The sequence below is a fragment of the Zea mays genome, chromosome 7 (genome assembly GCF_902167145.1).
Source record: "Zea mays cultivar B73 chromosome 7, Zm-B73-REFERENCE-NAM-5.0, whole genome shotgun sequence".
In the NCBI taxonomy this organism is placed as follows: domain Eukaryota; kingdom Viridiplantae; phylum Streptophyta; class Magnoliopsida; order Poales; family Poaceae; genus Zea; species Zea mays.
In genome coordinates, this window is record NC_050102.1 from 140941143 (window position 1) to 141013231 (window position 72089).

The window sequence follows — 72089 nt, forward strand, 5'->3', positions numbered from 1 at the left end:
GGTCCAGGGACCCCCCCAGGGTCGAAACGCCGACAGTTGGCGCGCCAAGTAGGGGCCTGCTGCGTGTTGACGAACAACTTCCCGTTGAGTTCTAGATGGGTAGTCTCCAGCAACCTCTTCAGCCCGGGACGCTGCTCCGCTTCGGGAGCCTCGAGTTCATGTCCCTCGACGGCAGCTCCGACATGGTACTCCTTCCCCGCGGCGCGACAGCGACAACGACGGCCGTCAGCTCGCCCGGCGGCGGCGAACTCGACGACGTTTTCCCCCCGTGGAGGGAGAGCAGCATCCGGGTTTGTCCCACCGCCTTCCTCGCTGCAGGAGGAGAAGGTGGGGCAACCGTGGCCAGGCAGGAGGCAGCACCTCGTCGGCTGTCGAGCGAGTCGACGACGCTGGCACCCAGCGGGGGACATGTCGGGCGTTATCCTCGCGCCTGAAACAACGACAGGTGTCGTTTCCCCGCAACATGCCAGCCCCAAGCGGACAGATGACGCCAGCACGCTCGCGAAGGACTTGCTCGGCGTTAGCCTCGTACCTGAGATAACGGTGCAGTCTGTCCCCGACGCGACTTCGCCACCGTCCGTTTCCCACCCTGTGCCTTTTAGATTCAACTTCGATCCACCAAGCGACCCCGCTTCGGTGAGCGCTTTCATAAAGGCATATCCTAACCTTTCGGGGTACCATATGTGGTCGACCTGGGACCGACTGACGGCCGTCTCAACCTACAGGCCCCCGGGTTCCGAGGAAGAAGACAAGCCCGACTCTGGTTGGGATTTCTCCGAGCTCGGTAATCCTAGTGCCATGCGAGACTTCATGGCCGCATGTGACTACTGCCTCTCCGATTGCTCCGATGATGGCCACAGCCTTGACGACGAGGGTTGTGGCCTAAGTCACGAATGTTTCCACGTCGATCTAGGGGGTCACGACGAAGGCAACCACCTTGGTATGCCGGAGGATGACGATCTCCCTGGGCCTGCGCCTCGCGTTGACATCTTGCGGGAGCTAGCTGTGGTCCCAGTCCCTGCGGGGGGTCAGGACACACAGCTCGAGCAAATCCGCGAGATGCAAGCCAAGCTCGACAAGGAAGCAGGACAACTTGTGCAGCTCCAGCAAAACATCGAGCAGGAGTGGTGATAGTCGCCTAGAGGGGGGGTGAATAGGGCGAAACTGAAATTTACAAATATAAACACAACTACAAGCCGGGTTAGCGTTAGAAATATAAACGAGTCCGCAAGAGAGGGGGCAAAACAAATCACAAGCAAATGAAGAGTGTGACAGGCGGATTTGTTTTACCGAGGTTCGGTTCTCGCAAACCTACTCCCCGTTGAGGAGGCCACAAAGGCCGGGTCTCTTTCAACCCTTCCCTCTCTCAAACGGTCCCTCGGACCGAGTGAGCTTCTCTTCTCAAATCAAAGTTGGGAACAAAACTTCCCCGCAAGGGCCACCACACAGTTGGTGCCTCTTGCCTTGATTACAATTGAGCGTTGATCACAAGAGCAAGTGAGAAAGAAAAGAAGCAATCCAAGCGCAAGAGCTCAAAAGAACACGGCAAATCTCTCTCGCTAATCGCTAAAGCTTTTTGTGGAATTGGAGAGGATTTGATCTCTTTGGTGTGTCTAGAATTGAATGCATAGCTCTTGTAAGTGGTTGAGAAGTGGAAAACTTGGATGCAATGAATGGTGGGGTGGTTGGGGTATTTATAGCCCCAACCACCAAAAGTGGCCGTTGGGAGGCTGTCTGTTCGATGGCGCACCGGACAGTCCGGTGCACACCGGACATGTCCGGTGCCCCTGCCACGTCATCACTGCCGTTGGATTCTGACCGTTGGAGCTTCTGACTTGTGGGCCCGCCTGGATGTCCGGTGCACACCGGACATCTACTGTTCCTTGTCCGGTGCGCCAGTATGGGCGCGCCTGCCTTCTGCACGCGCAGAGCACACATTAATTGCGTCGTAGGTAGCCGTTGGCGCCGAATAGCCGTTGCTCCGGAGTTGCACCGGACAGTCCGGTGCACACCGGACATGTCCGGTGAATTATAGCGGACTAGCCGTTGGAGATTCCCGAAGCCAGCGAGTTCCTGAGGCCGCTCTTCCTTGACGCACCGGACACTGTCCTGTGTACACCGGACAGTCCAGTGAATTATAGCGCGAGTGCCTCTGGAAATTCCCGAAGGTGGCGAGTTTACGTTGGAGTCCTCTGGTGCACCGGACATGTCCGGTGGTGCACCGGACACTGTCCGGTGGTGCACCGGACAGTCCGGTGCGCCAGACCAGAGGTGCCTTCGGTTGGCCCTGTGCTCCTTTGTTGAATCCAAAACTTGATCTTTTTATTGGCTGAGTGTGAACTTTTTACACCTGTATAATCTATACACTTGGGTGAACTAGTTAGTCCAATTATTTGTGTTGGGCAATTCAACCACCAAAATTAATTAGGGACTAGGTGTAAGCCTAATTCCCTTTCAATCTCCCCCTTTTTGGTGATTGATGCCAACACAAACCAAAGCAAATATAGAAGTGCATAATTGAACTAGTTTGCATAATGTAAGTGTAAAGGTTGCTTGGAATTTAGCCAATATAAATACTTACAAGATATGCATGGATTGTTTCTTCCATTCTTAATATTTTGGATCCCGCTTGCACCACATGTTTTGTTTTTGCAAACTATTTTGTAAATCCTTTTCAAGGTTCTTTTGCAAATAGTCAAAGGTAACCGAATAAGATTTTGCAAAGCATTTTCAAGATTTGAAATTTTCTCCCCCTGTTTCAAATGCTTCCTCCTTTTGACTAAACAAAACTCCCCCTAAATGAGATCCTCCTCTTAGTGTTCAAGAGGGTTTTGATAATTTTAAATACTACTTTCTCCCCCTTTTGAACACAATAGGAAAACCAATTGATAATATCCTTGGAAACACAAAGTTTTTGAAATTGGTGGTGGTGCGGTCCTTTTGCTTTGGGCTCTTACTTTCTCCCCCTTTGGCATGAATCGCCAAAAACGGAATCATTAGAGCCCTCGAAGTGCTATCTTCCCCTTTGGTCATAAACAAATGAGTTAAGATTATACCAAAGACGAAGTCCTTTTGCTTTCTCCCCCAAAGATGGAGAGTGCCACGGAGCGATGGCGAAGGATGAGTTACGGAGTGGAAGCCTTTGTCTTTGTCGAAGACTCCGATTCCCTTTCAATACACCTATGACTTGGTTTGAAATAGACTTGAAAAACACATTAGTCATAGCATATGAAAGAGATATGATCAAAGGTATATAAATGAGCTATGTGTGCAATCTAGCAAAAGAAATTGCGCGAATCAAGAATATTGAGCTCATGCCTAAGTTTGTTAAAAGATTGTTCATCGAGAGGCTTGGTAAAGATATCGGCTAATTGATCTTTAGTATTAATGTAAGAAATCTCGATATCTCCCTTTTGTTGGTGATCCCTCAAAAAGTGATACCGAATGGCTATGTGTTTAGTGCGGCTATGCTCGACGGGATTATCCGCCATCTTGATTGCACTCTCATTATCACATAGCAAAGGGACTTTGGTTAATTTGTAACCGTAGTCCCGCAGGGTTTGCCTCATCCAAAGTAATTGCGCGCAACAATGGCCTGCGGCAATATACTCGGCTTCGGCGGTGGAAAGGGCGACCGAATTTTGCTTCTTTGAAGCCCAAGACACCAAGGATCTTCCCAAGAACTGGCAAGTCCCCGATGTGCTCTTTCTATTGATTTTACACCCTGCCCAATCGGCATCCGAATAACCAATCAAATCAAATGTGGATCCCCTAGGATACCAAAGCCCAAACTTAGGAGTATAAGCCAAATATCTCAAGATTCGTTTCACGGCCGTAAGGTGAGCTTCCTTAGGGTCGGCTTGGAATCTTGCACACATGCATACGGAAAGCATAATGTCCGGTCGAGATGCACATAAATATAGTAAAGAACCTATCATCGACCGGTATACCTTTTGATCCACGGACTTACCTCCCGTGTCGAGGTCGAGATGCCCATTGGTTCCCATGGGTGTCTTGATGGGCTTGGCATCCTTCATTCCAAACTTGTTTAGAATGTCTTGAGTGTACTTCGTTTGGCTAATGAAGGTGCCCTCTTGGAGTTGCTTCACTTGAAATCCCAAGAAGTACTTTAACTCCCCCATCATAGACATCTCGAACTTTTGTGTCATGATCCTACTAAACTCTTCACATGTAGACTCGTTAGTAGACCCAAATATAATATCATCAACATAAATTTGGCATACAAACAAGTCATTTTCAAGAGTTTTGGTAAAGAGTGTAGGATCGGCTTTTCCAACTTTGAATCCATTTGCAATAAGAAAATCTCTAAGGCATTCATACCATGCTCTTGGGGCTTGCTTGAGCCCATAAAGCGCCTTAGAGAGCTTATAGACATGGTTAGGGTACTCACTGTCTTCAAAGCCGGGAGGTTGCTCAACATAGACCTCTTCCTTGATTGGTCCATTGAGGAAGGCACTTTTCACGTCCATTTGATAAAGCTTAAAGCCATGGTAAGTAGCATAGGCTAATAATATGCGAATTGACTCAAGCCTAGCTACAGGTGCATAGGTTTCACCAAAATCCAAACCTTCGACTTGGGAGTATCCTTTCGCCACAAGTCGAGCTTTGTTCCTTGTCACCACACCATGCTCATCTTGCTTGTTGCGGAAGACCCATTTGGTTCCTACAACATTTTGGTTAGGACGTGGAACTAAATGCCATACCTCATTCCTAGTGAAGTTGTTGAGCTCCTCTTGCATCGCCACCACCCAATCCGAATCTTGTAGTGCTTCCTCTACCCTGTGTGGCTCAATAGAGGAAACAAAAGAGTAATGTTCACAAAAATGTGCAACACGAGATCTAGTAGTTACCCCCTTATGAATGTCGCCGAGGATGGTGTCGACGGGGTGATCTCGTTGAATTGCTTGGTGGACTCTTGGGTGTGGCGGTCTTGGTTCTTGCTCATCCTCCTTTTCTTGATCATTTGCATCTCCCCCTTGATCATTGCCACTATCTTGAGGTGACTCATTTGATTGATCTTCTTCTTCATCAACTTGAGCCTCATCCTCATTTTGAGTTGGTGGAGATGCTTGCGTGGAGGAGGATGGTTGATCTTGTGCATTTGGAGGCTCTTCGGATTCCTTAGGACACACATCCCCAATGGTCATGTTCCTTAGCGCGATGCACGGAGCCTCTTCAGTACCTATCTCATCAAGATCAACTTGTTCTACTTGAGAGCCGTTAGTCTCATCAAACACAACGTCACATGAGACTTCAACTAGTCCAGTGGACTTGTTAAAGACTCTATATGCCCTTGTGTTTGAGTCATATCCTAGTAAAAAGCCTTCTACAGTCTTAGGAGCAAATTTAGATTTTCTACCTCTTTTAACAAGAATAAAGCATTTGCTACCAAAGACTCTAAAATATGAAATATTGGGCTTTTTACCGGTTAGGAGTTCGTATGATGTCTTCTTGAGGATTCGGTGTAGATACAACCGGTTGATGGCGTTGCAGGCGGTGTTGACGGCCTCGGCCCAAAACCGGTCCGGGGTCTTGTATTCATCAAGCATGGTTCTTGCCATGTCCAGTAGAGTTCGATTCTTCCTCTCCACTACACCATTTTGTTGTGGCGTGTAGGGAGAAGATAACTCATGCTTGATGCCCTCCTCCTCAAGGAAGCCTTCAATTTGAGAGTTCTTGAACTCCGTCTCGTTGTCGCTTCTTATTTTCTTGATCCTTAAGCCGAACTCATTTTGAGCCCGTCTCAAGAATCCCTTTAAGGTCTCCTGGGTTTGAGATTTTTCCTGCAAAAAGAATACCCAAGTGAAGCGAGAATAATCATCCACAATAACTAGACAGTACTTACTCCCGCCGATGCTTATATAAGCAATCGGACCGAATAGATTTATGTGTAGGAGCTCCAGTGGCCTGTCGGTCGTCATTATGTTCTTATGCGGATGATGAGTGCCAACTTGCTTTCCTGCCTGGTGTAAACCCTAAAAATACATTTTGAGAAAGTTGGAAGAAACTTTGCTCTCTTTGAGGAATTATAATGGGACTGACTCTGTACGATTTATCCTTCCAAATGATTAAACAAATAAAAATAATATTAGGGTTAATGACTCAGATTTAAATTGGATTTATAACATTTAGATTATAATCTCAAATCTCAGAAAAATAAATAATAGGGAGTTTCCTATTTTAATTTAACGAATGTTTCTTTCACCAATATTACCTCTCGAAGCATTTATTTGAAGGAAAAATACTAATACCGAGAATAGTAGCGTTTATATTCATAATTGGATCATATTTGATATTTAGGAATTTGAAAAGTTTAAACCAGAAATTTAAGCTTAGTTTGAATCTTGAATTTGGAAATAAACTAGAATTAAGAAAAGAAAAAAAAGAAGAAATACTCACATGGGCTGAATTCATTCCGTGCGACCTGTATAGTAGTAGTATCTTGAGGACCTCGCATGCTTGGCATCAGTGTTAAAAAAAAACCTCGGCGGTGACGCATAATTAAACGCCAAACCCTTTTAGTTTGTCTCTAATTGCATGCATCTGTTCTGTGTCATCTTTAAATCAAGTTGTTGTTTGCTTTAATGTACGTGTGTGTATTTTTCCCCCCTTGATAAAGAGAGCCAGCTAGCAAGTAGACATTCCAGTATTATTCTTCCATCGTAGTACTCTGGCCAAACAAACTGCTCCTTCAAAGCAAGTACGATCTGTGTTGTTCTTGAAGCTAATGGCAGGAGATGCATGCATGCCTACGTGAGAGGGGAAAACTCACGTGCAAGCCTCCATGGTGAATGGCTCGAGCCAAAAAAAAGGGGGAAGAATCAAACAGAAACGGCGGCCGAAACAAACTTACCCAGGAAATCACGTAATGACCGCCCAGACTCTTTCCATCGTCGTTTCCTAACCTTTCGGGCGTAACAAACCTCACCCATATCTTGTGGACCCAGTCGGACTCCATCTTCTCTGTGTTCGCGAGCGTCGACAGGAATCCCAACAAATCCCCGCTAGCATCTTCCCTGAAATTCACCGAAGATCTCGCTGGATCGTTTCTGGCTCCGCTCGGATTTGTGCTCAATCCTAGGATATATAATCCTTGGCCGAGCGCCCCATCATCCTTCATGAAGAAACACCAGTGAGCCGTACCCTCTTCGTCGTCACCTTGCCGGGGCCGCTTCTCTCCTTTGTCCAGCTGTCGCAGTGCGCCCAATAGTTTTGGCGCTCTCCGGTGTGGACCGCCGCATGAATCCGGCCGCCGACCCACTACTTCCCCTCGCCATCCTCCCTTCAATCCAGCAGTGCGGGTCGTCCTCGCCTGCATGGCTGCACCGCGAAAGCTATCTGGAGATTAGAATCTCACCAAGCATGGACGTCACGATAAGAGAAGTGGATGTCGCGACGCCTGGATCTCGACATCACCGATCCATGGGTAGCCAGGAAAATCAACCGTGGTTTGGTTGGCTGTGGGGGAAGCTCCCTGTTGACCGGCATCCTGCGACGGCGTGGGTCTCAACGTCGGGCTGGTGGGGCAGGGCTCGGCCAGGGTTACGCGCTGGGCTTCCTCGCCGCGGGTAGAAGACCGAATGGACCGCCGTATGGGTGGCTGGGGTAAGTGACAAACTAGCGACCGTTGGATCGTGCTGTACGGCTACGATTAGGCTCAGCATACCCCTTCGACTATTTTTTTTTATTCGTGACCGTTGGATTGTCTGCGGGCGGTTTCGATTTGATGACGGGTATGTTAAATCTGCGCCATCGGCTCTTGATCCAAGGGCCCACGCTGCGCAACGGTTCTTGATCTAATCTGATCCATGGATTTCGAATCCAACGGCCAAAATCAGTTCAGACCCCTTCGCCGCTGTTATTTTCTAAAAGAGCCCCTCGTCTTTTCTTAAATCAACCCGCTGTCCAAAACTGGGTTAAAACCAATACAGTCTGGTCCTGGAATTTATGCATAACCCCCTGATCTATTCTGAAATAGTGTCCCTAGTCCGCAGTACTCGAATTAAGTAAAATAGTTATGACAAAATGGTTTTTAGTACAAAAATAAATCTAGAAACTTGTTTAATTCATATTGAATTTATTTTAACTCTTTTTGATCCATTCCTATGGCATTAAATTTATTTTAATATTGTTTACCATCTAGTAACCTCATTTTGTTATGAAACATAGATTAAAAATTATGCACCTAGTTTATTTTGTACCCAACACTAAAATCTTCAATAAACCATAACTTAATAACCGTAGCTCCGAATTTAGTGGTTCTTGTTTCTACGATCTCGTAGCGACGCGTAGATCATTATTATACAGTTTATCCTTATGTTTGGTGTGATGTTAATTTTGTCTATACCATGTTTGTTTGTATTGCTACGACTAGCGTGAGGACACGAGTCATCGGAAGAGCAAGTTGGTACCTGGAATCTCAAGTCCCAGGCAAGTTGTGCCCTTGATCACTTTTTACCCAATAATGTTCTTTATAATCATTTACCATGCATAGGTTTAATTTTGATGGGACCCAATAGGTCACCCTAGTTTGTTTATCCTGAATACCTTGTTTACCCCTGAATCACTTGGGTAGTTCTGCTACTGCTTTATATGGTTTTGGGTTAATATTTCATTATATCTATGTTCCAATTATGTTGTTATTTTATTTATGTTCATGACAAGATCATTAAGTGTTAATTGGAACATAGAGCTTAACTTGAGAAACACGTGCCACCACAAGGGTTTATGGACGCCCTTGGCTGATTAATTAGGAAAGCTAGTGGAGGACTACCTTACCCGAAAGGGGCAAGGGCAGTAGGGGAGTGGTCAGTGTAGGGAGGTCCTTGGTTGATTTTGCTGCGATGGCGGTCAGTCAAGAACCCTGCATTGGAGCTTCCTATAGACTGTAGCGGGTTTTCTGAAGCTAGTGGAACTTTGTAAAGGCCTCGTAGTGTTACCCTGCCTCGCCTCCTCGGTAGAGGTGTATGGGAAGTCGCGATCCCTTGGTAGACGGGTAACATGACTTGTGGGTAAAGGGTACCACCTCTGCAGAGTGTAAAACTGGTATACTAGCCGAGCTCACGGTCATGAGCAGCTCAGGACTCTCTGATGATTAATTTATGGAACTAAATTCAATTTGTCATATGCATTGCATCGCAGGTGAGGTTGTTACTTTTGTTCTACTACTTAATTGGGCTGGTATTTACTTATACTTAGTAATTGCTAATAAAATTTTGACCAACTTTAAAAGCAATGCTCAGCTCTAACCATCCTCTTTGGTAAGCCTTACACTTCACGTGAGCTCCCACCTTTGGCGAGTTCATGCACATTATTCCCCACAACTTGTTGAGCGATGAACGTATGTGAGCTCACTCTTGCTGTCTCACACCCCCACAGGTCAAGAACAGGTACCACAGGATGAGGCGCGTGGAGGATGCTGCGATGTGTTCGTGAGAGGTCTAGGTCGTCGTCTCCCAGTCAACTTTGGGTTGCTGGACCGTTGTCTCCTTATAATGTAATTATTTATTTTGTACAGAACTCTTATTATATAGTAAAGATGTGACATTCGATCCTGTGCCATGATTCATCATATGTGTGAGACTTGGTCCCAGCACACCTGGTGATTATGTTCGCGCCCGGGTCTTGGTGCCCTGAAATTCGGGTGTGACAGAAGTGGTATCAGAGGAATGTTGACTGTAGGACGAAACCTAGATAGAACTGGACAACCAATACTTACTTACCTTTGCTACTCTGATTCTTTTCTAAACTTATCTTAATCTTTTCTCATCTATTTCCGCTTTACTCTGATTATTCTTACCTTTTTCTTCTGAAGACAAATGTGGATTTCACACTTTGAAATCTTGTACCTATGGTGACCTTTAGGAATAGGAGACCTACTCTTAGGAACAAAATCAAAACTATTTTCGTAAGTATTTGTATGCTTGAATGTTTGTTCTTATGATACTTGCTTGATTTGGATCTTTGATTGGGTGTGATGAGTTGTGGAGTAATGTCCACAATTACATCTGTGTATACATATAGGAAAAAAATGCATATAAAAATAACTAGATAAACTAGATTATTCCTCATTAAAGAATCTAGCCTAACAAATATCCATCTCATCTTAAAAGATTTTATCCTACACTGAAAGATCCATCCTATCCCGAAATGTTCTAACATATCCTAATAATATATATCCTACCCTGGTAGATCTACTTAACTTAAACTAGTCTAGTCTAGTTATACCCAATCCAATCTAGATCCTACCTAATCTAATATAATCTAACCTAGTGGGTGTTACCTACAAATCTATCTTAACAGCTTGTCCCTAACCCGGATGAAGGCACCAAAGCTCAAGAAAGAAGAGATTAATCTCATAAAATAGGAATAGGAATCAAGCTAGACCCCAAAGGAAGCTAGATTATGCCATGCCAACACTCATTCTATGCGACCTACCCACTAACCATCTGTCCTTACCTACAAGCCATCTTAACTATGTGTCCCCAACTTGGGTGAAGATTCCATGGCCGAAGATCAAAGATGATCAACCTCATCAAATCAAGAAAGGATAAGATACAAGCCGAATCCTCAAGGGAATCAAGATCCAGGATGGAGTCTTTCTTTACACTACCCTTTCTTATTCAAACCTATTCATACTTCTAGGACATCTTTTATCCTACATAATGTGATGGCCATATATAAGCCATCCCAACCACATGATAATTTGATATAGACTGAAAAAAAAATCCTTTGGTACTAGAACTAACTAGGAACTGAAATCTAGACTACAAGCTAAACTTGTTGTGTCCCTTCTCTTACAAATCTCGAGGGCGAGATTCTTTTTAAGGGGGGTAGAACTTGTAAACCCTAAAAATACATTTTGAGAAAGTTGGAAGAAACTTTGCTCTCTTTGAGGAATTATAATGGGACTGACTCTGTACGATTTATCCTTCCAAATGATTAAACAAATAAAAATAATATTAGGGTTAATGACTCAGATTTAAATTGGATTTATAACATTTAGATTATAATCTCAAATCTCAGAAAAATAAATAATAGGGAGTTTCCTATTTTAATTTAACGAATGTTTCTTTCACCAATATTACCTCTCGAAGCATTTATTTGAAGGAAAAATACTAATACCGAGAATAGTAGCGTTTATATTCATAATTGGATCATATTTGATATTTAGGAATTTGAAAAGTTTAAACCAGAAATTTAAGCTTAGTTTGAATCTTGAATTTGGAAATAAACTAGAATTAAGAAAAGAAAAAAAGAAGAAATACTCACATGGGCTGAATTCATTCCGTGCGACCTGTATAGTAGTAGTATCTTGAGGACCTCGCATGCTTGGCATCAGTGTTAAAAAAACCTCGGCGGTGACGCATAATTAAACGCCAAACCCTTTTAGTTTGTCTCTAATTGCATGCATCTGTTCTGTGTCATCTTTAAATCAAGTTGTTGTTTGCTTTAATGTACGTGTGTGTATTTTTTCCCCCTTGATAAAGAGAGCCAGCTAGCAAGTAGACATTCCAGTATTATTCTTCCATCGTAGTACTCTGGCCAAACAAACTGCTCCTTCAAAGCAAGTACGATCTGTGTTGTTCTTGAAGCTAATGGCAGGAGATGCATGCATGCCTACGTGAGAGGGGAAAACTCACGTGCAAGCCTCCATGGTGAATGGCTCGAGCCAAAAAAAAAGGGGGAAGAATCAAACAGAAACGGCGGCCGAAACAAACTTACCCAGGAAATCACGTAATGACCGCCCAGACTCTTTCCATCGTCGTTTCCTAACCTTTCGGGCGTAACAAACCTCACCCATATCTTGTGGACCCAGTCGGACTCCATCTTCTCTGTGTTCGCGAGCGTCGACAGGAATCCCAACAAATCCCCGCTAGCATCTTCCCTGAAATTCACCGAAGATCTCGCTGGATCGTTTCTGGCTCCGCTCGGATTTGTGCTCAATCCTAGGATATATAATCCTTGGCCGAGCGCCCCATCATCCTTCATGAAGAAACACCAGTGAGTCGTACCCTCTTCGTCGTCACCTTGCCGGGGCCGCTTCTCTCCTTTGTCCAGCTGTCGCAGTGCGCCCAATAGTTTTGGCGCTCTCCGGTGTGGACCGCCGCATGAATCCGGCCACCGACCCACTACTTCCCCTCGCCATCCTCCCTTCAATCCAGCAGTGCGGGTCGTCCTCGCCTGCATGGCTGCACCGCGAAAGCTATCTGGAGATTAGAATCTCACCAAGCATGGACGTCACGATAAGAGAAGTGGATGTCGCGACGCCTGGATCTCGACATCACCGATCCATGGGTAGCCAGGAAAATCAACCGTGGTTTGGTTGGCTGTGGGGGAAGCTCCCTGTTGACCGGCATCCTGCGACGGCGTGGGTCTCAACGTCGGGCTGGTGGGGCAGGGCTCGGCCAGGGTTACGCGCTGGGCTTCCTCGCCGCGGGTAGAAGACCGAATGGACCGCCGCATGGGTGGCTGGGGGTAAGTGACAAACTAGCGACCGTTGGATCGTGCTGTACGGCTACGATTAGGCTCAGCATACCCCTTCGACTATTTTTTTTATTCGTGACCGTTGGATTGTCTGCGGGCGGTTTCGATTTGATGACGGGTATGTTAAATCTGTGCCATCGGCTCTTGATCCAAGGGCCCACGCTGCGCAACGGTTCTTGATCTAATCTGATCCATGGATTTCGAATCCAACGGCCAAAATCAGTTCAGACCCCTTCGCCGCTGTTATTTTCTAAAAGAGCCCCTCGTCTTTTCTTAAATCAACCCGCTGTCCAAAACTGGGTTAAAACCAATACAGTCTGGTCCTGGAATTTATGCATAACCCCCTGATCTATTCTGAAATAGTGTCCCTAGTCCGCAGTACTCGAATTAAGTAAAATAGTTATGACAAAATGGTTTTTAGTACAAAAATAAATCTAGAAACTTGTTTAATTCATATTGAATTTATTTTAACTCTTTTTGATCCATTCCTATGGCATTAAATTTATTTTAATATTGTTTACCATCTAGTAACCTCATTTTGTTATGAAACATAGATTAAAAATTATGCACCTAGTTTATTTTGTACCCAACACTAAAATCTTCAATAAACCATAACTTAATAACCGTAGCTCCGAATTTAGTGGTTCTTGTTTCTACGATCTCGTAGCGACGCGTAGATCATTATTATACAGTTTATCCTTATGTTTGGTGTGATGTTAATTTTGTCTATACCATGTTTGTTTGTATTGCTACGACTAGCGTGAGGACACGAGTCATCGGAAGAGCAAGTTGGTACCTGGAATCTCAAGTCCCAGGCAAGTTGTGCCCTTGATCACTTTTTACCCAATAATGTTCTTTATAATCATTTACCATGCATAGGTTTAATTTTGATGGGACCCAATAGGTCACCCTAGTTTGTTTATCCTGAATACCTTGTTTACCCCTGAATCACTTGGGTAGTTCTGCTACTGCTTTATATGGTTTTGGGTTAATATTTCATTATATCTATGTTCCAATTATGTTGTTATTTTATTTATGTTCATGACAAGATCATTAAGTGTTAATTGGAACATAGAGCTTAACTTGAGAAACACGTGCCACCACAAGGGTTTATGGACGCCCTTGGCTGATTAATTAGGAAAGCTAGTGGAGGACTACCTTACCCGAAAGGGGCAAGGGCAGTAGGGAAGTGGTCAGTGTAGGGAGGTCCTTGGTTGATTTTGCTGCGATGGCGGTCAGTCAAGAACCCTGCATTGGAGCTTCCTATAGACTGTAGCGGGTTTTCTGAAGCTAGTGGAACTTTGTAAAGGCCTCGTAGTGTTACCCTGCCTCGCCTCCTCGGTAGAGGTGTATGGGAAGTCGCGATCCCTTGGTAGACGGGTAACATGACTTGTGGGTAAAGGGTACCACCTCTGCAGAGTGTAAAACTGGTATACTAGCCGAGCTCACGGTCATGAGCAGCTCAGGACTCTCTGATGATTAATTTATGGAACTAAATTCAATTTGTCATATGCATTGCATCGCAGGTGAGGTTGTTACTTTTGTTCTACTACTTAATTGGGCTGGTATTTACTTATACTTAGTAATTGCTAATAAAATTTTGACCAACTTTAAAAGCAATGCTCAGCTCTAACCATCCTCTTTGGTAAGCCTTACACTTCACGTGAGCTCCCACCTTTGGCGAGTTCATGCACATTATTCCCCACAACTTGTTGAGCGATGAACGTATGTGAGCTCACTCTTGCTGTCTCACACCCCCACAGGTCAAGAACAGGTACCACAGGATGAGGCGCGTGGAGGATGCTGCGATGTGTTCGTGAGAGGTCTAGGTCGTCGTCTCCCAGTCAACTTTGGGTTGTTGGACCGTTGTCTCCTTATAATGTAATTATTTATTTTGTACAGAACTCTTATTATATAGTAAAGATGTAACATTCGATCCTGTGCCATGATTCATCATATGTGTGAGACTTGGTCCCAGCACACCTGGTGATTATGTTCGCGCCCGGGTCTTGGTGCCCTGAAATTCGGGTGTGACAGAAGTGGTATCAGAGGAATGTTGACTATAGGACGAAACCTAGATAGAACTGGACAACCAATACTTACTTACCTTTGCTACTCTGATTCTTTTCTAAACTTATCTTAATCTTTTCTCATCTATTTCCGCTTTACTCTGATTATTCTTACCTTTTTCTTCTGAAGACAAATGTGGATTTCACACTTTGAAATCTTGTACCTATGGTGACCTTTAGGAATAGGAGACCTACTCTTAGGAACAAAATCAAAACTATTTTCGTAAGTATTTGTATGCTTGAATGTTTGTTCTTATGATACTTGCTTGATTTGGATCTTTGATTGGGTGTGATGAGTTGTGGAGTAATGTCCACAATTACATCTGTGTATACATATAGGAAAAAAATGCATATAAAAATAACTAGATAAACTAGATTATTCCTCATTAAAGAATCTAGCCTAACAAATATCCATCTCATCTTAAAAGATTTTATCCTACACTGAAAGATCCATCCTATCCCGAAATGTTCTAACATATCCTAATAATATATATCCTACCCTGGTAGATCTACTTAACTTAAACTAGTCTAGTCTAGTTATACCCAATCCAATCTAGATCCTACCTAATCTAATATAATCTAACCTAGTGGGTGTTACCTACAAATCTATCTTAACAGCTTGTCCCTAACCCGGATGAAGGCACCAAAGCTCAAGAAAGAAGAGATTAATCTCATAAAATAGGAATAGGAATCAAGCTAGACCCCAAAGGAAGCTAGATTATGCCATGCCAACACTCATTCTATGCGACCTACCCACTAACCATCTGTCCTTACCTACAAGCCATCTTAACTATGTGTCCCCAACTTGGGTGAAGATTCCATGGCCGAAGATCAAAGATGATCAACCTCATCAAATCAAGAAAGGATAAGATACAAGCCGAATCCTCAAGGGAATCAAGATCCAGGATGGAGTCTTTCTTTACACTACCCTTTCTTATTCAAACCTATTCATACTTCTAGGACATCTTTTATCCTACATAATGTGATGGCCATATATAAGCCATCCCAACCACATGATAATTTGATATAGACTGAAAAAAAATCCTTTGGTACTAGAACTAACTAGGAACTGAAATCTAGACTACAAGCTAAACTTGTTGTGTCCCTTCTCTTACAAATCTCGAGGGCGAGATTCTTTTTAAGGGGGGTAGAACTTGTAAACCCTAAAAATACATTTTGAGAAAGTTGGAAGAAACTTTGCTCTCTTTGAGGAATTATAATGGGACTGACTCTGTACGATTTATCCTTCCAAATGATTAAACAAATAAAAATAATATTAGGGTTAATGACTCAGATTTAAATTGGATTTATAACATTTAGATTATAATCTCAAATCTCAGAAAAATAAATAATAGGGAGTTTCCTATTTTAATTTAACGAATGTTTCTTTCACCAATATTACCTCTCGAAGCATTTATTTGAAGGAAAAATACTAATACCGAGAATAGTAGCGTTTATATTCATAATTGGATCATATTTGATATTTAGGAATTTGAAAAGTTTAAACCAGAAATTTAAGCTTAGTTTGAATCTTGAATTTGGAAATAAACTAGAATTAAGAAAAGAAAAAAAGAAGAAATACTCACATGGGCTGAATTCATTCCGTGCGACCTGTATAGTAGTAGTATCTTGAGGACCTCGCATGCTTGGCATCAGTGTTAAAAAAACCTCGGCGGTGACGCATAATTAAACGCCAAACCCTTTTAGTTTGTCTCTAATTGCATGCATCTGTTCTGTGTCATCTTTAAATCAAGTTGTTGTTTGCTTTAATGTACGTGTGTGTATTTTTTCCCCCTTGATAAAGAGAGCCAGCTAGCAAGTAGACATTCCAGTATTATTCTTCCATCGTAGTACTCTGGCCAAACAAACTGCTCCTTCAAAGCAAGTACGATCTGTGTTGTTCTTGAAGCTAATGGCAGGAGATGCATGCATGCCTACGTGAGAGGGGAAAACTCACGTGCAAGCCTCCATGGTGAATGGCTCGAGCCAAAAAAAAGGGGGAAGAATCAAACAGAAACGGCGGCCGAAACAAACTTACCCAGGAAATCACGTAATGACCGCCCAGACTCTTTCCATCGTCGTTTCCTAACCTTTCGGGCGTAACAAACCTCACCCATATCTTGTGGACCCAGTCGGACTCCATCTTCTCTGTGTTCGCGAGCGTCGACAGGAATCCCAACAAATCCCCGCTAGCATCTTCCCTGAAATTCACCGAAGATCTCGCTGGATCGTTTCTGGCTCCGCTCGGATTTGTGCTCAATCCTAGGATATATAATCCTTGGCCGAGCGCCCCATCATCCTTCATGAAGAAACACCAGTGAGTCGTACCCTCTTCGTCGTCACCTTGCCGGGGCCGCTTCTCTCCTTTGTCCAGCTGTCGCAGTGCGCCCAATAGTTTTGGCGCTCTCCGGTGTGGACCGCCGCATGAATCCGGCCACCGACCCACTACTTCCCCTCGCCATCCTCCCTTCAATCCAGCAGTGCGGGTCGTCCTCGCCTGCATGGCTGCACCGCGAAAGCTATCTGGAGATTAGAATCTCACCAAGCATGGACGTCACGATAAGAGAAGTGGATGTCGCGACGCCTGGATCTCGACATCACCGATCCATGGGTAGCCAGGAAAATCAACCGTGGTTTGGTTGGCTGTGGGGGAAGCTCCCTGTTGACCGGCATCCTGCGACGGCGTGGGTCTCAACGTCGGGCTGGTGGGGCAGGGCTCGGCCAGGGTTACGCGCTGGGCTTCCTCGCCGCGGGTAGAAGACCGAATGGACCGCCGCATGGGTGGCTGGGGGTAAGTGACAAACTAGCGACCGTTGGATCGTGCTGTACGGCTACGATTAGGCTCAGCATACCCCTTCGACTATTTTTTTTTATTCGTGACCGTTGGATTGTCTGCGGGCGGTTTCGATTTGATGACGGGTATGTTAAATCTGCGCCATCGGCTCTTGATCCAAGGGCCCACGCTGCGCAACGGTTCTTGATCTAATCTGATCCATGGATTTCGAATCCAACGGCCAAAATCAGTTCAGACCCCCTTCGCCGCTGTTATTTTCTAAAAGAGCCCCTCGTCTTTTCTTAAATCAACCCGCTGTCCAAAACTGGGTTAAAACCAATACAGTCTGGTCCTGGAATTTATGCATAACCCCCTGATCTATTCTGAAATAGTGTCCCTAGTCCGCAGTACTCGAATTAAGTAAAATAGTTATGACAAAATGGTTTTTAGTACAAAAATAAATCTAGAAACTTGTTTAATTCATATTGAATTTATTTTAACTCTTTTTGATCCATTCCTATGGCATTAAATTTATTTTAATATTGTTTACCATCTAGTAACCTCATTTTGTTATGAAACATAGATTAAAAATTATGCACCTAGTTTATTTTGTACCCAACACTAAAATCTTCAATAAACCATAACTTAATAACCGTAGCTCCGAATTTAGTGGTTCTTGTTTCTACGATCTCGTAGCGACGCGTAGATCATTATTATACAGTTTATCCTTATGTTTGGTGTGATGTTAATTTTGTCTATACCATGTTTGTTTGTATTTCTACGACTAGCGTGAGGACACGAGTCATCGGAAGAGCAAGTTGGTACCTGGAATCTCAAGTCCCAGGCAAGTTGTGCCCTTGATCACTTTTTACCCAATAATGTTCTTTATAATCATTTACCATGCATAGGTTTAATTTTGATGGGACCCAATAGGTCACCCTAGTTTGTTTATCCTGAATACCTTGTTTACCCCTGAATCACTTGGGTAGTTCTGCTACTGCTTTATATGGTTTTGGGTTAATATTTCATTATATCTATGTTCCAATTATGTTGTTATTTTATTTATGTTCATGACAAGATCATTAAGTGTTAATTGGAACATAGAGCTTAACTTGAGAAACACGTGCCACCACAAGGGTTTATGGACGCCCTTGGCTGATTAATTAGGAAAGCTAGTGGAGGACTACCTTACCCGAAAGGGGCAAGGGCAGTAGGGAAGTGGTCAGTGTAGGGAGGTCCTTGGTTGATTTTGCTGCGATGGCGGTCAGTCAAGAACCCTGCATTGGAGCTTCCTATAGACTGTAGCGGGTTTTCTGAAGCTAGTGGAACTTTGTAAAGGCCTCGTAGTGTTACCCTGCCTCGCCTCCTCGGTAGAGGTGTATGGGAAGTCGCGATCCCTTGGTAGACGGGTAACATGACTTGTGGGTAAAGGGTACCACCTCTGCAGAGTGTAAAACTGGTATACTAGCCGAGCTCACGGTCATGAGCAGCTCAGGACTCTCTGATGATTAATTTATGGAACTAAATTCAATTTGTCATATGCATTGCATCGCAGGTGAGGTTGTTACTTTTGTTCTACTACTTAATTGGGCTGGTATTTACTTATACTTAGTAATTGCTAATAAAATTTTGACCAACTTTAAAAGCAATGCTCAGCTCTAACCATCCTCTTTGGTAAGCCTTACACTTCACGTGAGCTCCCACCTTTGGCGAGTTCATGCACATTATTCCCCACAACTTGTTGAGCGATGAACGTATGTGAGCTCACTCTTGCTGTCTCACACCCCCACAGGTCAAGAACAGGTACCACAGGATGAGGCGCGTGGAGGATGCTGCGATGTGTTCGTGAGAGGTCTAGGTCGTCGTCTCCCAGTCAACTTTGGGTTGCTGGACCGTTGTCTCCTTATAATGTAATTATTTATTTTGTACAGAACTCTTATTATATAGTAAAGATGTGACATTCGATCCTGTGCCATGATTCATCATATGTGTGAGACTTGGTCCCAGCACACCTGGTGATTATGTTCGCGCCCGGGTCTTGGTGCCCTGAAATTCGGGTGTGACACCTGGCATGCGCTACAAATCCTGTCTTTCTCAAAATGAACATTGGTTAGTCCTAAAATGTGCTCTCCCTTTAGAAGCTTATGAAGATTCTTCATTCCAACATGGGCTAGTCGGCGGTGCCAGAGCCAACCCATGTTAGTCTTAGCAATTAAGCATGTGTCGAGTTCAGCTCTGTCAAAATCTACTAAGTATAGCTGACCCTCCAACACACCCTTAAATGCTATTGAATCATCACTTCTTCTAAAGACAGTGACACCTATATCAGTGAATAGACAGTTGTAGCCCATTTTGCATAATTGAGATACAGAAAGCAAATTGTAGTCTAATGAATCTACAAGGAAAACATTGGAAATAGAATGGTCAGGAGATATAGCAATTTTACCCAATCCTTTGACCAAACCTTGATTTCCATCCCCGAATGTGATAGCTCTTTGGGGATCTTGGTTTTTCTCATAGGAGGAGAACATTTTCTTCTCCTCTGTCATGTGGTTTGTGCACCCGCTGTCGATGATCCAACTTGAGCCCCCGGATGCATAAACCTACAAAACAAGTTTAGTTCTTGACTTTGGGTACCCAAATGGTTTTGGGTCCTTTGGCATTAGACACAAGAACTTTGGGTACCCAAACACAAGTCTTTGACCCCTTGTGCTTGCCCCCAACATACTTGGCAACTACTTTGCCGGATTTGTTAGTCAACACATAAGATGCATCAAAAGTTTTAAATGAAATGCTATGATCATTTGATGCACTAGGAGTTTTCTTTCTAGGCAACTTAGCACGGGTTGGTTGCCTAGAGCTAGATGTCTCACCCTTATACATAAAAGCATGGTTAGGGCCAGAGTGAGACTTCCTAGAATGAATTCTCCTAATTTTGCTCTCGGGATAATCGGCAGGGTACAAAATGTAACCCTCGTTATCCTGAGGCATGGGAGCCTTGCCCTTAACAAAATTAGACAATCTTTTAGGAGGGGCACTAAGTTTGACATTGTCTCCCCTTTGGAAGCCAATGCCATCCTTGATGCCAGGGCGTCTCCCATTATAGAGCATACTTCTAGCAAATTTAAACTTCTCATTTTCTAAGTTATGCTCGGCAATTTTAGCATCTAATTTAGCTATATGATCATTTTGTTGTTTAATTAAAGCCATGTGATCATGTATAATATCAATGTTAACATCTCTACATCTAGTACAAATAGATACATGCTCAACAATAGATGTAGAGGGTTTGCAAGAATTAAGTTCAACAATCTTAGCATGAAGAATATCATTTTTATCTCTAAGATCGGAAATTGTAACTTTGCAAACATCAAAATCTTTAGCCTTAGCAATTAAATTTTCATTTTCTACTCTAAGGCCATTGAGAGAAATGTTTAATTCTTCAATCCTAGCAAGCAAATCATCATTATTATCTCTAGGATTGGAAATCGAAACATTACAAACATGTGAATCAACCTTAGCATTTAAACTAGCATTTTCATGTCTAAGGTTGTCAATCATCTCATGGCAAGCGCTTAGCTCACTAGATAGTTTTTGACATTTTTCTAATTCTAGAGCATAAGCATTTTTAACCTTAACATGCTTCTTATTTTCTTTAATTAGGAAGTCCTCTTGGGTGTCCAAGAGATCATCCTTTTCATGAATGGCACTAATCAATTCATTAAGTTTTTCTTTTTGTTGCATGTTGAGGTTGGCAAAAAGAGTACGCAAATTATCTTCCTCATCACTAGCATTATCATCATAGAGGATTCATATTTAGTGGAGGATTTGGATTTAACCTTCTTTTGTCGTCCTTTGCCATGAGGCACTTGTGGCCGATGTTGGGGAAGAGAAGTCCCTTGGTGACGGCGATGTTGGCGGCGTCCTCGTCGTCGGAGGAGTCGCTTGAGCTTTCGTCGGAGTCCCACTCCCGACAAACATGGGCATCACCGCCCTTCTTCTTGTAGTACCTCTTCTTCTCCTTTCTTCTCCCCTTCTTGTCGTCACCCCTGTCACTATCACTTGATAATGGACATTTAGCTATAAAGTGACCGGGCTTACCACACTTGTAGCAAACCTTCTTGGAGCGGGACTTGTAGTCTTTCCCCCTCCTTTGTTTGAGGATTTGGCAGAAGCTCCTGATGACGAGCGCCATTTCCTCATTGTCGAGTTTAGAGGCGTCTATTGGTTGTCGACTTGGTGTAGACTCCTCCTTCTTTTTCTCCGTCGCCTTGAATGCGACGGGTTGAGCTTCGGATGTGGAGGGATCATCAAGCTCGTTGATCTTCCTCGAGCCTTCGATCATGCACTCAAAACTTACAAAATTCCCGATTACTTCCTCGGGGGTCATTAGTGTATATCTTGGGTTGCCACGGATTAATTGAACTTGAGTAGGGTTAAGGAAAATAAGACATCTTAGAATAACCTTAACCACCTCGTGGTCATCCCACTTCTTGCTCCCGAGGTTGCGCACTTGATTCACCAAGGTCTTGAGCCGGTTGTACATGTTTTGTGGCTCCTCCCCTTTGCGAAGCCGGAACCGACCGAGCTCCCCCTCGATCGTCTCCCGCTTGGTGATCTTTGTGAGCTCATCTCCTTCATGAGCGGTTTTGAGCACATCCCAAACCTCCTTGGCGCTCTTCAACCCTTGTACTTTGTTATACTCCTCTCTACTTAAAGAGGCAAGGAGTATCGTTGTTGCTTGAGAGTTGAAGTGCTCGATTTGGGCCACCTCATCCTCATCATAGTCTTTATCCCCTACGGATGGTACCTGTGCACCAAACTCAACAACATCCCATATACTTTTGTGGAGTGAGGTTAGATGAAATCGCATTAAATCACTCCACCTAGCATAATCTTCACCATCAAAAGTTGGTGGTTTGCCTAATGGGACGGAAAGTAAAGGTGCATGTTTAGAAATGCGAGGGTAGTGTAGGGGGATCTTACTAAACTTCTTACGCTCTTGGCGTTTAGAAGTTACGGAGGGCGCATCGGAGCCGGAGGTCGATGTTGATGAAGTGTCGGTCTCGTAGTAGACCACTTTCCTCATCCTCTTTTGCTTGTCCCCACTTCGATGCGGCTTGTGGGAAGAAGATTTTTCCTTCTTCTCTTTGTGGTGAGAAGAAGATTTCTTCTCTTTGTGGTGAGAAGAAGATTTCTTCTCCTTCCCTTTGTTGGAGGAGCTCTTTTTCTTCTCCCTCCTCTTGGTGCGGGATTCTTCCGATGAAGTGCTCCCGTGGCTTGTAGTGGGCTTTTCGACGGTCTCCATCTCCTTCTTGGCGTGATCTCTCGACATCACTTCGAGCGGTTAGGCTCTAATGAAGCACCGGGTTCTGATACCAATTGATAGTCGCCTAGAGGGGGGGTGAATAGGGCGAAACTGAAATTTACAAATATAAACACAACTACAAGCCGGGTTAGCGTTAGAAATATAAACGAGTCCGCAAGAGAGGGGGCAAAACAAATCGCAAGCAAATGAAGAGTGTGACACGCGGATTTGTTTTACCGAGGTTCGGTTCTCGCAAACCTACTCCCCGTTGAGGAGGCCACAAAGGCTGGGTCTCTTTCAACCCTTCCCTCTCTCAAACAGTCCCTCGGACCGAGTGAGCTTCTCTTCTCAAATCAAAGTCGGGAACAAAACTTCCCCGCAAGGGCCACCACACAATTGGTGCCTCTTGCCTTGATTACAATTGAGCGTTGATCACAAGAGCAAGTGAGAAAGAAAAGAAGCAATCCAAGCGCAAGAGCTCAAAAGAACACGGCAAATCTCTCTCGCTAATCGCTAAAGCTTTTTGTGGAATTGGAGAGGATTTGATCTCTTTGGTGTGTCTAGAATTGAATGCCTAGCTCTTGTAAGTGGTTGAGAAGTGGAAAACTTGGATGCAATGAATGGTGGGGTGGTTGGGGTATTTATAGCCCCAACCACCAAAAGTGGCCGTTGGGAGGCTGTCTGTTCGATGGCGCACCGGACAGTCCGGTGCACACCGGACATGTCCGGTGCCCCTGCCACGTCATCACTGTCGTTGGATTCTGACCGTTGGAGCTTCTGACTTGTGGGCCCGTCTGGATGTCCGGTGCACACCGGACATCTACTGTTCCTTGTCTGGTGCGCCAGTATGGGCGCGCCTGCCTTCTGCGCGCGCAGAGCGCGCATTAATTGCATCGCAGGTAGCCGTTGGCGCCGAATAGACGTTGCTCCGGAGTTGCATCGGACAGTCCGGTGCACACCGGACATGTCCGGTGAATTATAGCGGACTAGCCGTTGGAGATTCCCGAAGCCAGCGAGTTCCTGAGGCCGCTCTTCCTTGACGCACCGGACACTGTCCGGTGTACACCGGACAGTCCGGTGAATTATAGCGCGAGTGCCTCTGGAAATTCCCGAAGGTGGCGAGTTTACGTTGGAGTCCTCTGGTGCACCGGACATGTCCGGTGGTGCACCAGACACTGTCCGGTGGCACACCGGACAGTCCGGTGCGCCAGACCAGAGGTGCCTTCGTTTGGCCCTGTGCTCCTTTGTTGAATCCAAAACTTGATCTTTTTATTGGCTGAGTGTGAACTTTTTACACCTGTATAATCTATACACTTGGGTGAACTAGTTAGTCCAATTATTTGTGTTGGGCAATTCAACCACCAAAATTAATTAGGGACTAGGTGTAAGCCTAATTCCCTTTCAAGTGGGCAGGCCGAGCACTAGCTGGAGAAGCGCGTCATCAGGCCCAGGACGTCCAGCGCCGTATCACTGACGATGCCAAGGCAAGGCTGCCCCCCGGCTTCCAATGGGGTTGGCCAGAATCTGGCTGCAGCGGCAATACTGCTCCGAGCGATGCCGGAGCCATCCACCACCGAGGGGCGGCGTATCCAGGGGGAACTCAAGAATCTCCTGAAGGATGCTGCGGTCCGACGGGCCGAGAGCTCTGCCTCCCGAAGGCAAGGGTGCCCCCGGAGCACCGCGCAGCGACTTCCTGATTCATGCGGGAAGCCTCGGTCCACATCGGGCGCACGCGGGACGCGACACCTGTAGCCCCGGGTCGCCTCGGCAACGAGCATCACCGCCGCGACCGTCGAGCCCGCCTTGATGAGAAGGTGCGCCGAGGCTACCACCCCAGGCGTGGGGGACGCTACGACAGTGGGGAGGATCGGAGCCCCTCGCCCGAACCACCAGGTCCGCAAGCCTTCAGCCGGGCCATACGACGGGCGCCGTTCCCGACCCGGTTCCGAGCCCCAACTACCATCACCAAGTACTCGGGGGAAACAAGGCCGGAACTGTGGCTTGCGGACTACCGGCTGGCCTGCCAGCTAGGTGGAACGGATGATAACAACCTCATCATCCGCAACCTCCCCCTGTTCCTCTCCGACGCCGCCCGAGCCTGGCTGGAGCATCTCACTTTGCCCTTCCACTGACCGACCTGACAGGAAGACTGCGTCGCTCGCCCCTCTCCGACTGCTGTGCCACCCACCAGGGTGAGGCTGACAACAGCTAAGATCAGTCTCAGGCGCAACAGGAAGCTCCGCCTCGCCCGACCTTGGGCCTCGGCCTCAGGAGGAGGTCTCCGCCTCGCCCGACCCTAGGGCTCGGCCTCAACCTCGGCCTCGGAAGGAGGACTCCGCCTCGCCCAACCCCAGGGCTCGGCCTCAACCTTGGCCTCGGAAGGAGGACTCCGCCTCACCCGACCCCAGGGCTCGGCCTCAACCTCGGCCTCGGAAGGTGGTCTCCGCCTCGCCCGACCCAGGGCTCGGCCTCAACCTCGACCTCGGGAGGAATCGTGTCCTCGCCCGACCCCGGCCTCGGCCTCAGGAGGAGTCTCCGCCTCGCCCAACCTTGGGCTCGGACCGATCGAACCACAGGGGATACATCATTACCCTACCCCTATCTAGCTCAGGCTACGGGGGAACAAGACCAGCGTCCCATCCAGGCTCGCCCTGGTAACAAGTAATGATGGCTCCCCGCGTGCGTCCATGACGACGGCGGTTCTTAGCCCCCTACGGAAGCAAGGAGATGTCAGCAAGGTCCCAGCAGCCCCGACAGCTGTGCTTCTACAGGGCTCAAGCGCTCCTCCGACGGCCACAACACAGCGTGCACAGGGCTCTAGTACCTCTTCGACAGCCACGTTGGCATGTACACAGGGTTCTGGCACCTCTCTGCCGGACACGTTAGCACATATCTACACCCCCATTGTACACCTGGACCTTCTCCTTGCATCTATAAAAGGAAGGTCCAAGGCCCTCATGCGGGAGGGTGGTCGTGTGGGAGGATGGGCTGACGAACCGGCTCCCTCTCTCTCTCTCCCTCGCGAACGCTTGTAACCCCTACTGCAAGCGCATCCCCCTGGCGCAGGATAACACGAGCCGCGGTTTTCCCCCCTTTTGTGTTCCATCTCACGCCAACCCATCTGGGCTGGGACGAGCAGCGACAATTTTACTCGTCGGTCCAGGGACCCCTCGGGGTCGAAACGCCGACACAACTAAAGCTAACAAGCCTTTGTGCGCTATGTCGCCTTTGTCTAGTGACGATGATTCGGATTCGAGTGATAGTGATGACAACACACTTATGCTTGCAACTCTTCTTACCCTCTCCATTGAGGTTGCATGTCATAGGTGTAGACATTCCGGTATCCCTCGCCGTGTGATTCAAGGGATCATTATGCCGGAGAGAACCTCATCCGCCATCACTACTTCTGCTCGAACCCTGTGTATCCACCCCACGTGTTTCGCAGAAGGTAACAACCACATACTTCTATTATTATGTTTTGCATTAACAATGTCTTTCATACTTTAGCTATTACATTTTATAGATTCCACATGATTAGGTCGTTGTTCCTTCGCATTATGGAAGGACTGCAACAGCAGGATAGTTACTTTACTAAACGGGTCGACGTGACTGGCCTGGCCGGACTCGAAGCACTTCAAAAAGTATGTGCAGCAATGAGGATCCTTGCTTATGGCTTACCTATAGATGTCATAGACGAGTACATTCAAATAGGCGAGTCTACTGCTAGAGAATGCTTTATTCATTTCTGTCGCGCACTACTTGCATATTTTAGTGGGTGGTATCTATGAACTCCTAATGAAGCAGACATTGCACTCATCATGCACAATAGCGAGTCAAGGGGGTTTCCAGGAATGTTGGGTTCCATAGATTGCATGTATTGGGAGTGGAGGAACTGTCCAATCGCGTGGCGAGGATAGTTCTGTGGGCGTAATTTAAGACCTACGATGATACTCGAGGCTATCGCAACGTACGATCTGTGTTTGGCATGCTTTTTTTGGCATGCGTGGAACAAACAATGACGTGAACGTGCCACACCGGTCGACGGTATTTGACCCTAAGACAAGCGGTCAAATACCACTCGTGCATTACACAATCAACGATCATGCATATAACTTTGGTTACTACCTAGCTGATGGCATATACCCGAACTAGCCAACTTTTGTGAAAGCCATTAGACATCCTTATTAGGAAAAGAAGATATATTTCACACAAATACGGGAAAGTTACAGGAAGGATATTGAGCGCACATTTGGAGTTCTTCAAGCACGTTGGGCGGTGATGCGTGGTCCTGCTTACGGTTGGGATCACAATCGTCTAACCGAGATAATAACTACATGCATAATAATGCACAACATGATTGTGGAAGACGAAGGTGACTTTGCAGCAAACACCGATTTCGGAGAGAGTAGTTCTGCCATTCAACCGTGCCAACTCATTGAAGAAGGACACTCCGATTGGGTGATTAATCACTTCGATTTTCGTCGCCAGGAAAGGTCTTGCACACTACAAAATGATCTTATCGAGCATTTGCGGGCAAGACGTGGAAGTATGTGAGCTTCTTCCAAGTTAACTAGGTACTTGCAACTTCAATTAAATAAGTGTAATACCCGACGTGGCTTAGTTCATTTATGTTCATGTTGACACAAGTAATACTTATGTCCTGTTAGGGTTAATTATCATGGTAACTTGTATCATCTGTGCAATAGGGTTATTCAACATTACACTTCAAGATGGTTGTTTATAAGGAAACTACAACATAAGTAAAGAATAAACCATTAAATTATGGGTACAACAATTCACCATTACATGAATATTGTATAAGATGCACAACAATTATTCATATGTCTTCAAGATAGACCTGAAATAATATGCACTTTTAATGTTACAACAACTAATGGTACCGACATGTCTCAATTGACCTCACCATTAAACAGCTTTATAAAGTTTGACAAAACAAATAACTCAAATGAACTTATAAAATTGTTCTCATATAGGACAGGGAAATCAAAGCGCTGCATGTCAAAAAACATTCATTTTAGCGAAAACTAAAAATGAACTGCCACAAGTGTTTTTTGTGCTCCACCATCATACGTCATACTTTAGGGTCAACCTCGTCTTCACTCGTATGTTCTAGCTTTGCCAACAATTCTTCGACCTTATTTAGTTCTTCTAGCCTCAATTCCCTTTCACGAATGCTTAACTTTTAGCCTCCAAGTCCAACTGCTTGTTCTCAAGTTCCCTATCTTGTTCTTTTTGCATATCTTTCTTCTCTCCCTTTTCTATATTGCGCTGAAGTTGTTTTTCAGTTAATTATTGGAGACGGCTTAAGTATTCTGTAGATGTAGTTGAAGCAGCCTTCTTTCTTTCAGTTTTAGAAGAGTCACGACCAAGCGGCCTTTTCCCGGTCAAACCAGCTGAACCACTATCTGTTTCATCTACACCATTAGAAGGACCAGAACTAGATCCAATTGCTTTGCCATGTAATCCTCGGAATGAAGTGCCTTGACATATACTCTGCCATTTGGGTTCGCCCTTGAGCTTATGTCAGCAATGCATGAAATGGAACGTTTTGTTCTCCTCATGTGCAAACAAAGTAGCAGCCTTAGAAGTATGTAAACATAGAACAAAGTGTTAGAAATTGAACATTTTCATAGTAATGATTTGGTAATTACAAAACAATTGTTCATAACTTTGTTCACTATGTACCTTGTCGTCGTCAGTCAACCCACTTTGGTTCTCTCGGAGCACTTTGGTGTAGCACCATGAGAACTTTCTAACATCTGCCCTTATTTTGTCCCACCTGCTGCTAAGGGCTCTATTCAGTCTACAAGGGTACTCACCCCTTTGTTCATTGTACATTTTTTCTATTCTTGCCCAAAGTCCCTCCTTCCTTTGTTCAGTGTCCAAAATAGGATCACTACTTATTTGCAACTAGGTTATGCAAAGTAAAATGTATTCACCAGCAGTATAGTTTTGTTCCTTCGATTTTTTGGTTTGGCAACAGGGGTAGGAGTTTTTAAGGGCTATTTATCTCGTGAACACTATGTTCTGCATCGAATTCCTAGTTCACAGGAAGGGAAGGTATTGTATTAGAAACATGTAAAGGTGTACTAGTGTTTGAGGCTGGCAATGATTCGACAAATGGATTTGCATGAACCGAAGCAAGAGGATTAAGTCAAACACGTGGACGTCCCCTGTGTTGTGGATCGGTGATCCAAGGGCTCATAATGCATACCGGTTCACATAAAACAAGAAATGATCCAGGCCTTCAGATCTTGTTCCAACGTCTGTTAGAGCGTACCATTTCATTCTGAGTAGAGGCTAATCTGGGCCGTCCGGTTTCTATCGTACGGTCCAGGATCGACCATACCCCTTCGTCGTGCCCCTTTTCCAAATAAACCCCCGAATTTCTAATGAATCAACCTGCCATCCACATTAGTTATAAAATAATTGGATCGGGGCCCAGGAATTTATGATTTTGCCCCTGGCCTTTATCAAAATTGATGCCGCAGTCCATCCGTGCATAAAATTATATAGGTTTATTCTGCAAAATGATGTTAGTATAAAACTTAATCTAGGAATCTAGTTAATTGATATCTCTCACATTATAACTCTGATTTCATCCATTCAAGTTGCGTTAACTTTATAATAAAATCTACAACGCACTGACAAACCTTATTTTGTCATATCCCATAATTTTATAGTTAGCTATTTGTTTACCCCATATTATAGTAGATTAACCCTTATCAAAGTAATTTGACTATAACTATAAGTTTACTAGAAGATGACCTCTAACCAAGTAATAACCTAGATTAAATTTGAGTTAGTTATATTCTTCTCATATGATCAACATAGAATATAATTCTATGGTATCATCAGCTAAAGACTTTAGAAAATCATATCTTGTTCACCCTAACTCCGATTTTAGTGATTCACGAACCCACAATCTCGTAGCATCGTGTAGAATATTATTATGCAGTTTGTGCTTATGTTTGGTGTGATGTTAATTTTGGCTATACCATGTTTGTTTGTATTGCTACGAATAGCAGTAAGGTCCCAAAAATCTGAAGATCATCCTGGTACCTGGAATCTCGAGTCCCAGACAAGTTGTGCCCTTGACCACGCCTTTTACCTAATAATGTTTGCTATTAATTATTGTGACATGCTCAGGTTAATTTGATGGAACCTAATAGATTTCTCTAGCATTGTTTATCCCCCACCTTGCAAGCAGATGAATTATTGGGTAGATTTGCTATTGCTCTGCTTGGTTTTGGAAAACTAATGTTTCATTATGATTATGTTCCAATTATGTTGTTGTTTAATTATTGTTCATGATACGATCAATATTATTAATTGGAACATGGAGCGACCACCGGGGAAAACAGTGCTACCACAAGGGTGGTATAGGACACTATTGGCTGACTAATTAGGAAAGCTAGTGGAGGACTACCTTAGCTAAAAGAGGCAAGGGTAGTAGGGGAGTTGCTTATAGGGAGGTTCTCGTGTCGATCATGCTGCGATGGTTTTTCGGACGAGGGATTCCTATATTGCCCTTTTTACAAACTGTAGCGGATTTTCTGAAGCTAGTGAAACTTTGTAAAGGCCTTGTAGTGGTACCCTGCCTCGCTTCCTTGGTAAAGGTGTATGGGGTCTGATCAACTCCGTAGAAAATGGGTAGCATGACTTGTGGGTAAAGATGCGCAACCTCTGCAGAGTGTAAAACTGGTGTATCAGTCGTGCTCACGGTCATGAGCGGTTCAGACCCTCACATGATTAACTTATGAAATTAAACTCAATTTGTCATTTGCATTGCATTGTGAGGGTTGTTATTAATCTTGATCTCTTATTTAATTGGGTTGGTATCTACTTATACGTAGTAACTGCTAATAAAATTTTTACTAACTTTAAAATCAATGCTCAGCTTTAACCATCCTCTTGGATAAGCATTATACTTCACATGGGCTCCCACCTATGGTGAGTTCATGCACATTATTCTCCACAACTTATTAAGCAATGAGTGTATGTGAGCTCACCCTTGTTGTACTCATATCCCCCCAGGTCAAGAACAGGTACCCCAGAATGAGGCGCATGGAGGATGCTATGATGAGTTCGTGAGTGGTCTAGACCGTCATCTCCCAGTCAACTTTGGATTGCTGGACCATTGTCTTCATATGATATAATTTAACTATTTTGTACAGAACTCCATTATATATTAATGTTGTGACATTTGTTTATGTACCATGAGTCATCATATGTGTAAGATTTGGTCCTAGCACACTTGGTGATTATGTTCAAGCCCGGGTCCCTAAAACTCCGGGTGTGACACTTGTGTCCCAAGCTCGTGTCTTGCACTGGAAGCCTCATGTGTCTTGCTGTGTACGATTGTCGCATGAGTGTTTGCAACGGAAGCATGGTCGAATATTCATGTCATAGTTCAATCAGGCAGAAATATTCGGTGCACAACAAATTTGTAATGCATGGTAAGGCAGGCTTGTCGCGTACAGAACTCTATTATGCTCGAGTAAGTTGGATCCAACTTTGTAAAGGTAAATTAAATCCTTTGTATTCCATAATGGTGTACGAAACATATGAACGTACTTAATGTTTAAGACAAATTTGGACGACGCAAAATACTTAAGTAGTTATTCAAATTTGAAATTAAATTGAACTTAATTTAAGGCATTATGGTTTGCATAATTTTTAATGGACATTTAATTTGTACTTTGAAAAAAATTGAAAATGAACATGTCAACATGCCCTACGTGTAGAAAACAAAAAAAGGAAAAATAAGGTGGTTATGGTAGTTGGATTGAAATGTATATTTTATGTGTAGAGGGATATATAGGGGAATTTATAGAGGGAACCGTTGCAGGAAGAGTAAATATAGGGGAGGAAATCTTACTGACGTGGCTGCATAAAAGCATATAGAGCAAAAAATTTTGGTGGAACCGCTGCGAACAGCCTTATCCGCTTGCCGACCGCCCCCTAATATTGTAGCCTCTATAGGGGCTATAGAGGGCTACAGTTTCCCCTTTCCTCCCGCAGCGCAGCGCTCTTCGCCGCCCTCTACGTGTCGTTCCCCTTCTCTCTCACGCCAGATGAGGAGTCCTATTCCTCCACCGCCCATAGCTTCTCGCATACGCCAACGCTCACACGCACGCAGAGAAAGCTCTCGATCCCTTCCATTAGTGTTGTAGACGAGCGCGGAGTCCAGGTGACTGAAGGCGAGACGGTGTCGTGGTTGGCGAAAGAAGGTGGAGATCGCTCTGGTGGACATTGTCGGGAGGACCCGAAGCAGGAGGCTCCTGCGGTGTGCAAGGGACACCAGCGGTCAATTGTGACCAACAACCGTGACTACGCTCACCACCGTCGAAGTTCTTCACCATCCCTGCCGTCGTCCCCTCTTCGGAAGTGAATGCCGGTGCCAGGTCTGCTTTTCCACCCCCAATCTTCGCCTCAACGAGGCCCATTTCACAATCCCTAAGGTAACACCCAATTTCATTGCACACAGAGTTCATGATTTGGTAATGTTACTTAGGCATAGATTCATTTGTTCAATATGGTTAAGTCCACCTTCATAAAATTTTGGAAATTGTTCGGTGTTGTGCCTACATGTTTAACCCAACCGCATATGGATCTAGTAGATAAGAGTATTGATTCGTACTTGTATGTATTGATTCATACAAGCGAAGAGGCCAACAATGTTCTTGTTTGCTTCTCATCGCACATCATCACCGGTTCTTCCATCTCCTAGGATTCGACTGCTTGCGGCGAACTTCTCTCTTCTCTGATCTCGCAAGCAGTGCTGATAATGTGTTGAAATGCAATGTAAACGAGACATAAAGATGTAGAGGAATTGGTCAATCTCTTTACTGATGGATGTGGTTTCTTAGTCTCATCCGTTGGAGCGATTATCCTCAACAATCCAATATAACCTAAAGCGTACATATGATTTCACGACATTGACCGTCGGAGTTGTTTCCTACTTTTTCTAGCAACCTTGACAGACAAGACGTTTGCAAAATATCAATTACATCGTTGCCCCACCAAACCTGCAAGACAGGGCTGCAAGGAGAAAATACGGTGGCTTCCCTGTGGTGAACTTAGAACACGCGGATCCGATCATCCAAAGCAAATCGAGCACGTGTGCAAGGACTACAAAATGATAGATCATTCAAATCAAAGTCGATAGATGATATGTAAAGCAAATGAAACTTATATGAATGTATTGTGAAGACCCAATTTACAACAGAAGTGTGCAAGCCGTTCCCATACAATGTTACCACTAAGAGACAACTTATAGCACAAAATCTAACATCTTCCCAAAAGGTTGGCAGCTTGATCAAAACAATAAAACATGTACAAGTATGATGTTAGGTGAAAAGTTCCACATCACTTAATAACATCAATAACTACCATCCTTCATACATCTGATACAAAGTTCTTCACTTGTCTCCATCTGTTACACTATTGTGGAAACAAGGGGGAACATCGAATTGGATGATCATAAGTGATGGTAACAATAAGCATTTCAAAAGCTCTAAAAACTATAAAGCATAAAATATACCACTTTTCGATATTTTCTTCAATCACCATTTTTTTACCAGGGTCATTTAATGGATATTTAACTACAACATGAATAAATGTTTTTTGCAATGATTTTTCATTGAATATTTAACCATAAACAGAAACATTACAAATAAATACACCTGATATAAAAATTCACTGCAGTAACAAACCTCCATTGAAATAGACATCAGACAAGGCAATAAGCATAGGAATCTTTTTTCCTTCTACAATCTTCATATTTTGATGAGTCACAAGAAGTACATGAAGCGATTTATCTTTATAATAAAACTATTCTGGAATCATAGGATAAAAACCAACCACTGTTGCCTTCTTTTTATCGACAATAGTATCAGAATCACTATCAATAAACAAGTACAGTCTCCATATTTTCTTTTCGAGGGGTTATTAAATTTTTTTGTCAAATCCATAAAAAATCCGGGTGACTTATCTTCAATGTTACTAACCAGAATTAACAGACTATATGTAGCTAGTGACTATTTAATACCTACTATACAGTCAAGTTTGTTTTCTTCCTCAAATCTAATATAAAATACTGAATTAGTAGTTGTACCAAACGAATTATCGACATAAGTTTTAACTGTAATATAGAAAACATAACAAATACAAAAGGTTAGAATTAAACTTAATGAAACAAAATTGTAAAAATAACAAAGTCAAAAGTTAATATACCATTTTTATTGTCTTATTTAGTATCTCTATTCGCACAATTCTAAACAATGAGATAATCTTTTAAAATGATAAGACCACTTTTAAAATATTTTTTAATGACAATGAGATTATTTTCATAAGATTTTGCTAGCTCATCTGTAAAGACTATCAACTCTCTATGCTTTAAGTAATAATCAGATTTTTAAAATGTCTCTTCATTGACCTAATCATCATACAAGGATGTAAATTGTTTATAACTAACTGATTCCTAAGAATCTTACAAAGAGTCAAACAATCTAGATAAATCAGCAGCATTTAAATTTCCAACACTTTTTCTTTAGATATAATTCAAAAATAGTAGTGGTTCTACGCTGAGATTTCCTAATATGTTTTCCATATGTAATTTCTTTATGATAAAACATTATAACTAGAAAACAAAATGTTATTTTATTTGATTTGCATGTCTCTTGCTATTACGCACACACGTACAAGGCTCAGACGCTCAACTAGTATAGTAGTATTCTTGTATTGTATTCCTGTATGTAACACCCCGTCCAATCCCTGGACCGGCGGTACTTACTCCTGGCAGCTCTCTAGGATCATATATTGTCCCCACAGACCAACACGAGTCTTTTGTGCGCACTTTGTCCTCACTCATGCGCACCCGAGAAAACTTCCCGGTCGGTCACCCATCCCAAATTGCTCCAAGCCAAGCACGCTTAACTTGGAGGTTCTTTCGAGATAGGCTTCCGAAAAAGAAGATGCAAGCCTATCTCGAAAGAACCTCCAAGTTAAGCGTGCTTGGCTTGGAGCAATTTGGGATGGGTGACCGACCGGGAAGTTTTCTCGGGTGCGCATGAGTGAGGACAAAGTGCGCACAAAAGACTCGTGTTGGTCTGTGGGGACAATATATGATCCTAGAGAGCTGCCAGGAGTAAGTACCGCCGGTCCAGGGATTGGACGGGGTGTTACAAGTGGTATCAGAGCCGACCCTCGCGGTTTCACGGGCGTGTGTGGGCTAGGGGGTTCGGGTATATGGCGCATGGCGCATGTGGGCCCGGAGTGGTCACATGGCATGGCATATGACGGCACTAGACATACAGACGTGGCCAAGAGGGGAGGTTCCTGGATTGGGGTTGACCGACGAGGACGTCGGTCTTCTAAGGGGGGTGGATTGTGATATCCTGGCCCCTAGGATGGGATGTCCTGGCCCAAGGCTTAATAGAATTAATAGTGTAATCATACCAACAAGGTGCATCTTCTTTTTCGGAAGCCTATCTCGAAAGAACCTCCAAGTTAAGCGTGCTTGGCTTGGAGCAATTTGGGATGGGTGACCGACCGGGAAGTTTTCTCGGGTGCGCATGAGTGAGGACAAAGTGCGCACAAAAGACTCGTGTTGGTCTGTGGGGACAATATATGATCCTAGAGAGCTGCCAGGAGTAAGTACCGCCGGTCCAGGGATTGGACGGGGTGTTACACTGTACAAGGTTGCACTTGTATCTCACTCATATAGCATTTTTGTTGTTGTCAGATATCATGTGGTAGTTAGAGATGGTAATGGATCGTGATCCAAATGCTTCACAACATGGTAAGGCCGTAAATAATTTTTAGTACAAAAATGAATAGAAATTGGGCCCGATCCTAATCCAGTACAATCTTTAAATCTTATAGTGTAAAATTTGGAGTCCATTGTCACCCATAGTGGCAATGTGTCTGCTACGGGCTCCCCTCTCTAGCTCTCGTAGCACTGGCTCAAGTGCTCAACATTACACTAGGATCAGAATCAGACCATTAGAACTTCAGAAGGCAAAAGGCTAAAGGCCAAAAGCAGACATGTATTTGATGTCATGTTGAGACATGCAGACATGTATTTGTTGTCATGTTGAAAATGTTGCTTGTTGAATGACATGTATATCTGTTTCATTTTTTATTAAATTTCTAATTGTGTATGATGGTGGATTGGAAAGAAATTTGATTAATTATGTTATTGAATTATTGAAAATGGTTCTTTGTCATATCCGATGGATATCTGAAACCCGAGGGGCATGGACATGGATATGAATTTCTACCCGTGGATATAGTCGCGGGCGGATATTATCTGTGACCTCCGATCCGAATCCGACACGTTGCCATCTCTACTGGTGTGTAAGGGTAAAATTATTAAGGAATATACTGACAAAGATCTAAACTAACTCTTTTTTTTATTAGGAATATACTATTTTGTGCCTTCTACAAAGACATGTAACAATACCGGTTAATGACAAGGATATCGTATAGTCCACAAGATTTTTGGTCAAGTCAGGGCAGTGCCTAGTTCCAACAAGCAATAATTACTGGTGATCCCAGAGCTAAGATAACATGTGATACTATCCGGAGACATCCTGCCGATGTTTATTAGAGCATTTACAAAAGACTAGTTAAATAGCTTATCAAACTAAATTTTAGCTATTTAATAGCAATATAGTTATCCAACAGACTAACCTTTTAACTTATCAAGCTATGCGACTCTCTAAATTGACTTCATCACTAGCTAAATTTGGCTAGCAACTCTCGCTTCCAAGCTAACTTAGGCCTTGTTCGTTTGTGTCGGATTGGTGGGTCGGAACAATTCCGAGCCGGATTGCTTCTCTAATTTATATAAACTTTGATTAACCGGAACGATTCCGGGTGCAATCCGATGTAAACGAACAAGGCCTTACATGTTAGAGAGTCTGTTGGAATGAGATTGGAGAGTTTGTTGGAATGAGATGTTATATATAGAGTTTAATATTTATGGAGAGACAACTAAATAATTAAATAGAGAGCTAAAAATAAAGAGTCTCTTGAAATGCTATTAGAAGCGCATGTGCAAGCATCTAATAGGTTTTGAACGCCATTTTACGTGCTGACGGTTACAGCGACTTTCAGTTTTAAGACGGGAGAAAAGTGATTGGTGGTTGTTTAGCAAGTTGTGAGTTAATGTAGGTAGACCGGTGGTTTTGGTCAATGTATGCCAGTGGAAATCATTCTTCGGATACGTTGCAATTTGAGTTCTTGGGAATCCAAGATTTGCCGTCACCTGTATTGGTTGTATATCTGGGATTGACGAATTTTTCCAACGACGGACCTCACATTGTCACCAACATTATATTATTTTGCTAGCTGTTTGCAACGTCAGTGTCCTGAGCAGAGCAGTGCCCTCAGTTTGGCACAGTGTGCACAATAATCGGACTCCTAACCCGGCGCACACCATCAGACCACACGACAGCTGCCGACACGAACTCGTTCGCCGCCGGCAGGGCGCCGGAGACCGTCACGGTGAACGACAGCCTCTGGAGGAGCCTGCTGAACTCCAGCCTCTTGGGCGCGACGGCGACTCTCACGAACGACCCCGAGCCGGCGACCTTGGAGGTGTACGCGGAGTGCGGCGCTATGACGTTGGTGACGGCGCGCGGGAAGCGGACGGTGAAGTTCTTACCCGGCTTGGCGTGGTGCGCCATCGTCGGGTAGTTGAGTCCGGCGGCGGCGCCACTCTTTCCTCCGCTCGCGGAGGCCGGGCAAGCCGTGGCGTTGGAGCCGGTGACGACTCGGAGCTGCGTGGAGTTGTACCCTTCCGCACACAGCATGCGGATGTAGTCGTCCTCGCGTGCGTCGTAGACGAGGCCGGGGTCGCGCGCCCGCGACGGGTTCAGCTGCCCAGCGCCGTAGACGAGCTCGATGCCGCCCGGGTTGCGCGACGGGTCCATGGGCGTAGCTTAATTCGTTCATCGCAGGCACGTGTCAGTTCTGTTGCGGCGGGGGCGGTCGGTGATGACTGATGACTAGTACGTATGATCGAGGAGTCGCCGGTGACGAGGGCTGACATGCTCATCGCCGGTGACCAGTCGGGGTGGAAGGACTTGACGTCTTGACGTACGCCGCAACGCCGGTGGCGTGGGGGCACGCCATGGACGTGCCTGAGATGATGCTGTACGCCGCGAACCTGCTGTCCTTGAGGTTCCCGGACACCGGCGACAGTGGCGTCCATGCTGCCAGGATGTCGATCCCCGGCGCCGACAGGTCGGGCTGCACATTAATTCTAGGGGTAGTAAACAAAGCACAGCACATATGCATGGCATGAGTATTGTCTTTTTTTATTGCTTGTATATTAACAACCTTGAGAATCCCTGGGGCCCTGGGCTGATCAAGTTTGGCCCTCTCGATGAGAAGGAGGCGACGACAGGCGCCTTGGAGTCAAAGGCCGTTTCAGTACTGCGTATCATGCCGACAGGGTGGCTGCAGAAAAAAAACACCGCAAGCATTGCTCAGAAAAAAGGTCATCAGGATTTGTTCTTGCTGCTTGTGCGACATGATTCGGCGCGCACCGTGTTTTGTTGACATAGGCCATGATTTTTGGCGAATTGGTCGTCACTGATGGTCAGGACAGGAAGGGGCAGCAGAAAGGCGACGTCGGGCTCGCCGTTGACGATGACTGCGCCGGCGGCGCCGGCGAGGAGAGGGCCCGTGCCGTCGCCTCCGCTCGCGCAGAGAAAGATCTCCCCCTTGTATGATTGTCCGACCAGTGACTCCGGCTCACACGAGCTGCAATGCAGAGTTCATGATAAACATGAATTAGCTAACACAAAGACTGCCTCATATACAGGGTTTTTTTTATTGGGGGACTAATTACGTACCCGTTGATGTTCATCGGGAGGACGAGTGGAATACAGTTGGGCCATCCTGGGCTTTGGGCCTTAGCCTGGTCGAATAGTACCTGGACATCTTCTACAAGAGGCAGAAGCAACAGCGACAGGGCCGAATTTTTTGTATTTTGATCATTTCTCGAAAAAAAATCACGTTTGGACCCTAGAAAAATTTAATGTCATTTTTGGACCCTTTGCTCGGCGCCATAGCCTATGGCGCCGAGGTACGTGCTGCGCTGGCACAATCCGGACGACGTGGCGCCGATGTGGCACCGAGCTCGGCGCCAAGATCTATGGCGCCGAGCTTGGATGTGTAATAATAAAACTTGTCTAGCTCAGTCGGTAGAGTGCAAAGTTTTTAACCTTGAGGTCGTGGGTTCGAGCCCCATGGTGGGTGTTCAATACTTTTTGTTTTTTTTCCAGATTTTTTCGTTTATATCGCTGATTTATTCGTCCAAATTTATTTCTCATCTAAATTTTTTGTGACTGATTTATTTATTACATTCGTCCTTAAAAAGCCTTCCCATAGACCGTAGTAGTGATATGGCGTGGACAAAGATATATACTGACTGATTATAGGTTATTAAAATAGGTAATATATATCAATACTGAAATAGTCGTTGTACATACACTATAATATTAGTGTACTAGATATGTCCAAAAAAATGCAACTCGATCGATATTCAGCCCAAGTCAAAATTATCTCAATTTATAAATAATAATATCAACGGATATAATTAAAGAAGTTTACTATAACAATGTATTGTATGATAAATCTAATACTAGTCATTTGACATCATAAATACTAGTAGTTTTTTTTAAAGTAAGTGAAATTAAGAATGGCTCGACTTGATATGTAGCTACAAGAACGTCATTCTTTTTTTACCAAATGGAATTAGAAGTCCATTACTCGGGTTCTGGGCTCAGATGATAATGAGCGAGTCAACGGTAAAAAAAATGAGGGATGCTAGGAGCACCTTAGCAAGTCTTTTTTATTCTAGCAGGGCGTTCCTGGCTTGGCCATCCTCCACCGACGCAGGGTCAGCCTGCGCACGACCGACACAGCCTCTCTGTGGACGGAGGCGGCCCTACGCCGTGTCCAGCGCCGGCGGACGAGCAGTCCAGGCATTCCAGCGCCCGCTCGGTGCCGGCAGGCGGCGAGCACGCGTGGTGCAGCTCCACAAGTGAGCTGGCGTAAACGCACAGGAGCCCCGTAGAAAAATATACTCGTATGCGACGCGCCAAAAAGATCTATCAAAAAAATTAAAAAATGTAATAAACAAATCAGTCGCAAAAGCAAAAAAAAATCTAGATGAGAAATAAAATCTGGACAGACAAATCTGTGACATAAACAAAAAAAATCTGGACAACAAAAAAAACGGTGACAAATTCAAAAAATATTGAACACCCACAATGGAGCTTGAACCCAAGACCTCAAGGTTTAAATTCCTTGCACTCTACCAACTAATCTAGACAAGTATTGTTGTTACACATCCGAGCTCGGCGCCATAGATCTTGGCGCCGAGGTCGGTGCCACGTCGGCGCCACGTAGTCCGGGTTGTGCCAGCGCAGCACGTACCTCGACGCCATAGCCTATGGCGCCGAGATGTGTTACCTCAGCGCCATAGGCTATGGCGCCGAGCAAAGGGTCCAAAAATGACATTAATTTTTTTTAGGGTCCAAACGTGATTTTTTTTCGAAAAAGGGCCAAAATACAAAAAAATCGGGCGACAGGGGGAGGGTGAAAGGGAAATGTGCCCTTGGGCCATTTCTAAGTATTTTGGTGATTGAGTGCCAACACAAGTGCTTAATTGTGAATCTGTGCCCATGGATGAACAAAGTGTAAATCAAGAGCAAAGGTATGTTTCTAAGTCTTAGTATATTGGTTTTGTGTACTAATATACTTGTCTAAGTGTTAGAAACAGAAAGAAGAAGAAAAGAGCAGAGTTGGCTGTGTACAGCCAAGAGGCTGTTTCGGTCTGGGGCACTGGACTGTCCGGTGGTGCACCGGACAGTGTCCGGTGCGCCAGGTTGCCTCAAGCGAAGTGGCCGCTCTCGGGAATTTGCCGACGGCGTACGGCTAAAATTCACCGGACTGTCCGGTGTGCACCGGACTGTCCGGTGAGCCAACGGTCGGCCGGGCCAACGGTCGGCCGCGCGATCTGCGCAGGACACGTGGCCGGGCCAACGGTCGGAAGGGGGCACCGGACTGTCCGGTGCGCCAACGGCTCCCGCATCTGCAACGGTCGGCTTCGCCATTTAAGGAAGGGAATCGGGCACCGGACAGTGTCCGGTGTGCACCGGACTGTCCGGTGCGCCCGACGACAGAAGGCAAGGATGGCCTTCCAGATTTATTCTCAACGGCTCCTAGCTGCCTTGGGGCTATAAAAGGGACCCCTAGGCGCATGGAGGAGAACACCAAGCATTCCTACAACATTCCTAAGCACCAAGACATCGATTCCACGCATTTGGTTCATTGTGACAGCATCTAGAGCTCTTGTTGAGTTGTGAACTCATTGAGTTGTGTTGCGAGCTCTTGTTGCGACTTGTGTGCGTGCGGTTGCTCTGATTTTGAGTCTTGTGTGTGTTGCTAGTTTCTTCCTTACTCCGTATTTCTTTGGGAATCTTAAGTGTAAGGGCGAGAGGCTCCAAGTTGTGGAGATTCCTCGCAAACGGGATATTGAAAGGCAAAGCAAAACACCGTGGTATTCAAGTTGGTCTTTGGACCACTTGAGAGGGGTTGATTGCAACCCTCGTCCGTTGGGACGCCACAACGTGGAGTAGGCAAGCGTTGGTCTTGGCCGAACCACGGGATAAACCACTGTGTCATCTCTGTGTTTGATCTCTTGTGGTATTGTGTTTTGTTGTGACTCCTCTCTAGCCACTTGACAATTATTGTGCTAACACTTAACAAGTTTTTGTGGCTATAAGTTTAAGTTTTCACAGGATCACCTATTCACCCCCCCTCTAGGTGCTCTCAATTGGTATCAGAGCCGTTCTCTTCACAAAGGGACTAACCGCCCGAAGAGATGGATCCTAAAGGGAAGGGAATCGTGATCAACGACAAGGAGAAGGAGTCCTTCGTCAACGAGCCAAGGGATGACAAGTCCAACGACTCGGGCTCGGGCCACAGACGCAAAGATGGGAAGAAGAAGAAGACAAGACGCATCAAGGAGATCGTCTACTACGACAGCGATGAGTCTACTTCCTCCCAAAAGGACGACGACCACAACGAATACGAGAGAAAGAAACCGGTCAATTCGAACTTTTCTTTTGATTACTCTCGTATTCCTCAAAGTACTAATGCTCATTTATTATCTATTTCACTTGGTAAACCTCCTCATTTTGATGGAGAGGACTACGGATTTTGGAGTCACAAAATGCGTAGTCACTTGTTCTCTCTCCATCCTAGCATATGGGAGATTGTAGAAAGTGGAATGCACTTTGATAGTACGGATAGTCCCATGTTTATTAATGAATAGATTCATAAAAATGCACAAGCTACTACTGTGTTGCTAGCCTCTTTGTGCAGGGACGAGTACCATAAGGTGAGCGGCTTGGACAATGCCAAGCAGATCTGGGACACCCTCAAGATCTCTCATGAGGGGAATGATGTCACCTTACTCACCAAGATGGAGTTGGTGGAGGGCGAACTTGGACGGTTCGCAATGATAAGGGGCGAGGAGCCAACTCAAACATACAACCGGCTCAAGACCCTTATCAACAAAATAAGGAGCTACGGAAGCACGCGATGGACGGATCACGACGTCGTCCGCCTAATGCTAAGGTCCTTTACTGTTCTTGATCCTCATTTGGTGAACAATATTCGTGAAAATCCTAGGTACACCAAGATGTCGCCCGAAGAAGTACTTGGGAAATTCGTTAGCGGGCGAATGATGATCAAGGAGGCAAGATACGTGGACGACGCCTTGAATGGTTCGATCAACGAGCCGCAACCCCTTGCTCTCAAGGCAACGAGGAGCAAGGAGGCGCTACCGAGCAAGGTGGCGCAAGTTGAGGCGGCCGGGCTAAATAATGAGGAGATGGCCCTCATCATTAAGCGCTTCAAGACGGCGCTTAAAGGAAGCAAGGGACAGCCAAGCAAGACCAAAGCCAAGGGGAAGCGCTCGTGCTTCAAATGCGGTAAGATTGGTCATTTTATTGCTAACTGTCCCGACAATGATAGTGACCAGGAACACGGGAGCAAGAGGGAAAAGAAGAAGCATTACAGGAAGGCCAAGGGCGAGGCACATATCGGAAAGGAGTGGGATTCGGATTGCTCCTCCTCTGACTCCGACAATGAAGGACTCGCCGCCACTGCCTTCAACAAGTCATCTCTCTTCCCCAACGAGCGTCACACATGCCTTATGGCAAGGGAGAAGAAGGTGAGTACTCGAGACTCCACTTATGCTTCTTCTAGTGATAATGAGTCTAGCGATGATGATGACATAGACTATTCATGCTTATTCAAGGGCTTAGATAGATCTAAGATAGATAAGATTAATGAGTTGATTGATGCTTTGAATGACAAGAATAGATTACTAGAAAAACAAGAAGATCTTTTATATGAGGAGCATGATAAATTTGTTAGTGCACAAAATTCTCTTGCTCTAGAAATTAAAAGGAATGAAATACTCTCTGGTGAATTATCTACTTGTCATAAAACTATTTCTACTTTAGAAGGTGTCAACAATGATTTAAATGCTAAATTAGAAGTGGCTAGTAAATCTAACTCTTGTGTAGAACATGTTATGGTTTGCACTAGGTGTAAAGATTTTAATGTTGCTGCTTGTAGTGAACACCTAGTTTCAATTTCCAAGCTTAATGATGAGTTGGCCAGTCTTAATGCTCAACTTAAGACTAGCAAGAATGATTTCGATAAGCTAAAATTTGCAAGGGATGCCTACACGATTGGTAGACACCCCTCAATTAAGGATGGACTTGGCTACAAGAGGGAAGCCAAGGACTTGACAAGCCATAAGGCTCCTATCTCCGCCAAGGAGAAAGGGAAGGCTCCTATGGCTAGTAGTGCTAAAAAGAATCATGCCTTTTTGTATCATGATAGGAGACAAACTAGAAATGCTTATAGGAGTTATAATGCTTACGATGATTTTTCTCATGCTATGTTTGCTTCTAGTTCTTCATATGTGCATGATAAAAATGTTGGTAGAAGGAATATTGTTCATAATATGCCTAGGAGAAATGTTGTTAATATTCCTAGGAAAGTTAATGAGCCTTCTACAATATATCATGCTTTGAATGCTTCCTTTGCAATTTGTAGAAAGGATAGAAAGGTGATTGCTAGGAAGTTAGGGGCAAAATGCAAGGGTGATAAAACTTGCATTTGGGTCCCTAAGACAATTGTGACTAACCTTGTAGGACCCAACAAGAGTTGGCTACCTAAGTCCCAAGCCTAAATTTGCCTTGCAGGTTTATGCATCCGGGGGTTCAAGCTGGATTATCGACAGCGGATGCACAAACCATATGACGGGGGAGAAGAAGATGTTCATCTCCTATGTCAAGAATAAGGATTCCCAAGATTCAATTATATTCGGTGATGGGAATCAAGGCAAGGTAAAAGGGCTAGGTAAAATTGCAATCTCCAATGAGCATTCTATCTCTAATGTGTTTTTAGTGGAGAGTCTTGGATATAATTTGCTATCTGTCAGTCAATTATGTCATATGGGATATAACTGTCTATTTACAAATGTAGATGTGTCTGTCTTTAGAAGAAGTGATGGTTCACTAGCTTTTAAGGGTGTATTAGACGGCAAACTCTACTTAGTTGATTTTGCAAAAGAAGAGGCCGGTCTAGATGCATGCTTAATTGCTAAGACTAGCATGGGCTGGCTGTGGCATCGCCGCTTAGCACATGTGGGGATGAAGAACCTTCACAAGCTTCTAAAGGGAGAACACGTGATAGGTTTGACTAACGTACAATTCGAAAAAGATAGACCTTGTGCAGCTTGTCAAGCAGGTAAACAGGTGGGAGGAGCGCATCACAGCAAGAATGTGATGACCACTTCAAGACCCCTGGAGCTGCTGCATATGGACCTCTTCGGACCCGTCGCCTATCTGAGCATAGGGGGAAGTAAGTATGGTCTAGTTATTGTTGATGACTTTTCCCGCTTCACTTGGGTGTTCTTTTTGCAGGATAAGTCTGAAACCCAAGGGACCCTCAAGCGCTTCCTCAGGAGAGCTCAAAATGAGTTTGAGCTCAAGGTGAAGAAGATAAGGAGCGACAACGGGTCCGAGTTCAAAAACCTTCAAGTGGAGGAGTTCCTTGAGGAGGAAGGGATCAAGCACGAGTTCTCCGCTCCCTACACACCACAGCAAAATGGTGTGGTAGAGAGGAAGAACAGGACGCTAATCGATATGGCGAGGACGATGCTTGGAGAATTCAAGACCCCCGAGCGTTTTTGGTCGGAAGCCATGAACACAGCTTGCCACGCCATCAACAGGGTCTACCTTCATCGCCTCCTCAAGAAGACTTCGTATGAGCTTCTAACCGGTAACAAACTCAATGTATCTTACTTTCGTGTATTTGGGAGCAAATGCTACATTCTAGTGAAGAAGGGTAGAAATTCTAAGTTTGCTCCCAAAGCTGTAGAAGGATTTTTGTTAGGTTATGACTCAAATACAAAGGAGTATAGAGTCTTCAACAAATCATCGGGTTTGGTTGAAGTCTCTAGCGACGTTGTATTTGATGAGACTAATGGCTCTCCAAGAGAGCAAGTTGTTGATTATGATGATGTAGATGAAGAAGATGTTCCGACGGCCGCTATACGAACCATGGCGATTGGAGAAGTGCGGCCACAGGAACAAGATGAACGAGATCAACCTTCTTCCTCAACAACTGTGCATCCCCCACCTCAAGACGATGAACAGGTTCATCAAAAGGAGGCGTGTGATCAAGGGGGAGCACAAGATGATCACGTGATGGAGGAAGAAGCGCAACCGGCACCTCCAACCCAAGTTCGAGCGGTGATTCAAAGGGATCATCCCGTCGACCAAATTTTGGGTGACATTAGCAAGGGAGTAACTACTCGGTCTCGATTAGTTAATTTTTGTGAGCATTACTCCTTTGTCTCTTCTATTGAGTCTTTCAGGGTAGAGGAGGCCTTGCTAGATCCGGATTGGGTATTGGCCATGCAGGAGGAGCTCAACAACTTCAAAAGGAATGAAGTTTGGACACTGGTGCCTCGTCCCAAGCTAAATGTTGTGGGAACCAAGTGGGTGTTCCACAACAAACAGGACGGGCACGGGGTGGTGACGAGGAACAAGGCTCGACTTGTGGCAAAAGGTTATGCCCAAGTCGCAGGTTTGGACTTTGAGGAGACTTTTGCTCCTGTGGCTAGGCTAGAGTCAATTCGCATCTTGCTAGCATATGCCGCTCACCATTCTTTCAGGTTGTACCAAATGGATGTGAAGAGCGCTTTCCTCAACGGGCCGATCAAGGAGGAGGTGTACGTGGAGCAACCCCCTGGCTTCGAGGATGAACGGTACCCCGACCACGTGTGTAAGCTCTCTAAGGCGCTCTATGGACTTAAGCAAGCCCCAAGAGCATGGTATGAATGCCTTAGAGACTTTTTAATTGCTAATGCTTTCACGGTTGGGAAAGCCGATCCAACTCTTTTTACTAAGACATGTGATGGTGATTTGTTTGTGTGCCAAATTTATGTCGATGACATAATATTTGGTTCTACTAACCAAAAGTCTTGTGAAGAGTTTAGCAGGGTGATGACGCAGAAATTCGAGATGTCGATGATGGGCGAGTTGAACTACTTCCTTGGGTTCCAAGTGAAGCAACTCAAGGACGACACCTTCCTCTCCCAAACGAAGTACACGCAAGATCTGCTAAAGCGGTTTGGGATGAAGGACGCCAAGCCCGCAAAGACTCCGATGGGGACCGACGGACACACCGACCTCAACAAAGGAGGTAAGTCCGTTGATCAAAAAGCATACCGGTCCATGATAGGTTCTTTGCTCTATTTATGTGCTAGTAAACCGGATATTATGCTTAGTGTATGCATGTGTGCTAGATTTCAATCCGATCCTAAGGAGTGTCACTTAGTGGTGGTGAAGCGAATTCTTAGATATTTGGTTGCTACGCCTTGCTTCGGGCTCTGGTATCCAAAGGGGTCTACCTTTGACTTGGTTGGATACTCAGATTCCGACTATGCTGGATGTAAGGTCGATAGGAAGAGTACATCGGGGACGTGCCAATTCTTAGGAAGGTCCCTGGTGTCATGGAACTCTAAGAAACAAACATCTGTTGCCCTATCCACCGCTGAGGCCGAGTATGTTGCCGCAGGACAGTGTTGCGCGCAACTACTTTGGATGAGGCAAACCCTCCGGGACTTTGGCTACAATCTGAGCAAAGTCCCACTCCTATGTGATAATGAGAGTGCTATCCGCATGGCGGAAAATCCTGTTGAGCACAGCCGCACAAAGCACATAGACATCCGGCATCACTTTTTGAGAGACCACCAGCAAAAGGGAGATATCGAAGTGTTTCATGTTAGCACCGAGAACCAGCTAGCCGATATCTTTACCAAGCCTCTAGATGAGAAGACCTTTTGCAGGTTGCGTAGTGAGCTAAATGTCTTAGATTCGCGGAACTTGGATTGAATTGTAGCATACATGTGTTTATGCCTTTGATCATGTTCATTCTGCATTTTGTTGCTTATTATGGTGCTCAAGTTGTACAAACACTCCCTGGACCTCACAAGTCCGTTGCAAAGTGATGCATATGTTTAGGGGGAGATGTGTTACAACTTGACCTTTTGAGACTAACCATGTGCTTGAGGTTGATGATTTAGTCTCGAAGGAGGATTCAAAGGGAAAAGGTGGACTTGGACCATGAAAGACTTCCACTGCACTCCGATGAGAGGGTAACTTATTCCAAGTTCATCTTTAGACTCTTATTGCCTATTTGCTCTTAATTGAAGATTTTGGTGAGGCAATGGGGTTAAAAGGCCAAGATTAATCCCGTTTTGGTGCTTGATGCCAAAGGGGGAGAAAATAAAGGCCAAAACAATAGATGGATCAGCTACCACTTGAGAAACTTTGAAAATAGTAGGATAGAGCTTTTGGTTTGTCAAAACTCTTGCATTGTCTCTTTTGTCAAAAGTTGTGCATTGTCTCTTTTGTCAAAAGTTGGTCTCTTGTGGGGAGAAGTGTTGATTATGGGAAATAGGGGGAGTTTTTGAAATCTTTGATCAATCTCTTTTGGAATGACTCTCTTTATGCTTCAACATGTGTGTTTGACTTAGAGATAGAGATTTGAGTTTGATTTGCAAAAACAAACCAAGTGGTGGCAAAGGATGATCCATATATGCCAAATTGAATCAAAATAAATTTGAGTTTTTATTTGAAGTGATATTGCACTTGTTCTAGTTGCTTTATGTTGTGTTGGCATAAATCACCAAAAAGGGGGAGATTGAAAGGGAAATGTGCCCTTGGGCCATTTCTAAGTATTTTGGTGATTGAGTGCCAACACAAGTGCTTAATTGTGAATCTGTGCCCATGGATGAACAAAGTGTAAATCAAGAGCAAAGGTATGTTTCTAAGTCTTAGTACATTGGTTTTGTGTACTAATATACTTGTCTAAGTGTTAGAAACAGAAAGAAGAAGAAAAGAGCAGAGTTGGCTGTGTACAGCTAAGAGGCTGTTTCGGTCTGGGGCACCGGACTGTCCGGTGGTGCACCGGACAGTGTCCGGTGCGCCAGGTTGCCTCAAGCGAAGTGGCCGCTCTCGGGAATTTGCCGACGGCGTACGGCTAAAATTCACCGGACTGTCCGGTGTGCACCGGACTGTCCGGTGAGCCAACGGTCGGCCGGGCCAACGGTCGGCCGCGCGATCTGCGCAGGACACGTGGCCGGGCCAACGGTCGGAAGGGGGCACCGGACTGTCCGGTGCGCCAACGGCTCCCGCATCTGCAACGGTCGGCTTCACCATTTAAGGAAGGGAATCGGGCACCGGACAGTGTCCGGTGTGCACCGGACTGTCCGGTGCGCCCGACGACAGAAGGCAAGGATGGCCTTCCAGATTTATTCTCAACGGCTCCTAGCTGCCTTGGGGCTATAAAAGGGACCCCTAGGCGCATGGAGGAGAACACCAAGCATTCCTACAACATTCCTAAGCACCAAGACATCGATTCCACGCATTTGGTTCATTGTGACAGCATCTAGAGCTCTTGTTGAGTTGTGAACTCATTGAGTTGTGTTGCGAGCTCTTGTTGCGACTTGTGTGCGTGTGGTTGCTCTGATTTTGAGTCTTGTGTGTGTTGCTAGTTTCTTCCTTACTCCGTATTTCTTTGGGAATCTTAAGTGTAAGGGCGAGAGGCTCCAAGTTGTGGAGATTCCTCGCAAACGGGATATTGAAAGGCAAAGCAAAACACCGTGGTATTCAAGTTGGTCTTTGGACCACTTGAGAGGGGTTGATTGCAACCCTCGTCCGTTGGGACGCCACAACGTGGAGTAGGCAAGCGTTGGTCTTGGCCGAACCACGAGATAAACCACTGTGTCATCTCTGTGTTTGATCTCTTGTGGTATTGTGTTTTGTTGTGACTCCTCTCTAGCCACTTGACAATTATTGTGCTAACACTTAACAAGTTTTTGTGGCTATAAGTTTAAGTTTTCACAGGATCACCTATTCACCCCCCCTCTAGGTGCTCTCAGGGGGCAGAACAGATACAGTATCGTCTTCCTCCTTCCTAGCTGTTGTTTCCTATCTCTAGCTTCTTCTAGGGTTAGTCCTCTACCTCTCCCTGCTTAGCGTGCTCCTAATCTCCTAGCCCGATATCGTGTACCTCTGCTTTTCCTTCCTGTTATCAGTAAAACCAGTGGTGCTCTGTACTTCTGACTGCATCCGTGGAGAGGGGTGCTAACAATTGGTATCGGACGTCACCGTTCTCGGAGTCCATGGAGCCCAACCTTCAATCCGCACTAGAGGAACAAACGAAGATCCTCCGCGCGCTCAGTGCCCGCCTTGCTGCCCAAGAAGCACGGTGGCGCGGTTGGGAGTCGACAGTGGCACACCATTCGGCGTCGATCCACGACCTTGAGGTAGCAGTGACCACTGTGCCATCTGCGGCGTTGAGGGCGGAGCGAGACGCTCAGGTCGCCGCGACCCACGAGTGTCTGGTCGTGGTCGCTGACGACTGGGGTGGCCTCTTCGGCACAGGCGACGACTGCATCATCGCCGACAACTGGGGTGGGCTATTCGAGTATCCTGCTCACTTCCATGAAGAACAGGATATCGACAACTACATCCCCATCAACGATGACACCGTCTTCATCGAGGAAGACAACGACAACCACCCCGCCACGCTCGAACCACTGCTCACCGTCACCACCGCCGCCGCCGAGGTCGATTCCATCGCCAACACCGACGATGTCGAGGCTGACTCTCTCGCCTCCGCCTCCACGGTGGGGGTCGCCATATCTCAGGCCGCCGAGATGCAGCTCCACGTCGGGTGGGCGCGCTGGCTGGAGGGACATGCTGACTACCTAAGACACGATCGGATGCTCCGCTCCAATCTAGATTCCCTCACTCCGAGCAACCACCTGCTGCTCCAGGATGCCTCAGCCACCAACAACTCGCCCACCCAATACTCGACAGAATGCTTCAGCCATGACATCGTATTGTTGAGGACTATCAGTGTTGCGCCCACAAGCGAGTACCGCGCGCTGCAGCGGAGACGCCTCGAGTGCCTCGTCGCGCGGCCTGAGTGGCGGAGGATTGGCGGACGGAACTACATCATGCTCGAGCATCGCCCCAACAGGATGTTCGACGCGCACGATAGGTTCTGGCACTGCGTCTTCGCGCTCTGCGACTTCGGATCTGTGCAGAGCCTGCAGAGGAAGTTGGAGCGGCTCTGCTTGGTGGGGAGCACGCCTGACCTGGAAGTCCTCGCCGTGCTTCCGTGCCTGCGCGCGCGAAGCCTTTCCGACCAGCGTGCCGCCAACCATACCTGCACGTCCATGCGGAGCATCTCCACGATGGCCACCCCGTTCGGACTCTGCTCTGCACGGAGCGGCTACATCGCAAGCGGGGCTTCGACAAGCACGACTTCTAGCACCAGGTCACAGAGCTGGATCTCCTCCGAGTTCGAGCACTCCTCCATCCCGACCCCCAACCAGGTCTTCAACCTCTCGTCTGATGTCCTCAATAAGAGAGATGTGTGGGCCGGTACCTTCGACCACATTTTCACCGAGCTTGTTTTCACCGAGCTCGGTCAACCACAAAGCCTAGAAGCTGTCCGACTTCCCTGCCACCTGCGTCATCAGCTACCGGACTGCTCCCAGTTGGAATTCACAGACGAGGTGTTTGCTGCACAGGAGGTGTTCGAGGAATTGTCTCTTAGCTACCCTGCTACTTGGGTCAATATTGGGAAGCTCTTAGCCTCTCTGTGCTGGAAAATTCCTTGGCCACCACCACATATACATGTTGGGTTGGGATGTGGCGGTGAGGCTTTACGTTCACTTCCATGGTTGTCTCCCACCATAGCTAGTACCAATGAGGAGAGAATATTCATCATATCTGAGGATGGCAAGGTTGATGATGTGGTTGATTGGACGATGGATGAACAGATCGCAGCTGCAGTCTTTGTGCCAGCTTGTATAGAAGCTTCGCTTAATGCTGGGATGAATGCAGGCAAAACCACCGAGGCCTTTGCTGATCATCAGTATTCTGACTATGACAGTAGATTGAAAGATAAGGATCAGAAAATATTATTTGAAGATGAGATTGATTTATCATTGTTCAACTGCAAGTTCGATTCCTGCGCAACAGATAGTCCTGTCATTGATGCTGTTTATACTGCACTCAAAGAAGCAGAGCTTCGTTCCACGGATCTTTGGCCATACTGGAAGGTTGATTGGAAGGTTGATTGCTTGTGCAAGATAATTCCAAGACAGCTACTAGCAGAGAAGGCAATGATGCTTATAAGGAACACTGTTGGCAAGCTGATTATGAAGCGTAAAGAAATACAAGTTGAAACTGAACAGATTGCGGGCGAGGATTATGTAAATGAAGGGGATTCTAGCATCCTACGGTTCCTACTTGCAAATATGTCACCAAAAATAGAAGAGCCAAAAATTTCGTACACCCTGCAGGCCATTGCAGGAAGCGTAATTGCAGTTTATGGACTTTTTGTGCAACTGATGACCAATGGTCAGTTTGCTTGTTTTGCACAGTATCAACAAATATTCACGCAACTAGCTAATTGTGGTGGATCTGCACATGTCCTTAGGGTTGACCCTGTGTTCCGAGCTGAAATTTACAACATCAGCATGCCACTTTGTGACTTGGTTTGTCTTGCGGCCAAAATGAAAGTTAAGGAGCACAATTTGAGAAGCTTTGGGACATTCCTAGAGATTAATACATGGAAGGCAACAAAGACCAAAGGACTGGAGCTGCTTGAATATATGGGAATGGAGAGACTAGAGTTTATTGTGGAACAACCTGACATGGCATGTGATTCACGGGAATATTCATGGAACTGTCTATCGGTCTTTCTTTGTGATCCTGGTAGTACCAAAAGTTCTCATCGGCTTGGGGGCAAGCCGAAACTTAAGAAGGGGGGAATGTCAGGGAATACAGTTGGGCCATCGTGGGCCTTGGGCCTTAGCCTGGTCAAATAGTACCCGGACATCTTCTACAAGAGGCAGAAGCAACAGCGACAGGGGGCAGAACAGATACAGTATCGTCTTCCTCCTTCCTAGCTGTTGTTTCCTATCTCTAGCTTCTTCTAGGGTTAGTCCTCTACCTCTCCCTGCTTAGCGTGCTCCTAATCTCCTAGCCCGATATCGTGTACCTCTGCTTTTCCTTCCTGTTATCAGTAAAACCAGTGGTGCTCTGTACTTCTGACTGCATCCGTGGAGAGGGGTGCTAACAACGAGCGGGGCTTTCTTTAGCTTGGGGAAGATGTTAACGGAGGCTCCCTGATTTCCAAAAGAACATGAGTTATACGCGACAATTTCCCAAGGATCAAACCAATGCGTGATCTCACCGCAATGGTCTTGCCGTTGCCGAGGACCAGTTTGCCCACGAGCCGGCGATCGGTGCTGCTCGCGGCGACGGACAGGATCCACGGCGCGACGTTGTCAACGCGCCCGCCGTCGAGCGCCGAGTTGCCGGCCGCCGCGGAGGTGCGCACCCCGCGCCGCATGGCGTGGAACGCCTCGATAGCCGCCGCGTCCTCGAAGTAGGGGAACGGGAGTGCGATCCTGATGGAGAAGGAGATCAGGTCGACGTCGTCGGCGGCGGCGTCGTCGAACGCGGCTAGCATGTCCTCGCTAAGGAACCAGTCGTCCCAGCACGCCTTGTACACCGCGAGCCTGGCGCCTGGCGCCCGGCACCGCGCCGCGTGCCGACCCGGCGGCCAGGCCCGCGAGGCCGACGCCCTCCACCACCCGCCCCGCTACCGTTGACGCCGTGTGGCTGCCGTGCCCGACGGTGTCCACTAGCGACAGGCCGGTATGGCCTTGCCTGTACGCGCGGGCGCCGATGATCTTGCTGCGTGCGTCGTCAACACGTATATGTCGAAGCTAGTGTCAACCGACAGCACCAGAATGAAGATTAACGCGCGCGCGATCGTCATACGTACTTGTTGCACGTGAAGTTGTGGCAGGCGCCCTTCCACCTGCTCGGTGGCGGGCCGAAGCCCTCGTCGGAGAAGGACGGAGAGTCCGGCCACATGCCGGTGTCGATCATGCCGACAATGACCTCCGCCTCCGTGGGCAGGCTCCGGCGCGCCGTCTCGGGGAAGCCGAGGAAGTCCCATGACCTCGTGGTCTGGAGTCGGTACGTCCGGCTTGGGAAGACGGACACCACGCCCTCCTTGCCCGACAGCTTGTCCTTCTCGTCATCGGTCAGCCTGGCCGAGAATCCGTTGATGCTCCTCGTGTAGCTGTAAATCATCCTATCTGTAGCATCGCTGAAGCATATATAAAAGTTATATAGAGGCAACATTTTTATCTAAGATCATTTAGAGGCCCTAATATTTCCTTTTTACTTATTTTTTTATGTCCCTAATTTTCGAAATTCAATATTATTTCTATCTTCTATGTACTTACGAATTTGTACCTGACATCATGATCGTGATAGTGGTGTCGTTTGCGCTTGCGCTCTATCTCCAGCTCCCTCACCATCTCCTCTACCTCGACATGACGTCGCTCCGAGCGCCTCCAGCTCCGAGCGCTCCCATTCCACTTCCCTCTCTCTAAGCCGGTGTCTGTCCCCCCCTCACTTTCTCATGTTCTCTTCTTTTCCTAGCCATATCCTTCCAGCGTTTGTCGCGAACAAACCTTTCCTTCCTATCATTATAGTGGTGTCGCACGCTACGCTCGAACTCTATCTCTAGCTCCCTCGCCATCTCCTCTACCTCGACAAGGCGTCGCTAGCTCCGAGCACTCTTCCGCTCCCGTTCCACTTCCCTCTCTGAACCAGTACTTGCCCTCCTCTCTTTCTCCCGTTCTCTTCCTTTCCCCTGGCCATATCCTTCCAGCGGTTGTGGCAAACAAACCTCTCCTTCCTATCATCCTTATCCCGGTTAGCTTCATGGTGTATGTGAACTTTTACTCGTGATGTCCATGGCGGCCGTGTTATTACTATGCGAGAGGTGAGGGAGCCGGGATGGGGAGGCTTAACCGCGGATTGGTTACGAAGAAATATATGGGGTTTTTTTAGAAAAAATGTTGACGCAACGACGACAGTGGAAGCTAGTGCTTGACAGTAGTAGAGATAAAGGTTAGCTTATCAAGCGCTTGACCTGCCATGACCGAGGACCTGGTTGAGCAGCCGGTGATGAGCAGCTTTTGCCGCAGAGAAGCCACCCGCCGCTAGTTCGTCCGACGACGGCTCATGCTGCTGGTGCCCCATGTACACGATATACACCTGCACACGCGCGCGCACCGCATGCAATATAAAGCCACGTATGTACTGCGGTGTCTCATCGGAGCTGTGTGCATCGCACGTGGTCTCTCTCATCTGGTGGGAGTGGGGACTGACCTGCTGCTTTTCGCTGCCGCCATCGCTTATGACCTCTGATGCATGGATCAAGCTGCCGAGGAAGAAGCAGGCGGCGAGGACGACGACGCGAAGGGTGAGCGCCTTGAGCGCGGTGCCCATCGTGTGCGCGCGCTCGCTCTCACGCTAGCTGCTCGATCCGAATACAGATTTGTATACATACAGGATGGTGGTCTGCAAAATAATTCGCGTGTACCTCGATTCCACCGCGCCATGTCTGGTGTCTTGTGTGGGTCTGACGGTGAGTTCGTGGACACTTCAATGGATCATTCGCTTTTGGGTTAGAAATATTTCCACCTTGCGCTGAAACCGCGTACGTCAGGTTCCTGCATGCCCTTTGTGTGTACCCCTAAATTTGAGGTATAAAATTTCTTTCTAAGTATCTACCAAATTCAGGTGTTACTCTTATATCTCTCTCCAGCTTCTCTCTCTTTTCCTTTCGAGTAGATTTAGCTTAATTAGTGAGAGATTAATTATTTAATTTTATCAAAACATTATGAGTCATGAAATGTTGCATCATGTTGAGCTTAAATATTCTTTTAATTGTTGCATATGTTTGAATTAGTTTGAACTTAAAACTTGGTTTGAATTTGAATTGAAAACCCTAGAGAAAATAAAATAGAAAAGCAATTAGAAATCCCACGAAAAAGGAAAACTCTAATTCGGCCTAGGTCAGCCCAAGCTGGCCTAGCAGCGCGCGCCCGCGCCCGCCCGTGCTGACAGGCGGCCCCGCCTGTCAGCGGTGGTGGATCTCGCGCCCGCCTTTCCCCTTCCCGCTCTCACCGCCATGTGGGCCCGTCCTGTCGGTGCCGTGCCCAGTTAGCTCGCTGGTCTTCTCCCTCTCTGCCCAGTGGGGTCGCCTTGTCGGTGCCCTGACCCGTTTTGCGCTCGCGCGTCAGTGCCGCTGTCTGTCGGGCCCCGCTTGTCATCCCTCTTCCCCTCCTCCAACTCCCAGTCCGCGCGCCCGCCATGGTCGCGCCCACGTCCGCGCGAATTCCGGCCACCGCCCACGTGCCCAGCCCCTACTCAAGCCATCCCGTCCGCTCGGCCATTTCCCCAGTCGCGCCGTTCTTTCTCGGAGCTCTCGGAAGACCACCGCCGCTTGCCGTGCCCGCGCACTCGTTCCGCCGTCACCATCGGAGCTTCGCCGTCACCATCGGAGCTTCGCCGTGCATTTGGCCTCGACGAGTTCCGCCTCGGTGCCCGCAACTTGAGACGCGCCTCAACTTACTCTCTCCCTCTCTGGTTCCCTCTGCCCGTGCTCACCGGAGCTTCCCTCGCGCAGTCGAAAAGCCGTTGCCGTCGACCCAAGCCCCTGCCGTGTCCCTGCCACCATTCAAGGGTCCCGGAGCCGTCTCTCAAGGTAACTCACCTCCCCATGCCCCTAATTTCCATTTCCCTACCTTGTTGCTCGCGCAATTGTTCGCCGGAGTAGGCTGACACCGCCGCCGGGCCGCTCTGCCGCAGACCGGTACCCTCCGGTGCCTCTGCGCCAGTGTCGAGCCCACGACCGAGTCCGTCGTGCCACCTCGAACCCACCTAAGCCCTCTCCAGCACCCTAGGACCCCCCCCCCCCCCCGCGTGCTCGTGCCATAGTCTCCAGCGGAGCTCCGACGCGGAGTCGGGCGGCGCTGCCGCTGGCAGCCAAGGAGACCTTACACAGGCTTGCCGCGGAATCTCAATCGTCTGTCTGAGATCAAGTAGCCTAGATTAAATTAGAGCAGACCTAATCCTACCCGCCCGATTCAGATCGGGACGCTCGGGTCAGCTCCCTCCCCCGCGCTCTGCCTCTGGGCCCTGCCAGTCAGCGCCTGCGCCCCCTGGCGCTGGGCCCGACTGGTCAGCCCGCCTCCCTTCTCGGTTGCTGACACCGCCGGCCCGCCTGTCAGCGTTCGCTTGCCCGCGGATCTAATCTCAGCCGTTGATTTTAGATCTAACGGTTGAGCAGACCCGATACCCCTTCGCGCGGTAATTTTGTTAAAGAGGCCCTCGGTTTGTTTGGAATCAACCTGTCGTCCTCAGTTTTCGCGCGTAGGCCCCTGAAATCTTGCAGATTGAACCCTAGGCTTTTAAATAATTGCAGAATTAGACCTAATTTGGTGTTTTAAATTTCCAAACTTGTTTATTTCATATCTTTTGCATTTGAACTCCAAATTTAGTTATTCAAATTGCAAAATGTTCATAGGAATATTCTCTGTTTAAATAAATTATGTTCATTCACAGTCTGCACACTCTAATTTTTGTGCCTAACTATAGATTAGTATATGTATTGATTTAATTCACTTAATAAAATAAATAAAAAGGAAATCCTAGTAGTAAATAGATGCTTAATATTAGGAAGATAATAATATGTGGGGTATGAACTTATCTCTGGTTTCAATTTGACATCTCATTAAAATAAGTAGAATTAGATTATGTAATCATGGACAACATTTAGAGAATAATCAACTACTAAATGAGATCAGTTCACCCTATAATTTAAAATCCCTTTTGAGTTTATACTTTTACTTTTGAGATGTGTTCCCATGTTTGTACATGATTGATGTACTGTTTCTTTGTCATTTACCAAATGTACTGAATGTATGATCGCTTTATTTAGACAACGAACAGTCTGTGGTTCCTGAGTGTGTTGCTGAAGATCTTACTAAGCAACAACCTGGTGAAGGCAAGTGTCCTCTGACCTATTATGTCCTACATAATTTATAATTCACTATCCCGCATTACATTATTGAAACCCAAGGATTGACTAGTCTATATTTACTTATCCTTGTTTACCTTTTTGGGTTAATCATGGTTAGCTTATGCTATTGCTTCAACTTAATCAATGAACATGATATGAATATTTATGATACGATGATGTTATCCCGATGATGATATCGTGATACTCTAGGAGACTCAGGCCATTTTCCCGAGTATCTCTCCGTAAGGCCCTGTTCGTGGAGTGACCACCCGGGATAACAGTGCAACCATGAGGGTGGAATGGGACGCCCTTAGCTAAATAATTAGATGAATCTGTGGGTGTAGTTGGTTTTGCCGGAGGGCCGTCAATGGGGGCCGGGGCGTAGTGTCCGCTCTGCCAAGGGGGGGGGGGTGCAGAGGTTCATTCGATTTGGTTTTGTTAGTCACCCACCTTAGTGAGGTGTACTACGTTTGTACGACTGACGAAACCTAACGAGCAGCTATGCACGAGGAGAGTCTTTGTAAAGGCTACGTAGTGAGACCCTGCCAGGTCACCTTGGTAGTGATCAATGGGGAGTCATGATCTCCGGGCAGAATGAGAATCACGACTCGTGGGTAAAGTGTGCAACCTCTGCAGAGTGTTAGAAACTGGTATATTAGCCGAGTTCACGGTTAAGAGGAGCCTTGGGATCCTCTTTGATTAGAAGAACTTTGGTTACTTTTATGATGATGGTTAATAATGATGGTTGTAATTTTGATCTCTAGTACTTCCTCTTGGAGGGAGTACATTTGGGTAATAACTGGGTTATTACTAAAACTTGGCTCTACTAATAGTAATGAACACTTGACCAACTAAAAGCAACTGCTTAACCTTAACCCCACATACAACAAGTCCACTTTAGCCAAACGGGACATTTTCTAAGTACGTTAATGTGTACTCACCATTTCTTTACAAACCACTCCACCCTAGGTTGTCCCCACTGTACTCAGTGCTCAGGAGGAGATGCTGGCAACATGGAGAACTTTGAGTAGTTCCAAGACTACGACGAGTTCTAGTTTTTTTAGTGACAAACCCTAAGTCAGCTGCCTGTGTAGGCCTTATCTGCTACGTTACGTATTTCCGCTCTTTGATATTAATGTCAATGACTATGTCTATGTATTAAACTCTGTGGATGTCTTAGACATCTTATTGTAATAAATTACCTTTCCGCTATTTACTTTGAGCAATGTGTGATGATGTTTAATTATCTAATCGATGTGTATGTGAGTTTCTGATCCTGGCACGTACATGGTTCGCATTTGGTTTGCCTTCCAAAACCGGGTGTGACATTGTGCTACGCATTGTTTGGCACCCATATATATATATATATAGTTTATATATTAGGAGCCCTGGGCTTCCAATAACTAGAGGAAGCCTAGGTCGGACGGTGCAATCCGGTCGAGCCGGACCACATCCGGACGTCTATAAAACAGGACCCAGAGTGCTAGGGTTCAATTTTTTACGCTCCACCCCGATTCATTAGTGACGCCGTGTGCGACGACGGCGGTTGCCCTAGAGCGTGCGCGACGGTGGACCCCCAGCCGGTGGCCGCAATTCCATGACCTCGACGCGCGATGGCGGAGGTTCCTCGATCCGGAGTAGTGGCGACGGTTCCCAGGTTGGTGGTGGCGGCTCCCCGATCCAGAGGGTGAGCGACAGTGGGGCCCTTGTGCGGGAAAGCGGCGGCGTCCCCGAGGTCCCGAGGAGGCGGCACTTCCAAGGCCGGCGAGCAAGCGACGCCCGTCGACGTGCGAGTAGCGACGTCGATGCATGAGGCGAGATGTTCGAGCGAGCGGCGTCACGGAAGGCTCGAGATGCGCGCAGCGATGATCGCGGGTGACATCCTCCGATCCGGCGCAGTTTTTTCCCGATTATTGTGTTTTATGCCTACCACATGTATTATTTACGCCAAAAACTGTACGATTTTATGCTTAAACACGGAGTTCGTATATCAGTTTACTGCATGCACATTTGAAAGACAATTCCTTGATTTATGCTGTTCGTAATTTGCGCGCATGCAATGGAAACTCCCACAATTTTTGCCATAATCACTACAGGAATTCACTTAATTCTCGTCGGCCAGAAACCGACGGGAATAAGCCTAAACCGACGGGAATTACTTATTCCCGTCGGTTTAGGGCTTATTTCCGTCGGTTGTCAGCCGCCAGGCGTCCCTTGTCGGGGATAAGTTTATCCCCGGCGGCGGCTGACGGGAATTATTAATTCCCGTCGGCCACTAACTAGCCGACGGGAATTAAGGCTAACTCCCGTCAGTTCCCCAGGCCGACGGGAATTAACTGGCCCGACGAGAGTTATTAGTTAATTCCCGTCGGTTCGACCATAGCCGACGGGAATTAACTGGGCCGACGAGAATTACCCTATACTGTTACAAAAACAGCACTAAATTAGGTCACTATTTCTGCACACATAACATATATCACACATAACATAAATCACAGATAACAGCCACATTACAAACACATGCATTCATAATAAAATCACGCATTACAAACATAACATCCACCAACATTTCAAATATAGTTCAACCACCACATCGAGTCAACGAGTACGACATAATATTCAAATATAAGTACGACATATGTTCAAGTACGACCAAGAGTCAACGAGTTAAGAAACATGTTCAAGTGTTTAGAGATAACCACCACTTGGGTGGTTAGAGCTTTGACCGATGCCGCCACCACCACCAGGAGGAGGGAACACGAAGAGCGAGTCAACAAATCCAGTCCCTGCTGCGGGATCAGACCCACTACCACCCGCTTCGGGCGTAACCTATGCAAGTTAGCAAATATCATCACGTTAAATACAAATATCAAAAAAGTATACAAGTATATAAATTAATGGAGAGTTATCAAACGTACCCTATCTCCAGGTGCAGGTATATGTGTCAGAGGGGTGGTGAACTGTGGTGGTGGGACTGGTGTGTTTGCAAATTGGCTCTATTGTGGTGGCGGTGGAAAATTTGATGTCATGCCCTGTTGCTGCATTAACTGTTAAACACATATGTGTTACTACCGAAGATGTTGTATTGAAACATAATAATTTAGAGTTCGGATTATGTGTACTCACTTGATACATCGCTTGGTTATGTGCATTGCAAGCCTCCATAAATTTGCGTTGTTGTCTCATCTCTTCACGCATCCTCATAATCTCCAACTCCTGCTCGTTCGGTCGACGAGAGCACGAGCTACGGGAAGATGAACCCGTCCTCTGAGATCTCACCGACGACGAGTCAATGAATCCGTCGAAGAGTGCGTATCTATAAGTTATTCAAAAAATGTGATTACTGTATAATCAATTTAGTGTCAACCATATAATTTCATAAGTTAGAGCTTACCGTCCATGCGCTTTGCCACCACCACTTGCGTACACCACCGAGGGATCCACCGGTTCATGGCGCCAGTCGAAGTCAGGGCCATGGCGACGAACCATCTCCTCCCCATATGCCGCCTATACATCATTCACAACCTTACAAATGCAGGAATTTATATACTTTGAACGTTTGAACTTTTGACCCAAAACTCACCAAGCGATCCGTGGCTGTCTGGCTGCAGAGCTGGTCAGAGTTGTTCGGGTCTGGTCCTTTGTGGCCCTCCTGGTAGACCTCAATGTCACTAGGCTTTTGGCCACTCGTAGCTTCCTGTATAAACAAAAAACATTCATAAGCAATCGTATTATTTGCTGATCGACATAGATAGATCAAACTTACCATTCTTTTAGATTTTCGTATCATGTCGTCACCGCCAAACTTGTGGTTAGGATTGGTTCCTCGACATTGTCTGTGATGCGCTGACGCTTTCTAGAAGCCTTCGGAAGCCCAATATCGACACCAAGCATAGTACGCATCAGGCACGGGCGCCATCCATGGAACCATCACATGCACACACACAATGTTACATATTATATCAATCACAACAATAAATATAAAGGGTAAAACAAATTGAATACTAACCTCACGATATTGATCCTCAGTCAAATATATCTTTGAGGACCCTTCCTTTTTATTCAAGGGGCATGCTTCTTCCGGATGCTTTTGAAAATACAGGTTTGTAGCCTGAATTCTCGCATAGTATATGGCATCCTTCACCAGCTTCTTTGCATTGTTTTGGAAGACACGTTCAGCATGCCCCATGTAATCCTCTCCGTCAGGCAACCGATATCGAAGCTACAACATAAAGAATACAAATACAATGGTATAAGTCATAGATTTACAATATTAAGAAACATAACAAAAATAATAAAGAATTCATACCCAAAAGTCATTACGCACAAGTCCCTGTCTGTCGGTGTGGTTTCGTTCCTTTTTAAACTTGTACTCGTCCCAGGTACTGACGAGCACCTCATCCTCGGTATCACCGTTTGACACCTTCACTATACCAGGGTAGTGAAGGCGGCAAAGAGAACCCAACGTAAGGTTAACCTGAGTGTGGTGTCCCTTGCCGTCAAAGGATAGGTCCTCCCAATTCCTGCATTACACAAAAACATTAACAATACACATAATAGTTATATGAGATAAGTTAATATATTACACTCACCGATCTTCATGTGGCATGATTAAAGTCCTATCAGCCTCTCGCTCTATCGCGTGACGAGGCTTTACTGAGTGGCTTTTTCTTGAGCGACGTGTGCGTGTCGCTGAAGAGCCTCCCGAGCCATCATCCATCGGGTTGTCAGTCAGTTCGCCCTGTTGGCCCCACTGGTCCCACGCCTGTTGCTGCTCTCTCTAGTGGTCCCACTGGTCCCATGCCTGGTGATGCTGTGCGGCCTGGTCCCATGTCACGTGCTCCACCTCCTCATTGTGCTCCACCTTCTCATTGTGCTGCTCAGCCTCATTGTGCTGCTCCTCCTCAATGTGCTGCTCCTCAGTGTGCTGCTCATCCTGGTACATACAACTCAAGATTTATTTGTAAATATGTAAACAAATTTATTTGTACAAGATATGTTACCTCATCTCCATGTATAGCGCTCAACAGCTCTCGACGTCTGCTGCTGCTCGAAGAACTGCCCTGAAAAAGGCCCAGGCCCTTGAACAGCCCCTTCACTGACTTCTTTGATTTTGGCGGCATCCTGCATAAAAAATAAGAAATTATTCATTAGTGCATCAAAAATGGCATAATACTTAAAATATAAACAAATGAAATAACAAAACAACTTTACTTGTTAAATATCATCAAAATCAGGATCTATTTGTTCTCTTCTATGCAGAGGTCGCCATGTAACTTTTCTCCTAACAGGTTGTCTTCTCCGTCTCTCGGGAAAAGTTAAGTCGTTAATGTCTGCAACTAGTGAATCTAATACGGTGCAGGATCAATATGAAAACTAGTTGGCAACTCTTCTTCTTGAAACACCTCATCAACCTGCTCAAGGTGACCAATTTGATATTCGTCCTCACCAGGAGTGTATAGGCGTTCGCGGGGATTTACATTTTACACAACCCTCCATTTAGACAACTTTTTGCATGGATATGTCGAGAAATAAACTTGGTCTGCTTGATGGGCAAGGATATACGTGTCGTGTCCTTGAAGCAATTTTTCAGGTTGGATCTGTGTCATCCCAAATTCGGTCCTATAATACTTCGGGTCATACCATTTACACTCAAAGAAAACTAGCGCTAAAGGCTTATTTCCAACAAATGTAATCTCGATTATATTTTTGATTTTCCCATAATAGCAGGCTTCATGTCCTTCCATGTCGGTTGCCCTAGTAACGACTCCACTATTTTGAGTGGCGGCCATAGGATGACTTGATTCGAAAATGCTTGAACGAAAGCGATATCCATTGACGTCGTAACGTCCATAGCTTTTGGCAGTTACGCTTCCAATAGATAACTGACGTAAGTCATCATTCAAATTCATTTCCTCCCCAAACTGTCAATTATGCCACAAAGCATTAGCAAATTCTGTAATATGAGTTAACTAAAATTAGCTCTCGGAGCCACATAATTAAGACTTACACGGTCCCGAAGCCACATAATGAAATTAGGTCGCCCATGCATACCATCGCGTCGCAATTTGTCTATGTCTCTCGTTGTTGGCCTACCAAGACACCTCATGTTTTGTTCATCAAACTCGCTGTCAAATATTATTGTATGACATGAGATATTTGATAACATAAACTAATTCACATATGAACAGTTTAAGAAAATAAGTCTTACACAAAGTATTTCTCCACCTCAGGCATATTCGTGAACATGTACAGTAAAGCAGACTTCCGTTCTTCCATACTGAGGTGATATGCCTTGGGTGGACCAACGGCTTTGCCGTTTGTCTGAAAAATCGAAAGATCACTACATGGAGGCATCTCTCGTTCATCATCATGGTACCTATTCTTTCGAGCAAATACATTATGTTCTTCTGCAAAGTAACAACTTGTGAAGTGTGCTACCTCCTTTAGTTTAAATTGTTCCGCAATACATCCTTCAACTCTTGCCTTATTGCCCACCATTGCTCTAAGCTTCTTTAATGCTCTTTCTATATGAAACATCCACCTATACTGAACAGGACCATCGACCTTAGCCTCATATGGAAGATGTATAAAGAGATGCTGCATAGGATTGAAGAAACCCGGTGGAATAATTTTTTCCAATTTGCACAAAAGAACCGGTGCCTCTTTCTCCAGCTGTTCCATCACATCTCTTCTGATTTCTTTAGCACACAACTGTCTGTAGAAATAGCTAACTTCAGCTAACGTTTTCCACACAGCTTCAGAAATGTACCCACGAAACATTACAGGCATGAGCCTCTCCATAATTATGTGGAAGTCATGGCTCTTTAGTCCATTCATCTTCATTGTCTTCAAGTTCACAGATCTTCTAAAACCAGCGGCATAACCATCGGGGAATTTAATATCCTTCATCCACTTCATCACTTCTTTCCGTTGCTTAGATTTCAGACAATAGTCAGCTTTTGGTTTGCCTCCGTTTTCTCTAAGCACTTGGGTTGGACGATCACATATCACTGCTAAGTCCATGCGTGCCTTGTCATTGTCTTTCGTTTTATCAAGGAAATCCATGCATGTATTTATGAGGGCTTGGCAAAAGTTACTCTCTTGATGCATGACGTCGATGTTGTGCAACAAAATCAATGACTTAGCATAAGGAAGCTCCCACAAGCCACATATGTGAGTCCAGTTATGCTCCTCACCAAAACCTTGATACCTTTTCCCACTCTCGTCTAGGACAAGTTTTATATGCTCTTCTGTAATTTCTATCCCACTATGTCGCTTGGGCGGTCCCTTCGTGACAATGGTGCCCTTCCTAAATTCCTTTCTCTGCCTTCTGAAGGGGTGATTGAAAGGGTAGAAAACATCTATGGCAATCAAAGTAACATATCTTGCCACCAGCACTAAGACGAAAACAATCTGTATCTTTAGCACAATAAGGACACGTCAATCTACCATGCACGCTCCATCCAGAGAAAATACCATACGCCATAAAATCATGAACCGAGAACAGATATGCAACACGAAGATTGAATTTCTGCTTCTTGAAGCAGTCATAGGCTTCCACACCTTGCCATAGCTTCTTTAACTCTTCAATCAGTGGTTGAAGCATCACATTGAGGCATACGCCAGGATGCTCAGGCCCAGGTATAACAAGACATAGGAACATAAACGGTATGGCAATGACATGCCAACATGAATACGACACAGTGGTCATATTGAACGGCGTGAAACCATCAGTTGCCAAGCCGATACGAACGTTTCTTGCATCGCTGGCAAAATCTGGATCAAATTTGTCAAGAGCCTTCCATGCATCACCATCTGACGGGTGCACCATTAACCCATCTTGTCTGTCCGTACAATCTTTATGCCACCTCATGTGCATAGCGGTCTTCCTCGAGAGAAACAAATGTTTCACTCTAGGAGTGAGAGGCATGTACCGAAGCTGTTTATGTGCAACCTTTGTCACCACCTTCTCCTCATCTTCATTTACAAGCTCCACGTACCTCGACTTCCCACATTTTAAGCATTTCTGTTCTCTGCCATGTTCCTTCCAAAAAAGCATACAGTTGTCTTGGCAAACATCAATCTTCTCATACTCCATACCAAGACCTTCAAGCAATTTCTTGGACTGGTACATGTCTTTGGGCATCTTGTGACCCGTAGGAAGAACCTCGCTAATCAAATCCACAAGCTCCTTGTAACAATTAATTGAGAATGCAAACTTGGACTTGATTGACATCAGTCGGGTCACGAATTCGAGTACGGTCACGTCAGTGTGCCCGTGAAGAGGCTCTTCTGACGCTTTGAGTAGGTCGAAAAACATCTGAACCTCCGGTGTAGGTGAATCGTGATGATCTGGTGCCAGTTCAGGCTGCAGATCCTCAAGCATCTGGTCCATCCTATCAACATCATCTTCACCATCATCAACTTATACTTCTGTTGCTCGTTCAACATCTTCACCATGGAGATACCAGACCTTATAGCCTGGCACGAAACCATGTGAGCACAGGTGTAGTGTGACCTGCCTCTTGGTGTGGCTCGTCATATTTCTACATTTATTGCAGGGACACCTAATATTATCTATTTGTGACAAAGCAGCTGCATGGTCCAGAAATATCTACGTCTTGGCAAACCATTCACTTGTGTGACACCCACCCTTCTTAAAACCTTCATACATCCAATCACGTCTATCACCCATTATTGCGGCTGTGTGTACGAGTAAAGAGTGTGTGTGAGACAATCACGTTTCTACACGTCACACATACATCTATAGGTAAGTAGTAAAACTATATATAGACATAAATAACTATATATATACATAAATAACATTAAATTTATCAATATTGAAACCTTCATACAACCTAATATTATAAGTTAAATCTAATTATTAAATAACATCAAATTCAACAATTCAATAGCATAAGTTAAATCTATTATAATAATAGAATTAATACTTACCTAACATCAAGCCACACATGTGATATTAAACTAACTCTAATCACACTCTAATCACATGTGATATTAAACTAACTCTAATCACATGAAAGTTAACTCCCGTCGGCCATAAAAAACCGACGAAAATAAGCATGTATACACAAATTTAACAATCGCACTCGCATTTACATTAACAATCGCACTCGCATTAACATTCAATAATGCATAAAGTCATATGAAAACTAAAAACACTATAAATTAACAATTTTAAACTAACTCTAATCACATGAAAGTTAACTCCCGTCGGCCACAAAAAACCGACGAAAATAATCAATACTTATTTACATATAGATAGAATTATACCTTAGTTACTGATTCCTGTCGGGGCACGAGCAGACGGTGGACGACGATGGGCTGGGGACGACGACACTCGGGGTACGAGGAGCTCGGGAGCTTGTGGTGGCACTCGGGCGGCGGCGCTCGGGCGGGGCGGCGGCGGCGCTCGGGCGGGGCGGCCTCGGGCAGGGCGGCCTCGTGCAGGGCGGCGGCGCTCAAGCGGCGGCGGCGCTCGGCCAGGGCGCCGCTTGGGCAGGCGGCGGCTCGGGCGGGGGCGGGGGCGGCCTCGCCGACGGCGCTTGGGCAGGCGGCGCTCGGGCAGGGGCGGCTCGGGCGGCGGTCCGGCAGCGCGGCGGTCGAGCAGGGGCGGCGGTCGGGCAGAGATTGTGCGAACGGAGAAGAAATGAGCCCGCGCGGCTGCGGCCTGGCTCTAAAAAGATTAATCCCCGTCGGCTAGTATACGGGGCCGACGGGAATTAACTTATTCCCGTCGGCCAGAGCACAGGGCCGACGGGGATTAGTTAATCCCTGTGGGCTTGGGACGGGACCGACGGGAATTAAAATAATGACCGTCGGCTATTCTGTGGTCGACGGGAATTAGTCTATTCCCGTCGGCGTTGGCTCTGGCCGACGGGAATTACCCTGGCCGACGGGAATCAGTAGAATTCCTGTAGTGAATTTTTGGATCTGTATAACAATAGAAACCGCATGCATGCGGCTGCTATGTTTTCGGATCTGTCATAAAAATAGGATAGTAATAACAACCTACTAGAGCTATCAACCTCTCACATTGACTCGGTATTTACGCTTATAATTGAGGGATTTTATGCTCAAAACTTAAGGTTTTTACGCTCTACCCGAAGATGCGTCCACCCGTGAACAACATGCCAGATTTTTTACGCAGTGTAACGAATTGCATAAATACCTACACCGTGTAGTATAATTTGTATCAGTATATATCATAAACTAGTTCTAATGCGTTTAGCTGCATGACTGTTGGAGGGATCCTATATTTACGAAGAAAATAAAACATTAAATGCAATTTTTGTTTCTATGCATGCAATTCATTTTATTTCATTGCATATTCTTTCCATCATAAATTCGTGTGCATGTAGTTGGTAACAATTTTTACGCAGTATACCGAATTGCATAATTATCTACACAATGTGGCATATTTAGTTTCAGTATATATCATAAAATGTTTATTACGAGTCTAGCTGCATGGCTGTGCAGCGATCCTAAATTTATGGAGGAAATAAAACATTTAAAATAGAAACCGCCACACATATCTTTCCTAAATTTACGCGCATGCAAGAGAACGTGTTTGACTTATGCATGCATTTTGCCATAATTTTTGGATCTGTATAACCGCATGCATGCGGCTGCCATGTTTTTCGGATCTGCCATAAAAATAATCGTAATAACAACCTACTAGAGCTATCAACCTCTCACATTGGCTCGGTATTTACACTTATAATTGAAGGATTTTATGCTCAAAACTTAAGGTTATTACGCTCCAACCCGGAGATGCGTCCACCAGTGAACAACATGCCAGATTTTTTACGCAGTGTAACGAATTGCATAAATAGCTACACCATGTAGTATAATTTGTATCAATATATATCATAAACTAGATCTAATGTGTTTAGCTGCATGGCTGTTGGAGGGATCTTATATTTATGAAGGAAATAAAACATTAAATACGATTTTTTGTTTCTATGCATGCAATTCATTTCCTTTCATTCCACATTATTTTTATGATAAATTCGTGTGCATGCAGCTGGTAACAGATTTTTACGCAGTATACCGAAATGCATAATTATCTACACAGGGTAGCATATTTAGTAGCAGTATATATCATAAAATTGTCCTTACGAGACTAGTTGCATAGCTGTTGCAGCGTTTCTAAATTTATAGAGAAAATAAAGCATTTAAAAATAGAAACCGCCACACATATCTTTCCTAAATTTATGCGCATGCAAGGGGATGTGATTGACTCATGCATGCATTCCTTTTTTGCGTGCATAGACGTGGGCGCGGGTGGAACCGACAGCCTGGTCCAGTCGGAGCGCTAGGTTGAACCAGGTTGCAGGGATGATCGACCTGGGCTTCCTTTAACTATTGGAAGCCAGGGCTCCCGTTATACCTACCCTATATATATACTGTTTTTATATATTACACTTGAGTGCATTCAATATAGAGAATGCACCAGGCCCAACCTACGCGCCCAGGTGCACATGGTCCGAGCCAACCGCTCCAGCCAGCCGAATCGACGACTGCCCCCCTCCACTATTGCGCCTTTTCACTTCCCCGGCCCGCCTGCGCCTTTTCCACTTCCCCGGCCCTCCGCAAACGACTCAATCTCTTCTCTTCCTCGGCGACGTAGCCCTCGCCGTAGCCGTTGTGCGCTCGCTCTCGGTCCCGTCTTCGTCCATCCCACACGCTCCCGCTCCGGCCACCTCCACACTTCTCCGCGAACGGATCCTCCGCGAACGGCTCCCGTCAGAATCGTTTGCTCGCTGGAGACGTAGACCGCGAACGGCGACGTAGCCCGCGCCGGAGTAGTCTGCGCGCGCGCGCGCCGTGTAAGCGCATCCGCTCTCTCCCGTTTCTGTGTCCCCCATTTTTTGGATTTGTTTTGTTATTTTCGGTAATAGACTGGTAAACCCCATTTTTCCCCAAGTGTTGCAACTAGTATTATTCGTTGATTGGAATTATTAATTGTTGTATTTTATGCGGATACATTTCATTTTGAATAAGCAGTTTGTGTTCTAGATTATCAACTCAGATGTTTCCACTTTTTTTTAACTGCAATGTACCTTTTGTTGCAACTGGTTCATCACATAAGTTGCAACTGTATAATTTTTACTTTCAACCCACATACATCATTCCTGTCTTTTATAACTGTGCTCGTATACAACTAGTTGTTTGTTTAAATTCACTGTTGCAACTGTCCCAGTAGTAATTATTTTAGCAATCTTGTTGCAACTGGCTTATGGCGCATGTGGCAATTCTGTCCTAGTACTAATGTGTGTGTGCAGCATTAGTGTGTATTGCAACTATTTTTTGTTCCTATTTTGTACTGTGTGTTTTAGTTTGTTGATTAGCAATTTTTGGTTATGAGATCTGTACCATGTGTTTGTGCCCTCATGCTTTTTTCATTCCCATTTTTTCAGTGTTTTTTTATAATGGATCAAGAACAGAATGTCACAGGCCAGCAAGGCGCTCATACTGTCCGTTGCTCTCCTCCTGTAGAAAACAAGAGAAAGCAATTAGATAAAAATGAATTGAAGAAAGGAGGAAGAGGTTAAGGTTGAAAGTCCCTCCTATACAAGATGCCGAAAGTGATGATGAACAAGACCCAGAGTTTGTTCCTGGTGGCGATGGTTCTGGCGATGACAATGTTGGTATTGTTGGTGGTGATGAAAATAAGGGTATAACTAAGACACGAGCTATACGATGCTCACCTGGGAAGTTTATAAAGCTTGTGAATGCTCTATCTGATGAATTGAAAAGTGAAGTAGTTGCCAAGGGGTTTGGCGGCCTGCTGAGATTCAAGCCGCATTTATTGTCCAGAAAGTTGCTCAGTTGGCTGATGCGGAAGCTTAACCCAGAAAGGATGAAATTAGAGATTGGTGGTGGAAAAGAGATTCCAATCACTGAGCACAGTGTTTGGTGTGTTTTGCAGTTACCAAACGTTGGCAGTGATCCGCCCCCCATGTCTGATGCAGATGCTCGTGCCTTGCGGGACGAGCTGGGGGAGCAAATTTGTGGCAAATCTTATAGACGCATATCTGGTATCAATATATCTGTTATCACTGATAGACTGCAGAAGAGGATTCTCACTAGGGAGCTGGGCCTGAGAGCCTTTTTCATGGCAGCATTTCAGTGTCTGCTATTCTCCAACACTGACACTCGCATCAGGATTGATTATGTAAAGTACACTCAGGACATCCAGAACACGGGCAACAAGAACTGGTGCAAAGCTGTAGTAGACAGGCTCAGCATAGCTGCTCGTCTTTATAGAAAGGATTTGCGTAGAAAGGCATTAACGCACCCATCAGTGGATGCGGGATCTTCGTAGCTGTAAGCTCAACACACACATTCAATTTTTGCCCTTGCAACTTACTCTTCCAATTACACAAGTAGTAATTTTTTTATGTTTATTGTTACAACTGTCATATGTTACAAGTTGCAATTTGATTTATTTTTTTTATTTTTTTATGATAGCTTAGTTCACACATTCACATGTATTTTGTAATTTATGTTGTTCATAAAGTAGCAATAATTTTAGTATTTTCTATTTCAACTGGCTTATTGCACCTGTGCCAATTTGGTTTACTTTTTTTCATTATATGAATTCAACCTAAAATACCCATGTGTCTTTTACCTAATGTTAAAAACATGTAGATGCTTTATGTCGACAACCTGCAGCATGGATTTGACACAAGTCCTTTTTAAATCCCTCGATGTGCTTTCTTGGACTCGAAGATGATTGATGCGATAGCAAATAAGGATCTCAGGGGAGATGTTCCTCCTGGCACCACTGAGTTTGGACACCTCAGGGTAAGTTGCAAATGATACTCCACAATAGTTGCAATTTGTTATTCATTTATCATTTTATCATTGTTTTTTTACTTTCAGCTGAGAAGTATCACTGATACGTGCTACGGCGTCCCCATTGGTGCTCTAGCAATATTACATGCTCCAGTACCAGCACCTGCCCCAGTAGCAGTCCCTAACCCAACAACAGCACCTAACCCAGGAGCAGCAGCATCTGCCCCAGTAGCAGCAGCACCCACTGCTACTGGCACATATGCTGATGTGCTTGGCACATCCCATGATCCCGCCTGTCATGCTTCCTTCAATATCCAACCTCCAGTCTTTTACCAGTACCCTAGCTTTAGATCTTCTTTTGGTCAGAGCATTACCGATTTAGTTGGAAGGAGTAGGAAGTCAGATGCGCTGAACATCTTGAAGGCGTTTGATGAAAGCACTAGTGAAGCCCAGTCGTACGCACAGAAGGCTGCGAAGTATTCAACAATATCCCGCGACCTTATGGCAAAAGCTCACCACGAGTGCTACACTAGTGTAACACCCTAAATCTAGCAAAAACAAACAACCCTATTTGGATTATTAAATTTTAGTACAAAGAAAAAAATATTTATGTTTTCAAATAAGGAGAACCTTGATATATATGATTTGAAGAATTTCTTGAATAGATAAAATTATCAAGTGTTTGTTACACTCATGCCAAAGCATATATTTTGTTTGAATTGATTTGAAAATCCAATTTATGAATTCGATCTTGTGAAGAAAATCTCATTTTACAAAACAATAATTAATTGCTAAAATAAGGTTTTTAATAATTTTAGTTTATAATGGTAATAAGTTTTTCATTTAATTGTGTGTCATTTATTTGCATTTGGAATAATTTTGATTGCGCACGATTGGTTTTTGAATATTTAATAACATTTCTTCTTAATAAAAATTCACAAAAATAATATAATAATTAGTATCAAAAATAAATATTTTATTTATAAATAAT

At 45.5% G+C, this 72089-nt stretch overlaps 1 protein-coding gene and 1 pseudogene across 1 annotated transcript; both read right to left on the reverse strand.

Annotated features, from left to right (window-relative positions):
- Positions 1 to 37074: 37074 nt before the first annotated feature.
- On the reverse strand, positions 37075 to 38261 carry LOC109941167 (subtilisin-like protease SBT4.3; annotated as a pseudogene).
- A 14598-nt stretch (positions 38262 to 52859) lies between these two features.
- Positions 52860 to 53714, reverse strand: LOC109941168 (subtilisin-like protease SBT4.9). The gene is made up of 3 exons (XM_020541680.1): positions 53650 to 53714; positions 53171 to 53500; positions 52860 to 53079 (listed from the first exon to the last, which is right to left on the reverse strand). Exons 1-3 carry the CDS (start codon positions 53712 to 53714, stop codon positions 52860 to 52862), a joined length of 615 nt encoding a protein of 204 aa, XP_020397269.1.
- Positions 53715 to 72089: the final 18375 nt, after the last annotated feature.

Coding starts and splice junctions, on each gene's coding strand:
- LOC109941168 (XM_020541680.1), bottom strand. CDS start 53,714: ATGGTGAGGGAGCTGGAGATAGAGCGCAAGCGCAAACGACACCACTAT. Junction 53,501..53,649: donor TATCACGATCATGATGTCAG/GTACAAATTCGT, acceptor TATATGCTTCAG/CGATGCTACAGATAGGATGA. Junction 53,080..53,170: donor CACAACTTCACGTGCAACAA/GTACGTATGACG, acceptor CGACGCACGCAG/CAAGATCATCGGCGCCCGCG.